The sequence below is a fragment of the Podarcis muralis genome, chromosome 6, assembly GCF_964188315.1.
Source record: "Podarcis muralis chromosome 6, rPodMur119.hap1.1, whole genome shotgun sequence".
NCBI classification, from domain to species: domain Eukaryota; kingdom Metazoa; phylum Chordata; class Lepidosauria; order Squamata; family Lacertidae; genus Podarcis; species Podarcis muralis.
In genome coordinates this window covers 37536803-37588392 of record NC_135660.1, presented here as the reverse complement: position 1 = coordinate 37588392, position 51590 = coordinate 37536803, and the positions used below count along the sequence as shown (strand labels likewise).

At 42.3% G+C, this 51590-nt stretch overlaps 1 protein-coding gene across 4 annotated transcripts; it reads right to left on the bottom strand.

The window, feature by feature from the left end:
- Window positions 1-4780: 4780 nt before the first annotated feature.
- On the bottom strand, window positions 4781-34940 carry LOC114596736 (uncharacterized). 4 transcript variants are annotated; one of them, XM_077930001.1, is made up of 12 exons: window positions 34759-34940; window positions 25458-25504; window positions 21547-21711; window positions 20835-20952; window positions 19858-19908; window positions 18239-18316; window positions 17072-17128; window positions 15405-15464; window positions 14489-14553; window positions 10794-10872; window positions 9708-9763; window positions 4781-5083 (listed from the first exon to the last, which is right to left on the bottom strand). In XM_077930001.1, the coding sequence occupies exons 1-12, from the start codon at window positions 34924-34926 to the stop codon at window positions 4867-4869; spliced, it is 1161 nt and encodes a 386-aa protein (XP_077786127.1). In that variant the 5' UTR covers window positions 34927-34940; the 3' UTR covers window positions 4781-4866. The 4 variants fall into 4 exon arrangements, with proteins under 4 accessions (XP_077786127.1, XP_077786128.1, XP_077786129.1 ...); XM_077930002.1 differs by lacking the exon at window positions 34759-34940 and adding an exon at window positions 25796-25922; XM_077930003.1 differs by lacking the exon at window positions 34759-34940 and adding an exon at window positions 25624-25787.
- Between the last annotated feature and the right edge of the window lie 16650 nt (window positions 34941-51590).

Below are 51590 nucleotides of genomic sequence, written 5' to 3'. Positions count from 1 at the left end.
TTAACTACAGACCTTGTAGTGCTTAACACCCCTTTGTGGTAGGCATATTTCACGTCTTTGATTATACTGTCTTTTTATGCAACATCAATGTATTACACTAAAGCTGCAATCTGATGCACACTTTCTCATTGGGAGTGAGTCTCAATGAACTCAGTGGGACTTCTCTGTAAGCATAAATAGGATGTTGCTATTTATATATTTGTTTATTCCTACAAGTATTATTTCAGAAAATAAAAGGGTTCCTTCCTTCCATTCTCTGTTGAAAGAGATCAAAACATTTCTGCTTTTGTCACAGCATGCTCAGACCTTTATGCACCCTCTTGAAATGGCCACATTCATTGTCAGAGAATAATGCACTTGCCCTGAGACTCAAGCCACTCAACAGAAAGACCATATTTCTCTCTCTAAAAAATTAAAAAATATTATGTGATGGGTAATCAAAATCCATCTTTTTCCATATTAATAAATATAAACCAAAGTAATTAATTTCCCATCTATATTTCTCATTGTTCTTGTTGTTTAATTTTCGTATGATGCATTTCAAAATAAACGAGAACTTACCAGCAAAACATGGAAAAGCAGAAGATTCTTCAGCAAGCAATGGTTAGACTTGGGTGCACATATATGGTGAAGAAGTTGCAGGAGAACTTTTCATATCCAGGACATGCGCCACTGTTTCTGACTTCTAATGCAGCAACCCCAGAGGTGATATTTGCACATTACTTGCCCTGAGATAGGCAGAGGAAACAAATGCTTTTTTTAAAGAAGGAAAAAATCGTACAGGTAGGGAAGAAATAAAACTGCCAAGACATGTACAGTGTAGTAATAAGAGCTTGCCAGCAGAAAGCAGCAGACAAACACTTTGGAATGATAATAAGAACATAATAAAGTAGCAATGTACTGGGAATAGCATAAAGGCTCAGGTGGAACAACACAATCTGCAAGATTAACATATAAAAGATAGCTCATTTTCTTCAGTGTTCTGGAGTGGGTGCTTAGATACAGTAGGTTGAATCCAGACCAAGCAGGTGGTGTTTTGTTACCACTAAAATCAATGGGACTTAAGTTATTCATGAATAACTCTTTATATTGATTTCAATAGGACTTGTGCACGTTACAGTGCAATCTAACAATATTTGCTCAGGTCCTATTGAATCCAATGGGTCTAATTTCCAGGTAAGTGGGGTTAGGATTGCAGCCTTAGTGTGGATCCAACCCAGTATACACATGTTATCTACTCATCACCAATCCTCTGCTGAACGCATTGTGAAGGAGAGATTCTTTAATGTAACTCCTTTCTCAGCCTCCTTGGAGGGTGATGCTGTGGTGCTCAGAAAAGGATATATTATATACAGTGATACATCGGGTTACATACGCTTCAGGTTACATCCGCTTCAGGTTACAGACTCCGCTAACCCACAAATATTACCTCGGGTTAAGAACTTTGCTTCAGGATGAGAACAGAAATTGTGCAGCGGTGGGGCCCGGCAGCAGGAGGCCCCATTAGCTAAAGTGGTGCTTCAGGTTAAGAATAGTTTCAGGTTAAGAACAGACCTCCGGAATGAATTAAATTCTTAACCCGAGGTACCACTGTACTGAACTCGCCATTTCTTTCACTGGATGCTGTCAATGGGGGCGGGGACGAGAGGAAAATATTTCAATGGGAGGGGGGAGGACATAACCCAACTGCACTAGAAACAATAGGTATCTGTGGCATGTCTCTTGGAATTATTCCACCAGGTGCCTCCATGTCAAGAGATCTCACAATGATATATGCAGCTTTCTTATAGACCATCTTTTGAACCAAGGTTAAACTGCTGGATAGTTGCTGGTCACAGGGAGGATCTACTAGCAAGATTCATGGATTGGACGACCCATTCTTCTGAAACATATTCACTGTGGACGTCTATGTGCAACACACATGGCCACTGGGGGCATAACTTATGAAGGGGGCTAGAGTGTATCAATGATCTTGTGGGTTTCCCTAGTTAGATTGCTGGAATGAGAGGCCTAGTTTCAAATCCCTCATCAGGCATGAACTCCTTGGGTGATATTGGGCAAGTCACTGCCTTAATTGCTTTGATAATTTTCAAAAGCAATTTCTTTCCTCATTAATTGTCGGAGAACACTTTACCAAAAGGTGGGAGGATTTTTAATTTTTTTGACACAGAACTAATTATATCAAATAATGGCAAGCTTGTTGTGGTGTCAAGCAAGCCAAATGCAGCATAATACAACCCTCATCTTCCTGTGTGTAAGAGAGGCTCAGATACCAATTTACGTGGCCTGTTGAGACATCATTACCAGCCCACAAGCTTGCCATGTGATAAGATTTCTTCCATTCACAGGTAATCCATTCATATTGCAACAAAGCTCTTTCCATTAAATCTTATCTTTGCTGTGATAACCAATTAAATAACCAAGCATGTGCACTTAATGGTTATGTTATTTACAAGCATTAGATGGCAAACATAACAGTAAGAAATGGTGCCTAGCCTTCTAAGAAGTGAGACCCGTAACCCAATTTTGCCTTACAGACTCTGCATGTTCAGGAGCCAGGCAACTCCCACTTCTCCCTTCATCCTCATTTTCTCTCTGTCCTCTCTGGGTTGTTTTGGCTCCCCCGAGCTTTCTGATACCTCTGTCTTGTGCACAGATGGTGCCATTTTGGCTACATAAGATTTGGCACTTGGAGAATGAGTTATTTGTACATAGTGGTAGTTATTGCTCTTTAGGACTCACAGGGCAGAAGGCAGGTAGACCAATAGTAGGTGAAGCCAGAGCCAACGAGAGCCAGAGCCAACTCACTCTAGTTTTGTCTCCATCTTACTTGTTCCTCTTCTTCTGCAAGAGCAAAACTGAGGCTGAAGAGGAGGAAGGTGACCTGCAGTGCTATTCCCTGAACTGGTGGTAAGAAGGAAAGGAGGTACGAGGCAACCCTGTGCTAGAATAGGTAGTGGTGGTTTTCTAGGAGTGAGCAGGCTCTCACATCCTGATAATTCAGCCTGTATATCCCACATTCTTCCACCCTGATACCTACAAAGCTCTATTTCAAAGCATATTTTGGTCAAAATTTCACAGTAGTGAGAAGGTTCCAGTGGCATGTGGTCAGTGGCCTAGGGGGACTAGGCTAGTTCCCAAAATGTTCCTGGTAAATTAGAGTATTAAAGTATGGAGGCACCTCCTTCCCAAAGCCAAGGAAGCTTCTGTCCAGCTTAGGGAGGGAGGTGCAATGCTCACACATGCAACGTCAACAGACTGCCCCGATTGCCTTGGTGCCCCTGGCCCTAACTGTTCCTCTATTTAAAAATATTACGGCACACCACTGAGGAGCAGAGTCATTTTAGGAGCAGAGCCAAGATGAATGGGGTGGATCGGGGCTAGAGCCAGAGCAAATCTTGGTGACATGACTTATGGGTGAAATCTGATAGAAGTTGCTGGATCATGTGTGCTGCCTGTCAGAATCTGAAGTTTACTGGCTTCTCAGAACCCAGTGCTGTCTATCTGACAGAACAGTTTACTGGCCAGACTAGTAAAGTTGGCAACCTTGCACTATCCAGGATGCTGCAGTATTGGGACCTGACTGAAGCTAAATAAATCTGCTTTTATTCAGATGTTGGCCACTGTATAGGTAGGTAGTGGGTGTTTTCTGGAAGAGAGCTGGCTGAAACATCATGTGTTGTAGAATATTTCCATGTTTGCTTTCAACATGAGACAGATCCTGTTGCAAAAAAACACCTAAAGGATGTAGGACTTCTTAACGCAGCCAAGCATAACAGGGCAAACATATACTATGATATGATATCTAGAAGTTTTACGCCTAATGGATAAATAATAATGGCACAGGGATTATGCAACAACAGTTCAGTTAATATTATATGTTACAAATATTGTATTAAGAGGTGTGGCATAGATCGGGCATCATTATTCCCCATAACATGTTTGTAATGTGAACCTCTCTACATAATCAAGAAAAGAGGCAGATTGATTCTTCCCAACTCTGGCTAAGAAAAAGACAGAAGAATAAATTGACACCAAGCACATTATTGTCCTATAGGTAAAGGTAAAGGTACCCCTGCCCGTACGGGCCAGTCTTGACAGACTCTAGGGTTGTGCGCCCATCTCACTTAAGAGGCCGGGGGCCAGCGCTGTCCGCAGACACTTCCGGGTCACGTGGCCAGCCTGACAAGCTGCATCTGGCGAGCCAGCGCAGCACACGGAAATGCCGTTTACCTTCCCGCCAGTAAGCGGTCCCTATTTATCTACTTGCACCCAGGGGTGCTTTCAAACTGCTAGGTTGGCAGGCGCTGGGACCGAGCAACGGGAGCGCACCCCGCCGCGGGGATTCGAACCGCCGACCTTTCGATCGGCAAGCCCTAGGCGCTGAGGCTTTTACCCACAGCGCCACCCGCGTCCCCATTTTTATTGTCCTATACACAGAGATAAATAGAAGGGCAGGAGGAAACATGGGACATCATATTGGTACAATGCATGCTAAGATCTCCAGTGAAGATCGTATGTAGTTCGTTAATGCATACCTATACAATTTATAACATTGCATGTGCTGTGCTTAATCTGCCTCTGTTTTTACACTCCAGACAGGAAGCAAAACCAGGATGTTTATAGCGCCCAGGACAGCCTGCCCATACATGGGTATTGTGCTGTATTTGGCTTGGCATATCACAAACTGAGCAGGCCTCCAGTGATGGGTAAGGTACAGTGTGTGTGTGTGTGTGTGTGTGGAAAATTACACTCCCAAATCATTACACACCAGAAGACCTTGATAGGTTATGAGCTTTATCCACACTCTGAGATACATTATAATGACAGGCTCTCTCTAGTCGGCAGCTTCTTCCAATCCTGAGATCACTTTGGTAAGATGCCGGTGCTGTAGAGTTGCATATATGGTTGGATGTAATAGTCCAGGAACTGCCACACAGGCCGCTGATATGCCTCTGTCACTGTGTGATTGGAAAGGCAGGCGGTGAGGATGAAGACAGTGACTAGCAGGACGGTCAAGACAATCACCAGCAGGACACCAGCAAAGTGCCACAAGCCTATCAAGACCCAGGTGATCTTTGTCCTGTGAAATAAGAAAAGAGAGGCCTGCAGTTTATAAAGACAAGGCAGGGTGACATTGTCCTCCCTTGGTCCCAAGTGACAATCTGTTGATGGGGCAAAATGAGCACATAAGCAGCTTCCGAAAGGTTGTCACTCAGACCAGAGAGAACTTTGGGCTTTTAATGAAGGAGAATTGACTCCAAGGGTTTTTAGGAAGTGACACTAAAAGCACCCTTGTGGGGCCCTTTCGTATTATCTGAGCACATTATGATTGCTGGTTTTGTAATGCGTTTAACTGGAAGAAATCCATTTTGGCTGAAAATGAAGATACATTCAAGCCAATCAAGGTTGACATTGCATTCCAATTACAGATGAGGAAAATGCAACACAAACACCATTATTTAAACAGCTAATACCACAATAGCCTAAGAGGCAATGGACCATTCAATTCCTTCCTATCTGTATGGTTCCATGGCTAGTATGTTTGACTTGAATGTGACAGAATCCTGTTCAAATCCCTACAACAATAAAGCTCTTTGAAATGGTTTAGACCAAGTCAGTATTCTGTACCCAAGCCTTCTTCACTGGAAGCTGGAAATGATAATTGTTAAGTACTTCAGAACACGCTTCAGAGATTATGAACAATATGCTTTGCTGCTTCACCCATCCCTGTACCTTCCATGCCCAGTTACATGCCTGCTTGTACACATCTCCTTTTAGTTTGACAGTGTCTCCCTTTTTACCTTGAATGGGCCTGATTTGTAGAAGATGCTAAATAGCATGCCTAGGAAAACCAGGTGGACAGGGCTGGTCACACCTAATAATACCTTCCATGTACCTTGCTCATTTGTTGTACCTATTAATTGTCAGGAGCTCATCCTACACTTGAGTAGGACCCTGGTAGAGACACATGCCTGACTGGCATGTTCTCTCCCTCCACACATGCCTGACTGGCATGTTCTCTCCCTCCTGGTCTTTCTTTCTTTCTTTCTTTTTTAAATGATATTTAAACACTACAGACAAAAAAAAGAAAAAGAAAAGGAAAAGAACAATACAAATACAGTACAAAAACACTACATAACACCAACATATTAAACTTAACAAAACAAAAACAAACAAAAACAGTTTAAAAACACCTCAAACATTTTCAATATCTTATCTTTCATTCGCTTATTTCCAACAACCTCCTCACACCTCCCTTTTTGTATTCCACTTCTATTAATTGTTTCAGCAATTCCTTTCCATCTTCCTCTATTTTCTATCCTATAATTATCTTAACACATTCTTGCCTTATTTTTTTCTTTATAACATTTCTACTAAAGCCATATAACTTCATTCCAACATTTTTCTAACATTCATTAATTTTACAATATTTCTATAAATAGTCTTTAAACTTTTTCCAGTCTTCTTCCACCGACTCTTCTCCCTGGTCTCGGATCTTGCCAGTCATTTCTGCCAATTCCATATACAGTGGTGCCCCACAAGACAAATGCCTCGCAGGATGAAAAACCCACTAGACGAAAGGGTTTTCCGTTTTTGAGTTGCTTCGCAAGACGATTTTCCCTATGGGCTTGCTTCGCAAGACGGAAACGTCTTGCGAGTCTTGCGATTTTTTTCGCTCCCCCCTTTTTCTAAGCCACTAAGCCGCTAATAGCCTTTTAACCGCTAAGCCGCTAAGCCTTTAATAGCCGCTAAGCCGCTAAACCGCTAATAGTGCTAATCCGCTAAGCCGCTAATAGTGTTGCTTCGCAAGACGAAAAAACCGCTAGACAAAGAGACTCGCGGAATGGATTATTTTCGTCTTGCGAAGCACCACTGTAGTCCATCAACTTCATCTGCCATCATCCAATACTTCAGTGCTTTCAAGAAGCAGCCATTCTCTCAGCCAGCAAAAAGCAGATGGTTCAGAACAAAGTTTAAGGGTCTGGCAGGGCAAGTCCACCTCCTTCTTTGGCATCCGTCAATATCTTAAATTTTACTTGAGGCTTCCTGCCCTGCCAAACAAATCTAGAGACATCCCTCTGCCACCTCCTGAAACAATCCATCCCATCCAAAGCTTGCAATGTTTGAAACAAAAGCAACATCCCCGGCAACACAGCAACCCTCATCCCCACCACAGCAACTCAGCCCAACAATAACAACTTCAGATTTGTCCATATTTCCCAATACCCCTTCTCTTCAATCCAACGTCCTTCACAGTTATCCTTATATAGATTCACATTTTTGGCGGTCATATTAACCCCCAAATACCTCTCTTTCTCAACCAATGTTAGTTCTGTCTCCTCCTGAGACTCTGTCAAGCTTTCCTTTTCCAATTCAGGTAGGGCTCTGGTCCTCAAATTTGTCTGTTTTTCTTTAGGTTCAATCATAACAAATGTCAGCTTATGTTCATCAAGTTGTCTTTGAATGGATGGGACTCTCTCTCTCTCCAGTTGTATTGCTTTACATTCAGCAGCAAGGGTTTTCTCCCTGACTTCATCCGCAGTTTGCCGTATCAAAGTAGATTCCTGTATCAATTTCTGGATGGTTTCTGTATTGGTGTTCACCTTTTGTCCCAGATTATTTAAACTTTCTACAATTAAGTCGATTTTAATATTTGCAGCATCCACTTTCACATTTATCACGTCTGTTTTCTTGTGAAGCTGTTCCAGCGAATCATTTATTTTCACTAATGCGACCGCTAAGGCCTCTTCTGTCGACAATCCGTCTGTTTTTTCCTTTCCATTTGCCATAACACTTAAGAGATTCAAGGTCAATCCCAGAGTCTCACAATTTTTTATCTTGCAGCTGGAAATTCCCCTAGCCCAGCTCCTGTAAGGCAACCAATTTCAAAAGCTTCCACTAGGGGAAACAGTTTCTATTTGTATTAGTCAGTAAAGTCCTCTTTTAAACACAGTTCCAATAATCCAAAGTTAGTTTCAGTTTTCAGTTACTTTTACTCCTTTTTTTAAAAAAAACAACAGCCGGAGACAGTAGAAACAATGTATTCTCTTGTTTAGCTACCTGTCAATGAACGTTCTAAACGCTGTCAATGAACATTCCAAAAGACATCAATCCTGCTAGCAGCCCGTTTCCAGGGTCAGAGCGGCAGTATTTTAACTCTCTTGACTCTCTCCTACAGGCATATTCAGTCCACCACTTCCCCCCCTCTTCTCCTGTCTCCGGGGGGGGGGGGTTGTTTAATGTTCTTTGCCGATGGAGATTTAGTCTTTTACAAAAGGCTTTCCAAGACTTCAGCTTGCAGCCTCATTGCTTCAGTTTATTTACAAAAGGGGGAGGTGGACTTCCTGTATTGAACCTCCCCGTTTCGATACCAAATTAAACGTTTAAAAATCCAATTCTCCCACTTCAGCTCTACTCACGGGTAATTACTTTGGAGTCAAATTGTCCACAGGAAAAAGTCAGTGCTCTCCGGCAACAGCTATGCGGCTTCACTCCGTGGAAGAAGCAGACGATTCGAAGCACCGCGCCGCTCACCCCACGTCGCTCCGGATCCCCGAAACTGGGTTTCCCCGCGAGTAGGGGAGGCGCAAAAGGTGCCCGCCGAATCCCACGTTCACAGGCTTCTCCCACCTGTGATTTTTATGGGTCTCCGCCTTCGCCGTGGCGGTACACACCCAAATTCCCACGGGGCGAATTCCTCCCGATCAGAGGAATTCCGCCATTCCGGAGGCACCAACCCGGAAGTCCCCTCCTGGTCTTTCATTCAGGAGCTTCAAAAGCTTTCTTCAGCCCGAACATCACAGCGACCGATGCCAACAAACACCAGCACACTTAGGGATCTGCAGAGTCTTTGCAGCTTGCGTAACAGACCTCAGCAACTCAGCATTTTGGCTAATCTACTTTATTTACATATAAACACACACAGAGCACTGCAACATGGCTCCCTCTCTCTCTAGCATCAGACAACAAAGAGAAAAAGCACAAAGGACAATAGTCCCGCTTCACAGAACACAGTAACACAAACATCCTGTCTCCGTCACTTCCCACTCTGTGGAGTCAAAACATACACCATCATGTGATAGACAACAATCCCATGACTGCAATCATGGAGCAGGAATTCTAACATTAATTACTCCACATCAGAAAAGGGACAGTTTCAATATTAGACAACCATTGGGAAAAACACACATCAGTACTTCTTCCACATATCTTGATGGGTGGAAGGAAGTCATTGTTATTTATTTGCATTGTCTGCATTCATATGTACTTTTCAATGCCCTCTGTTTAGCATCTGGAGTTTCTTCTCTTATTCCTTTTTGCCAGTGGTATTTTCACAGTTTTGTGGTTAATGAAGGTTTCTAAACCTGTATCAGAATCTTGCTGGGTTTGTTAAGTCCTAGCATTGTTTGGAACAGGCAATACTTCCATGGATCAAAGGTAAAACCCACCTCTGGATTCTGGTTATTTTATGGAATTTGATACCATAACCAGTTAATCATAGAGTTATGAAAATCCAAGCAGAAGTCTCACACAGTCTCACCATAAATAATGGGGACCAACTCCCACTTCCCAAAGTAATATGACTATATGAAATATAAGCCAAAGGTTATTGCTGCAAATGTCTGCATTGTTATACATTTATGGGTGCGTGTTTTTAAAAAGTGAGAAGGCGGTGACAAATAGTAAACATTTTCTTCACTAACCTACCACCACAAAGCTGTTTCTTCACAAATTTCTCTTCTCTTCGCATTTTTTCTTCCTGTAGTTAAAAAGAAAGTTGGAAAAAGTTACCCCTCCAACACATATACACTTGTACAGGTAGTAGTAAATGAACAAGGAACTCAAAGCAGTTCATTACTGGGAGTTTTCAAGTTCTAAATTGTGTGACTCTCCAAAGTGAAGTGAGGAAAATGGAACTGGCTAGCCGTGCAATTTCTCTGTTGCTAGAATACCCATGCTGCCAAATTAAAACCACAAACTTCTCCCACCATGCCAGCTGTTGTGAGGCAAGCCCAAGTTTGCACTACAGCAGTTAGAACAGCACCTATGGCTATTTTAACAGCTTGTGATGAGCAATATATAATAAGAACCGCCCTTTCTGAATCAACCCAAAGGCCTATTTAGTCCAGCACTGTGTTTCCTAAAGTGGCCAGTGAGATTCCTTACCACTGTTATTTCTCAGCCACTGGCATTCAGAGACATGCTGCCTCAAATGCTGCAGATAGCATATAACCAGTATGCTAGTAAAACAGCAAAAGTGCCACACCTATGCTTGGGAGGGAGGCATTATTGAAACACAGCACAGAGGCTGAAATTGTGTCACAAACCAACAGCACAATGACAAAACATTCCCTTGGAGTAGTGCTAAGTACCAGATTCAGCGCTTTGCTGCCACTGCAGAGGAGATCGTAAGATCAAGCTGATAAGCCAGAACTTGTAGGACAGTGCATTCCTCTTGGCTTTCTAAGAAGAGAACTACTACAAACCATCAGTGATGTAGAATGTGAGCTTATGATGCATTCATTGGCCACATAGCAGGCAACACACGTCTCCTCCCTTTCAGAAGCTGTTAAATAGCATTCCCTCTACCTTCACATCCAAACACCAGGGGCAACCAAGCCGCCAATGCTGCTGGCCTGACCCTGCGGGGTTCAGCTGCAATAACTGTGTCAACTTTATGTATAGCATAAAATCAAAACCTTCCTGTTTATTGACCGATGAACTAAAATTCATGCTCACAAGACTGACCAGATAGCTTTCTCTTTATTGGGTAAATCAAGATTACTGACCAGTTCAGCCCTGGCCAATTCATACATCAAGCTCTTTGGGTGAAGGTTCAAAAACTTGCCTGGCAACTTGCTCTGATGTCTGAAATAATTGAAAAAAGGTTGGATCATTAGCAGATTTTGTAGCAGCTATTCTGTCTCTCTGAATTACAGGAATGTCCTCTTTGCAGCCCCAAACAGGGCAATGCACAAATTCCTCTGGTTCCTTGAAGAAGAAAATGTTGTAAGGCACGTGGATAAGCCAGATTCTGGCTCTCCCCGAGGGAGCTGGCAGCCTTCTAACCAACATTTCATGATAGAACCATGTAATATATGACATATGGATGTAGGAGATTTTCAATTCATCCACAATTTTAAGTGAAGTGACCTCCTTTGCCCCTCAGGGACTAATGCAGAGATCAGAACATAATTATATTTCAGATTTCACCAAATTTTACTATACAGTTATTCACTCCAATAATGTACCAATATGTATATTTTAGGATAAAATAGGTTTGGAAATAAATATTTTACACTGAAATAAAATACTGTATGTGCTTGAATATTGTTTTGTGATAAAATATGAATTTATGCACACTTCTGTATTTGCCTTCAGTATGGCTTTTATTTTGAAAGGAATTAGGCGATTAATGTGGAAACATTGATGGAATGGGTTTATGAATAAACATGTGTGAAACTGACTAGAAATGGATTGATCCTGAAGTTATTTTGACATAGCATACTACACATGATACATGCAGAGCCAGGATGTACCAAAATCCAAGAATGACTGAAGATCACATTGTAAGCATAACACATCCACATTAAGAGGGTGGTTTGGTTATAATGGTTAAAATGTGGCAAAGGATAGATTGGCCCACCTTTTTTTACATATGTACATTATGATAAAACTCCCTTTAATGACTATGAATTAGAACTAAAAGATCGTTCCCCTCCTCCCAATTATTTAACAAGGCAGACAAATATATGGTGTTTGTGGTATTGGAGTTCAAGCTCAATATCTGGCCCAACATCAAATCACTGAAGGAAAAAGAAGATTAAAAAGGTTTCTCTTGCAATGCTGGTGGCTAAGTGCATGCATAATAGTTTGGGATGCAAAGTAAAACACTTTCAATTTAATTCCTAATAAGTTAATGTTCTTTCAGATACAATGTAGATTCTCTGTGGGTTCTTTATGAAACAGTTCTTTTTGACTATGAGGACCAATGTGGAAGTGCATAATAAATGCTTCTGAAAATGAGGAATCCCTTTAATTTATGAATTTATTTCCCAGATCATGGTTGACAGTGAATCAAACTTTTAAGCAGCCATTTCATCATACATAAAATCAATTACTGACTGCTCTGAACTGAACTGAACTCTGAAAAGCCAGCTGGCTAAAAGGTAGCCAGGATGTCTGGAGAATAAAAAAGAGGAAATTGGGAATAGCTTTGAGAGCACTTGTATTACCACAAAGATGTGGGAGACAAACTGAAATTGCAGAGTTATGAAAAACTAAAAAACAAAGTGCGAGATTGGCTTCATTATTATCAAATAATGGAGGCATACAATATGGACAAAAAAATTGGATTCCAGGTGGAAAATCAAAATTGGAAACGGAATTGTTAGATTCCAAAACTAAGACTTTGTCAAGGATGTATAACTTGCTGTTGAAATGGAATACTCAGGATGAAACAGTGAAATCTGCTATGATTAAATGGGCACAGGATGTTGGACATAACATTATGATGGCTGACTGGGAACAGTTATGGACCACAGGTATGAAGTTTACGGCATGTAATGCCTTGAGAGAGAATATTATGAAAATGATATACAGGTGGTACATGACACCAGTCAAGCTTGCAAAAATCTATCATTTGCCCGATAATAAATGTTGGAAATGTAAAGAAACTGAAGGTATATTCTTTCACCTTTGGTGGACGTGCCCAAGGATTAAGGCTTTCTGGGAGATGATATATAATGAAATGAAAAAGGTATTTAAATATACCTTCCCGAAGAAACCAGAGGCCTTTCTCCTGGGCATGGTCGGCCAATTGGTGTTAAAGAAGGATAGAACTTTCTTTATGTATGCCATGTCAGCAGCAAGAATACTTATCGCAAAGTATTGGAAGACACAAGATCTACCCACCCTGGAAGAATGGCAGATGAAGGTGATGGACTATATGGAACTGGCGGAAATGACTGGCAGAATCCGAGACCAGGGAGAAGAGTCGGTGGAAGAAGATTGGAAAAAGTTTAAAGTCTACCTACAGAAATACTGTAAAATTAATGAATGTTAGAATGATGTTGGATAAGAAGTTAAGTGGTTTTTAGCTATAATGCTATAAGGAATATGAAAAAATGGATTATTAATAGGTTAAAATTTAAGGTTAAAATATTTTAAGATTAAAGATTAGGATAAACAAAGAGGGAAAGGATTTGCTGAATTAACAAATTGAATTGGAATACAAAAAAGGTAGGTGTGAGGAGGTCCGGGAAAGAAGCAAATGAAAAATAAGTAATGGAAAGATGGAATTGTTTTTAACTATTTTTATTTTTATTTTGTATTTTTCTTTTTTCTTTTTTCATTTTGTAATACTTTAAAAATCTTAATAAATATCTTTTTTAAAAAAACAACAACCATAAGCAGTCTGTCTGTGGAGCCGTATAGTTTCCTTTTACAAAAGGAGGAGCTTTCTCTTCTAGTTAGTTCTATGATGTCATTCTGTTTCATCAGTACAAAGCAAACTGCTGGCATTTCCCTGAGACGTATAGTGGTACCTCGAGTTACAAACGCCTCAGGTTACAAACGCTTCAGGTTACAAACTCCGCTAACCTGGAAGAGTTACCTCGAGTTGAGAACTTTGCCCCAGGATGAGAATGGAAATCGTGTGCCAGCAGTGCAGCGGCAGCAAGAGGCCCCATTAGCGAAAGCATGCCTCTAGTTAAGAACAGTTTCAGGTTAAGAACAGACCTCTGGAACGAATTAAGTTCATAACTAGAGGTACCACTGTACACCATTGCATGTGGAAAAAGTAGTGTGATAGAGGGACAGTCTTGAGGAGCACTTGTGGTAATTCTGCTGTCTTTTGTTGGACATCAGAGATACATAAAATAAAGAGTCCATGGCCAGGGAAAAGCAGGGTTACAGCATAACAGAGTACCTGGCCAGAGATAATTACATTGAGGTCATGGCCTAGCCCAATGCAGTTTAAGTCCAGACCGTGTGATGTGTATGTGTGAAATTACATAGGTGAGATAAGCAATTCATGAATGAGCGCGCCAACCAGAGTGATTAAAACTTGAAAGGTTGGGTTTGAAACATATTTGGTGAAGAATGAACTATGGATCCAGATAAAAACAGAGTGATGAGTTTACTGGCCTTTGGTCCAATAAATTGGTTTTGCATTTTGCAAAGGTTCACTTCCATCAGTATCTATACCTTGGATAGTAGACTGCACCTTCTGGGTCAACCCCTGGCACAGCCTCATCAAATATAGCTCAGGAAAATGATATGAATCTGCTGTTTACTTGACCGCTTGCAGTCATAAAATAACCTCAGCTATTCCTTGCTGTCTCTCTGGCTCAGTAGTATTACATATGTTACAGCTGAAAGCTGTGCTCTTCACTAGAAGAATTACCATGACTTTGATTCATCTGACATGCTTCAAGGACTGACACTGGTTGCAGAAAGGATTGGACTCATAGAGGAGTCTTACCGAACCTTGTCTTTCGCAACAGCTGACAGCTCATCCTGCAGGCTTTTCTCTCTGTCCTGAAGAACCTGAAAACAAAATAATCAGCAAGTCCCCTTCAAGTTTCTGTTTCTTCTTCCTCCCCCCAGAGATCTCTGATAATCCCCACAGATCAAGACCTAGAGCAATTTTGTATACATTCCATGGGTAGCTGGTGTGCTGCCCTCCAGATGTTATGCATCTGCTTTGTTATGCACTCCTTGCGTTGACATTTTATGGCCTCTCCTCCCCAACAACCAATGGGGAAATATCAAATCCAAATATTCAGAATTACCAAACAAAGCAGTACTTTCCGATGCATGTTTACTCATAAGTAGGGGTGAATGTGTCCATTTCAGTTCTCTCAGTTGCTCATTTTTCAACTATAAAATTCAGTTCTACACAATTTACAGTAATTGTAATTTTTTAAGAAAAGAAAATTCTCATGAAAAATGATCAGCATTTTAGTGTGAATTTCTCCTAACAAACATATTGTTGCATGTAGCTTTCACTAGTGTACACATTATTGCAAGCAATATTCCTGAATATGATGCATTTTTGTATGCTATTTTCAGTAATATATTTTATTCACACGTCCCCTAAATATATGCATTTTTGTAAACATTTGCTGGAGAATTGTATTGCAAAATTTGAATAAGTGTGAATTTCAAAAGATAATTGTATTTTGGTTTGCGTGCTGTTTTGGAAAGTGTGAGTGAGATAGATTCAGCTTTATATACACACTAAATCAATTTTTTCCTGCACTCCTACTCAAAAGTAAGTTCCACCATGCTCAGTTGTGGTTACTCCCTGCTAAGTATGTTTAGTGCTGCAACCTAAATTAGGCAGCTGGTGCTTTCCTTATTCAGTTCATCAATGGTTAAGCATTTCACACAGATACCTGTATTTTCACTTTGTATTCTTGTATATACTCTTCCAGTTCCCAGATTTGGTGTTTCATCTGGAAAAGAAGAACATGCCTTTTTTCTTTTGCCCCATCCTTGTAATCCTTCTTGCCTTGGGTTTTTAGTCAGCACACTTACAATTTTTGCCTAGTATGATCATACCAATTCCAGGTGTTTCATCAATATTCAAGGGATAGATCAGACACCACTAGGCACGGCTAAGCAGCCTGATGCTCACCTCGAAAATCAATCTGGCCGTCTTATCTTTTAGTTTGAAAGCCTTGGGATTTGGGATTGAGCATTGAACAAGAAAGAGGGCCTGATTAATGTCAACCTTCCATTGCCTACTACCCATCCACCCCCGCCCCAGGAAGCTCCCAACAGAAAATTGAAAGCAAAATAAAACATCAGACATTGAAAACTTCCCTAAGCAGGGCTGCCTTCAGATGTCTTCTAAAAGTCAAATAGTTTTTTATCAGCTGAAGATAGGAGAAGGGAGTGATGGGTATTTCTTCTTTGGGATGATGTGGCTTCAGCCAGTTTAGTGCAGTGGTTAGAGAGTGCTGGACTAGGACCTGAGAGATGAGGGGTCAAATCCCAATCCAGCCATCAAGCTTACTGGGTGTAATTGGGACACTCGCCGTCTCTCAACCTAACCTACACCACAGGATTGTTATCGCTAAAGATAAGTTTAATTTGCATAAAAAGTAATGTTGGTATGCACTGAAGTTTGAAAAACTAATTTAAAATTTGCATTTGCAAAGTAGAGAAGTCTGCATTAGGGAGAAGGTTTCACTCTGGCAAATGTGCCAGAAAAGGTTGGATGTTTTCCGTTCAGCCTTTATGCTAACTGATGACTCATCACTGGAAAGCCAAGCAGAGAGCTCTCACAGCAGGAAGATGAAACATGAAAACTCAGTGTCTTGGTCCATTGATGGAGATAGCAGCCACAGCAGTGGCTAAGCTCTGCAATGATGAAGAAGCAAGTTGCTTTCGATCTCGCTCTGGGACCAGATAGAGGAAAGCATATCAAACAGTATTAAGGACTAAAAAGAAGACGGGTTGCATTGCTCGCTGTTAAACAGCAACGTTTTACTTATTTTATTATTTTATTATTTACTTATTTAATTTGTTTACCGCCCCTCATCCAAAGATCTCAGGGTGGCTCACAACATAAAAATACAAAATGAGAGCACAAAATACATAAGAAAAACAAAAACACACACCAAATAACTCCCCTCCCATAAACACATTTAAAAGGACATAGAATGTTAATCAGATGATAATCACAGGGTTCAGGTCAGTTCATATGGGGAAAAGCGGTCCTTGAGGTATTATTTTGTATCTTATATTGTTTATCTGTAACCATTTTAAAACTGTTTCCAGTGAAGCTTTGAAACATTTTTCTACTTTGCACATGGGTTCAGATCAGGGCTTCCATTTGTAGCAACTGTAACAGTTATGCAGATATTATGGGGAGGGGAAAACCCACCTTGGAGGAGAGGTGGAATGTAGGAAAATAAATAATAAATAAACCCACGGGCAAAATTGTGTATGTTACAGCCTAATTGATTTCAACGGGAGGGTTAGCCCAAAGCAACGGAACCCAGAACTGTTTAACTTTGGCTCAGCTGTCTCCTATGTATATGATAATGAAGTTTACCTTTGTAAAAACTTCATCCTCCTCACCGCAGGTCAGTTTGCATTCCTGGAGCTCTCTCTAATTAAAAATAAATATATAAATTTTCAGTTGGCAACATCTCTGAAGCAAACACATGGAAGACTTTTATTTTCCACTCTGGTCAAGAGATTCAATCCTCAGTGAAAGGAAATGGTCGCTTTCCAAGAGAACACGTCAACGCCGCTTGTACTGGAGACCTTCTCAACAGATTGTGCCTCTCATCGGAAATCCATGTGAGTGCCAATATATAGCAAAGTATACACATTTATATATCATTACTTTAGATGAAGTCATTTTAAAGTATTCACGTTGAACTAAAAAGCTGATGGACACTAACAGAGCAATCCAAACCCTCTTTATGTCCTACTGAGATTGGGTAGGGTAGAGGTGTCTCTGTGCCCAGCTCTGCAGGCTAAGCTGGACTTCCACCAGCCGATGATGACGGAGTGACCCAAGAGTCACTCCACTGGTGCAGCACTTCCACCTGCTAGATAGCAGTGAAGTCAATGGAATTCTCATTAGTAGTAACCAGAAAAAGCCCCAAAGTGGGGTGGAGAGGGGCTGTTCAGGTATGGGATCTTTTGGATTCGATGCCAGTCTCGCTACCACCACACAATGGCATTGGACCCAATCTGGGTTTCATCTTTGTGACAGCTCTAGGCTGGCTAGACATACACACCACCTTCCAACTTGGTGACCATGAACCTCAGAGGTGCATATGTGGCTGTGGTCGTACAGCCCTGTGGTCGAGGGGAAAGGTTTGGATTGCATCCTAAAAATCTTCCAAATCCCCAATGGCACAAAGTGAAAATGACCTGATGATATTTTGGACTGCCATCTTTTTCAACTGTATCTGTCATACCCAGGTGCTAGCGTGCAGAGCCAGAAGACTTTAGCATAGTGCAGCAAAAGAACTTCATCCATTTGGCGTTCCACATAAACAGGAAATGCAGAGGTGACCAAAACAGGGATGTGTGAAATCTTCTCGTTTCCCCCGTATATATGCCACCTTCATAAATATTGCTATCTCCTTTTCACAGTTGCCCATGTATTGTCCCCCACGTATTTTGTATTAATTCCAATGGACACTTCTTTTAACCTTCCTCCTCCAACCTTACTTTATTATTGTGGTTCTATAATTTTACTCACTTTTAGCTTGTTGACATGGCAGCAGAGCTGCAGGTAACTCTGCTGGTTGATCTTCATCGATGCAGTCAATGCTGAGCTCTGGTTTGGGGCACAAAACACACAAATATTCAGATTCAGTCTCACCAATATGCGCTGGCCAGCCTGAACCTTCTTTGCTATTCTGTTACAACCTCATTGTTTAGAGGGCAAATCAGAGATGACCCTGGTGATCCTAATAAAGGACCTCCCTCCCTCCCTGCCTTTCATGAATTAGTGGTATTTTCTCTCAGTTGAGTTAATAGGAGCTTCAAGGTGGGGAGGAAGGAGTTTCAATGGGGCAATGTCATGGGAGGAACAGGTAAAACCCCCTCACATTCATCAACTTCCAGGAAGTCAGGTAAGGGCAGTTGCTCAATGGAGGAGTCTGGTTTGCATGCGGAATGGCCCATGTTCAATCCTTGGCATCACCAGGTAAGGCTGGGAGACGCCTCTGCCTGGAACCCTGGAGAGCTGTGGACATCAGTGAAGGAAATACTAAGTTAGGTTGGCCAAAGATCTGATTTGTTGCAAGGGAGTGTCCTGTGTCCCTAAGTCCCAGTGGGGGGGGGGGGGCTTGTAAGCAAAACAAAAGCAATGGGAAATCACCATCATGGATCTGCTTTGTCATTTTTGGCTTTGCTTTAGACATTCATTTCAGAACAACTGAGTGGAACAATGTCTATCAAATAACACTAATATTTATTCCAGTAGAAATTAAAGAGTAACTGCAAAGCTATGCAGTGAAAAGGACTGCGGTCTGTCAAAGGCTAGAGCTTCAAGCATAACATTGACTTCTACAACAAGTGAGCATACAGTGGAGATATTCAGATATGCATGCTGTTTCATGCCTACTTTAAAAAGGCTTTGGTGCTGCCAACACAGGCATACGACAAAGAAAGATGAGCACCAGGGAGATAATAGATGTATTACATTATTTTTTTTAAAAAGCGATTCTTTTGACATGACTGAACGAACACTAATGCAACAGTGTCAATTTCCATTTCCATTTCATTTCAGAGTGGAAATCTGAGGCAGTTATTCAGGACCAGCACAACATGAAGACTGGTTCATGCACCCAAACTGGCATGTTGAGAATGTGGGTTGGGTAGGCCCATGCAGAGCTGACAATAGCAATTGTGCAAATCAGTAGTGGTCAGTGGGGAGAAGCAGCATCATTTAGCTGACCTCCTGTCACCAATTTCACTGTGCTTACTGGGCTGGTGTGGGGCAGAAAGGCAGTATGGTGTAAACACACCAGCATGACACAAACACATCCAGTGTTCCTTCTGGTGCATTTGCACCATGCCAGCCTCTGCACTGTCTTGCCCATCTCCCTCCCAGGAAGCTCAGCAATGCTAGTGAGAGATCAGGTGAGCATCACTGCCCCCACCCAACCACTACAGGTGAGAATACTTCATCAGAAATCCAGCCCACTACTCAACCTGCGTTTATTTTTTCCATCTCTCGACTTACTTTCAGTGGCTTGACATTGATGAGGTGATTGTGAATTATACACTTGCAGCACATTCACAAACATGGGGAAAGATAGGACATGGTGCACATATGGAATTCAGAGGAAACCTATCTGATTATTGGTGTACCTTCTCAGAAAGCATGAAGATCCTCAAGTGTAAATTTTCATTATCCTTCTCCTGTGAGGGTAAGAAATTGCCACAGTTAGTTGCAAAGATTGATATATACCCGACTCTTTGGGCTGCAGCTGAAGGGATGCAACAATTCATTACAAATTAAAGAAAATACTCAGGAAAGTGTCACACGCAACTCAAGGTCCTAACTCTCCAATTCTAAGTTCTAGGACTGCTGAATTTGATTGGGCTGATGCAAAATGAGTTTCCTGTGCTGTGCTAGCCCAGGCAGATGCCATAACAACAGCAAGTGTCGTCTGCTGCAGTCCTCCCTCTTTCCTGTTTTGTAGTGGTGTGGGGAAACACCAGAGGATCCACATGATAAATAGCTGTTCACAGATGGCAATATGGAAAGCCTCCAGGTGATTGCTTTTGCAGTCTCCTTATTTGTAGGGAATGAGCCTTCCATTCACAAGGCTCTCCCTCAGATTTGTGTAAGTTATTCTTTGCACAGCAGATGAAACATGATGAATACAAATAGGTCTATACCTGGTGAGGCCTATAGAATGGAATCTATATTAAGTGAAGTATTCATGCTATAGAAATACACAAGCTTTTGGTTTGCCACCTACATGGTAGGACAGCCTTGACCAAGTTGGTGCCTTACAGATGTTTTGGACTACAACACCCCGAAGCCACACAGAAGTATGAGTTGTAGTCTATAACATCTGATGAAAGTCATCAGCTTGGTGAAGGCTGTTGATGGAGGCTATTGACTCCACGGAAAATACCATACTAGTAAATGTCCAAAACTAATACAGTTTTTCTTTTAAAAAATGATTATGGAATAATATCACCAGACAGTGTTCACCTAGCCAACAAATCTTTGGGTTTTGTTGTTTTAATGATGACATGCAGTGTGTGTGTGTGTGTGTGTGTGCGCGCGCGCGCACGCTCTTTAAACTCTGATCAGGAAGATTTCTTTTGCCTACCAGCTTTTTAAGATACTGCTCCTCTAAAGATGCTGTTACAGTCTCTTCTTCCTGATTTTTCTTTGTGGCTTCAATCTCAGTTTCCAAATAGGTTATTTTCTCTTCAGCTTGCTTTATCCTGTATATGGTTGAGGTAATGATGATGATAGTGTTGATGATAATAATAATAATAATAATAATAATAATAATAATAATAATAATAATTCAAAGACTTGTATGCCCATTCTGCCCCAAACAAGACCATCAAGGCAGCTAACTATCACAGTAAACCACTGATGAATAAAGAAGTATACAAATTACTTAAATAAGAATAACATTTAAAATAGCAACAATGTTACACCATCCAAAAAAATTTAAGTACAGGGGAAACTAAGAGTTAAGCTTATTCTAGAGAGTGCTTTAATCAATTGCTCATCTGAGCAACGGCAGCAGTTTTGCTTCTCCATGAAAGGCAGAAATGGGGAGGGACATCATTCAACTCTCCCAGGTCAGGGGGCTTTTCCAGAGGAGCGTCCACCACCTGGGTAACCAGGAGAAAACACCACCAACCATCAGAATTGCCCTCATCACATCACTGTAGTTTTATAGCATGCAACTGATCTTTGTGAAGTTTCCAGGGAAAACTTGGTAAGGTTCAAACCTTCTGAAAAATAATTGTTCCCAAGCTGGAATCAGACATTCACTCAACACCCCATTGATTATTGATACATGCCTTTTGAGCTCAGCTTTCATGTTCTTCATAGCTCCTTGTAAATCCAAAATATTTGCCTTGATGTTGTTCCCTTCCGTAATGAGGCAGTTAATTTGTTCTCTCAACCATATATTTGTATGCCTGGACTGGAAGATGGAGGCTCCTTTTGCTGCTATCCAACTGTCCCTAGTTGGGAGATTAAAAAATAATATACAGTACCTTACTTATTGCAAACCTGGGATGTAAGAAGAAAATGTGTTCAAGTTAAAGCAGAAGACCTGCAGAAGGATTTCCATTTGTGCAACAGGGCTTCTCTCTCACCTTGCACACCCTTGAAATTGGCTCAGCATGGGTCAGTGTGTCTGGAGAATCTCCAGATGTTGAATTCTGACCATTAACTTAACACATGCAGATGTATCCCCTTCATGGATCACTGCCTTGCTGTGGCGAAGGGGCTTGAATAACTCAGAGAAGCTATGAGCTATGCCGTGCAGGGCCACCCAAGATGGACAGGTCATAGTGGAGAGGTTTGACCAAATGTGATCCACCTGGAGCAGGAACCGGCAAGCCACTCCAGTATCCCTGCCAAGAAAACTCCATGGACAAAGGCAACAGGCATATAAAAGTTATGACACTGGAAGATGAGCCCCTCAGATCGGAAGGCGTCCAACATGCTACTGAGGAAGAGCGGAGGACAAGTGCAAGTAGATTCAGAGCTGATGAAGCGGCTGGGCCAAAGCCGAAAGGACGCTCAGTTGCGGATATGCCTGGAAGCGAAAGGAAAGTCCAATGCTGTAAAGAAAAATGTTGCATAGGAACCTGGAATGTAAGAACCATGAACCTTGGCAAGTTGGATGTGGTCAAAAATGAGATGGCAAGAATAAATATTGACATCCTGGGCATCAGTGAACTAAAATGGACGGGAATGGGCGAATTCAGTTCGGATGACCATCATATCTACTACTGTGGGCAAGAATCCTGTAAAAGAAATGGAGTGGCCCTCATAGACAACAAAAGAGTGGTGAAAGCTGTACTGGGATGCAATCTCAAAAATGATAGAATGATCTCGATACGAATCCAAGGCAGACCTTTTAACATCACAGTAATCCAAGTTTATGCACCAACCACTGGTGCTGAAGAAACTGGAATTGACCAATTCTATGAAGACTTACAACATCTTATAGAAATGACACCAAAGAAGGATGTTCTTCTCATTATAGGGGATTGGAATGCTAAAGTAGGGAGTCAAGAGATTAAAGGAACAACTGGCAAGTTTGGCCTTGGAGTTCAAAACGAAGCAGGGCAAAGGCTAATAGAGTTCTGCCAAGAGAACAAGTTGGTCATCACAAACACGCTTTTCCAACAACACAAGAGACGACTCTACACATGGACATCACCAGATGGGCAGCATCAAAATCAGATTGACAGTGGCGTAGCGTGGGGGGTACAGGGGGGCCGGCCGCACCGGGCGCAACATCTGGGGTTAGGGCAAATCCACAGGTTAGGGGGCGCAAATCCATGGGTTAGGGGGCGCAAATCCACGGGTTAGGGGGCGCAAATTCCTTGCCTTGCCCCGGGTGCTGACAACCCACGCTACGCCACTGCAGATTGATTATATTCTCTGCAGCCAAAGATGGAGAAGCTCAATACAGTCAGCAAAAACAAGACCTGGAGCTGACTGTGGCTCAGATCATCAGCTTCTTATAGCAAAATTCAAGCTTAAACTGAAGAAAGTAGGAAAAACTGCTGGGCCGGGTAAGATACAATCTAAGTCAAATCCCTTCTGAATACACAGTGGAAGTGAGGAACAGGTTTAAGGATTTAGATTTGGTGGACAGAGTGCCTGAAGAACTATGGATGGAGGCTCGTAACATTATACAAGAGGCAGCAACTAAAACCATCCCACTGAAAAGGAAATGCAAGAAAGCAAAGTGGCTGTCCAACGAGGCCTTACAAATAACGGGGGAGAGAAGGCAAGCAAAATGCGAGGGAGATAGTGAAAGATACAGGAAATTGAATGCAGATTTCCAAAAAATAGCAAGGAGAGAAAAGAAGGCCTTCTTAAACGAGCAATGCAAAGAAATAGAGGAAAACAATAGAATGGGAAAAACCAGAGATCTGTTCAAGAAAATTGGAGATATGAAAGGAACATTTCGTACAAAGATTACCATAATAAAAGACAAAAGTGGAAAGGACCTAACAGAAGCAGAAGACATCAAGAAGAGGTGGCAAGAATACACAGAGGAATTATACCAGAAAGATATGGATGTCTCGTACACCCCAGGTAGTGTGGTTGCTGACCTTGAGCCAGACATCCTGGAGAGTGAAGTCAAATGGCCCTTAGAAAGCACTGCTAATAACAAGGCCAGTGGAAGTGATGATATTCCAGCTGAACTATTTAAAATTTTAAATGATGATGCTGTTAAGGTGCTACACTCAATATGCCAGCAAATTTGGAAAACTCAGCAGTGGCCAGAGGATTGGAGAAGATCAGCCTACATCCCAATCCCAAAGAAGGGCAGTGCCAAAGAATGCTCCAGCTACCGCACAATTGCACTCATTTCACACGCTAGCAAGGTTATGCTTAAAATTCGATATGGCAGGCTTAAGCAGTATGTGGACCAAGAACTCCCAGAAGTGCAAGCTGGAGTTCGAAGGGGCAGAGGAACCAGAGACCAAATTGCAAACATGCGCTGGATTATGGAGAAAGCTAGAGAGTTCCAGAAAGACATCTACTTCTGCTTCATTGACTATGCAAAAGCCTTTGTGTCGACCACAGCAAACTATGGCAAGTTCTTAAAGAAATGGGAGTGCCTAATCACCTCATCTGTCTCCTGAGAAATCTCTATGTGGGACAATAAGCTACAGTTAGAACTGGATATGGAACAACTGATTGGTTCAAAATTGGGAAAGGAGTATGGCAAGGCTGTATATTGTCTCCCTGCTTATTTAACTTATATGCAGAATTCATCATGCGAAAGGCTGGGCTGGATGAATCCCAAGCTGGAATTAAGATTGACGGAAGAAATATCAACAACCTCAGATATGCAGATGACACAACCTTGATGGCAGAAAGTGAGGAGGAATTAAAGAACCTTTTAATGAGGGTGAAAGAGGAGAGTGCAAAATATGGTCTGAAGCTCAACATCAAAAAAATGAAGATCATGGCCACTGGGCCCATCACCTCCTGGCAAATAGAAGGGGAAGAAATGGAGGCAGTGAGAGATTTTACTTTCTTGGGCTCCATGATCACTGCAGATGGTGACAGCAGTCACGAAATTAAAAGATGCCTACTCCTTGGGAGAAAGGCGATGGCAAACCTAGACAGCATCTTAAAAAGCAGAGACATCACCTTGCCAACAAGGGTCCGTATAGTTAAAGCCATGGTTTTCCCAGTAGTGATGTATGGAAGTGAGAGCTGGACCATAAAGAAGGCTGATTGCCGAAGAATTGATGCTTTTGAATTATGGTGCTGGAGGAGACTCTTGAGAGTCCCATGGACTGCAAGAAGATCAAACGCATCCATTCTGAAGGAAATCAGCCCTGAGTGCTCACTGGAAGGACAGATCGTGAAGCTGAGGCTCCAGTACTTTGGCCACCTCATGAGAAGAGAAGACTCCCTGGAGAAGACACTGATGCTGGGAAAGATGGAGGGCACAAGGAGAAGGGGGCGACAGAGGACGAGATGGTTGGACAGTGTTCTCGAAGCTACGAACATGAGTCTGACCAAACTGCAGGAGGCAGTGGAAGACAGAAGTGCCTGGCGTGCTCTGGTCCATGGGGTCACGAAGAGTCGGACACGACTAAACGAATAAACAACAACAAAATGCAGATGTATACAAATACTCTTTTTTGGGTAATGTGTAAGTTGCCACCCTGTTTCATGGTCCCCTCCCCGTTGACCCCTCTTCCCTTAATTTAAGAACACTTACCTGGCATTTTTTGTTCCTATGTTGACAGCTGTAAAGGCTTCAGAAATCTGCTGGCAGAAATGACATTCTTTTAGAATTTTTGTTTAACTTCCAGAAGCAAAATAATTGCACATAATGCCTAGTGCAGACAGTTTGTCTTGTAGTATTGTTGTCCAGAGTTCACTACCTCAGTAGTTGAGCCCCCAAAAGAGCCACAATATGCCTTCCACATTATTTTTGTCATTAACAGAATGATAATGTCAGTTCTAGAGTCTTGTTTTTCTCGTTTCCTTTACAGTGGTACCTCGTGTTACATACTGTCCCCCTTACGAATGCTGCTGGTTACGTGCTCTGCTAACCTGGAGGTAGATGCCCCTTGCTGCGACCTTTGCCTCAGGATGCGAACCGAAATCACTCTCCGGCAGCACGACAGCAGTGGAAGGCACCATTAGAGAAAGCACGCCTCATGTTACAAGCGGTTTCCTGTTACAAACTGACCTCTGGAACGGATTAAGTACGTAACACAAGGTACCACTGTATTTTGTAACCAGTTATGTAAATCTGAAATTCAGTTGTTTTCATTTAGATGCTCCTTTTAATCCGAGGCCCTAAATGGTAGCTTACTTAGCTGAGAGGTCTACATACAGGGACTGCTATCATAGCTTCAATGTAAGCTATAAGGAGGACACATGTCTCATTTCTCAGCCAGGTGAGTTTTCCTGTTACTTTACACAAAAGTGGCACACAGCAGCAGTTGAAGAAGCAGAAACTTCCCTGATCACAACAACTATCACCACCACCCAGTTCTTGGAGGGGTCCTGCTTAGCCTACTTTGAGAAAGGAAAGCAGAATCTCACAATCCACCAACATGGAACCTTCTGCATGCAAATCAGATGTCCACCACTGAGCTGTGACGCTTCCCCAAAGGGCTCACTTGCAACAATGCCTGTGAGTTACACACAATGCCATGCTCCATCACAACGACAGTTATTTTGGAGCTTCAGAACTATAAGCAGCCATGCAGAGACCCACCCTTGCTCATTAGCATCAACATTACCTTTGCTTCACTCATGTCATTCTCTGCCAAGAAATATATTCAGATATGTCTAATTTGATTTGCCCTGTAGCCTAGCCGAGTCCATGCATAGCCTATCTGTGTTGTGTGCTCTGTGTGTCTGTGTGACTCTCTCTGGGTAGTGTCCCTGCAGCCTCTGATGTCACAAAGGGCTTAGCAGTCTCCTAAGAGAAAGCACTCTGTGTTGGATGCAGACTTACATGCAAGGAATTGTTTGATGAATTAAAATCTATGTTCACATCCTAGCTATGTTGCAGTCTCATTGGACAAATGACTTTTTCTTAGCTCCAGGGTCAATCGATATGCAATGGATTATTTCATAGGATTGCTCTGAGAAGTAACTGATAATATGGATTCACATATTGAATAGTTTCAAAACCATATAAAAGGGGAAACTGTCCAAATACAGCTTCTCCCCCCCCTTTTTTTGCCGTGCTTTGATGGTCAAAATTGCACAAGGTTAAATGCCGCAGTGTTTACAATTTTGGAAAGTACAGGAGCTCTCTGAGGTCCTGGGCCCAGCTAATTCACAAGGTGAAAATACATTTCATAGGGTCCCATTGTGACTTTTTAAACCACTAGATGGCAACACAGTTCCACTTCAGTTTGTATAAATACATTCTTAATTTTGCATAAAAGAGCTTCATTTTTTCTCTTTGCGGAATTTCCAGAAAATTATTTTTTCCCCTCGGGTTCATTGTTGCATTGGAAACATTCTGGATGTCTGGCCTCTAGAATTTCTGGAGAAACTGAGGTGGGGTAGAGAGGGAAATCGGCAATAGCTAAGAAAGTGAATGAGAAAATCTGCAGTGTATTTTAGGAATAAATAATGTAACAGTTATTTTGAACACAGTATAGCCCAGTTCAGATGAGGCTTGTACCACTTCAGCTTGAAGATGGGGGCTCATTTAATTGAACTGAGGCTGTGCTGATTGTCTGACCAAGATGAACTTTAGAGTTTGGAGAGCGAAGGTGACTATTAAAGTGGTGTGGTGGAACATTTGAGTAAGGGTATTGCCTAATATTTGTAGCAGGTGTGGGAAACAGTGTGTCCTACATACTTATAGCTCTTGGCCTAATTTCTTGTGGATGGGAAGGATGGGGAAAATGGGAATAGGAGAGAGAGAGAGAGAGAGAGAGAGAGAGAGAGAGAGAGAGATGCACTGCTCACTTTTGACTGTGGTCCCAGTGCATCATTCATATGGAGCCTCTGAGAAATTAGCCTGAGGGAATATGGACCTCACCAGAAAAAGGGCTGCTTACCTCTGACTTCACAGTTTACAACATATCCAAGGGTTGGGTTTTTCTTCTCCCCTTTTCTTAAAAAACCCCATTGTGTGTGCTGTCTCAAGTAATGATAAAGTGCACCTGGTAGCCTCACTACCACTGAGACATGCTTTGGAAATTTGGCCCAGAAATGTCCCTGGGAAAGATGCTACCAAGACATTTTCAGTTCCCATTTTCAAATAATGCGTCTGCAGTAGGGGGACTGCTAAGAGGATTGGGGGGGGGGGAATCAATCCTCAGCCAGCTTGTAAACTATAGCTATTAGTTACCACCCCATCCGACAGTCTCCAGGATTCTCCTCCCATCCTTCTTAGTGGTGGTTGGAGAGGTCTGGCAAAGGTGGAGGTGGACTTTGGCCCAGCCCTACACTGAATGCTCCTTAATACAAAATAGTCCCTCTGCATTGGGAAGCAAATATCAGGGAGAAAGGACAGGGAGATCAGGTCACATGGAGTTTCTGATCACAGAGTCTTGTCAACCTGTCAAAGTGAACCTGCTTGCATGCCCCTTTCAGACCCTGCTGGTCAATGTGGCACGGTCTGTCGCTAATTCTTCGTGGTGCTTTAGCAGAAATGCTCAGAGTTCCAGGTTCTTCAGTGCAGTATATTTATTGTGAGCTATATATACAAATATCTGCAGGCTATAATACACGAGCAGTTCATACAGTCAAACAGAGTACCTGGCTGCACCTTAAGGCAAATAGGAAGACCTCTAACTCTCTCTCTCTGCCCACACTCCTCTACACCACCATCCTTACTGCTGGAGAGGTTTCCCTTTTAAACCGATGACAGCCAATCAACTGACAGCACACTACTGCTGAGTCATTCTGACCCAGCACTTCCAGAGAAAGTATTGCAGGCTGATTGCACCAGCCAGTTGCATCAGCTAGCAAACTCAAGCCTGCAGACTTACTATCTCTCACAGCATTCTGTGAATCCCAACACAGTCATGGATAGAGGAGTTTGCAGTGGTACACATGACCCTGCACCTTCCAACATGGTTATGCTTCCATGATGGCTAGAGATGGTTTGTAGCTTCAGGGTTATGATGGCAACAAATTATGATGGGGTGATGGATGTGCACCCTGGTCTGAGCTCCTTTTATGTTTTGAAAGATTCTTTGTTCTAAAGGCACTTGATGCAGCAATATTGCTGAAGTCAAGCAGATCTAGGTCTGGTCATGGATGGATAGCAGAACTCCCCAGAGAAAAGCTAAATGTAATAAATAAATAAATTCCAAACTAAGCTGACATTAATTGCATGAGTGCACTTAACTTGCATGGTTGAGTTATTTAAATAATAGCCATGTGGGAATCTGTATAGCCTGAAGATTGTGAAAAGGGTGGGTGAGGAGAGGGAGTTCAACCCTTTCTCTCCATGCCAATAAAGCACCTCTCCAAAGCTACTGTTTGCACTTCAAGGGACATGGGAGCTTTCACTGAAGTACAAATGGCAGCTTCAGAGAGGCAGTTTTTGTCAGGACTGTTGCAGGGAGAGAAAGGGTTAAACTTCCTGACCAACCCACACACAGACCTGAAGCTGCTCAGATTGCTCAGACCTGAGGCTGCTATTTACAGATCAAAAAGCAGGCATGTAAATTGTATGAATGCCACTAAAACTATGTCTAGCTTAGCCTTCACACTACAGTATTCTAGAGCACCTGCCTGATTCTGGTATTTTGCACGAGACACCCAAAGGGAGCCCTTTCCACTTGCCTTTCCTTCTTCAGATCTCCAAATGTTTGATTCCTCATGCAGATAGCACATTGTATCATGGCAATAGCAAGGGGCAGTCCTCAGTGCAGAAGTACTGGAAGCTGTTGTAGCACACAAGGGGTGGTACTTAGGTTGGACCCTAGCACAGAAGAGCCCAAAATACTAAAAACTAAGAGCTGTTCTCCTGCATCAACAGTACCAACCTGAAGCAGGTTGAAGCATTTGGCTATGATGCCCAGTCCTTGCTGCAGGAAGGGCAGGCATTGTTAATTCACACTGCGTTCTTTAGCTGACAGCATGTGAAGCTTCATTCCAGGTGTATAACATACAGAGGAAAGCACACTTTATTAACTCCTCCTTGCTGGCTTATTAAACCTGGCTAATGGTTGTTTCATACCAAAGGAGCAGTACAAAATTGCTGGAGCACGCCTATGAATTATGGGCCGTGTCTGCAGAGAGAAAGTACTAAGTCCAACTAGTTTGGGCAGGAGTTTAACCGATGCTTTCAAATCGAGAGCACTGTAGATTATCAACAGAAGGTGTTTCTCTGCCAGTGGCAGTCGAGTTGGGAGGCGCATTTACTCTTGGCTCAGATAAATGCATGCACAGGCTGCTACTGAGATACAGCTGTACAGCTGAGGACGTGCAGGATAGGTGCACAGCATTGCAGCCTTGTCACGAACACAGAGCACCACACCTTCTCCCCCTCCTATGGAGATAACCAATTTTCTTGAGTTGTCTGACTGTTTTATTTCATATCGGAAATAATCACAGATGCAGCAGGAGGAAGGCTAATTTGTAAAATGGGAGGAATCATTGGATTATAATTTGATATCTGTAGCTAATGTTGGTAGGGAGGCTGGACATGATGTCAATTATTCATCGAGTGAAGAAGGGCTTGCTTTTGTCTGTCCTGAACATACCGCCAATCAATCAACAGATTACTAGGCAAAATCTGGCTTAGGTCCATGTTTGCAAATGATCGCTACATCATCGCTTAAACATACTGTCCAGCTAATAATTAAAAGAGGCCGAAGACCCAAAGGTTCCTAGTATTCCAGGAATGAGATTTGGGTTACGTAATTAAATCAGCATTTGAAAGAGGGTTAAAAGACTGGAGATGGCTTTAGGGAAGTCAGAGGTGACATTAGTAGGAAGTGGAGAGGCTGGTTTTTCTGAGATCCAACGCATATTCATCATTGGAACAGTTTCTGAGTGTCTTTTGATCCAGACACTATAGGACAGGGATGTCCAACAGGTCGATCACGATCTACTGGTCGATCCCCAGGAGGTTTTGATAGATTGCAGTCGATCGCTGGCTTCTCCATCTGGCCCTGCCCCCTCGCCCCACTCTCTAGATGGGTAGAACAAAAGACGGAGCTCTCGTGTGAGGCTGACTGTTTCAGAAAAATGGGGTAGATCACTGCCAGTTTTTAATTGTGTGAGTAGATCTAAGTCTCTTGGAAGTTGGCCGTCCCTGCTATAGGGGATTGCTACAGTGGCCAAAAGTACTTTCTGCTCCATTTGTTGCACAAGCTCCACCCCTTCTTGGACGGAGGATCTTGCAACACTAATCTGTGCTTTCAAAGCCCTTCGGCTATCTCCTGTTTGTATGTACAGAGCCTAGGCGTGCACAAGTTGTGGTATGCACACAGGCTCTGATCTCAGGTTCAGGTGAAAGCATTAACTAGAGTGGAGGTGCAATCCTATTTCTCCCACCCAAACATTCACATCCCATTATATGCTGTATAAATAGGGCTAATGAGTGTAAGCTGTTTTTCAGCTATAAGGGGTGGGAAAGAATCTCCAAAGTTAATCAAGGGTCAGTTGAAGCTGGCCCTTAGCATATGTCTCAACTGTCCCAATTTAAGCAGGGCATCCGATTTTGGGGGACCCTGCTGTTGTGCGAGTCACATGACTTTGTGGGGCAGTGCAGCCCAGAAAGACGCATGTCCCAGTTTTCTCCTGTGCCATGTTGGAGGGTATGCCTTAGTAGAGCTGAAGCCACTCTTGGATCATAAAGGTGATGCCTCTGACCCTTCTGTGCCAGCCAGAATTTCCAGGTGAGAATTAATTCAAAAGCCTGGCCCAAGACTAGCCAGCCCAGTGCCATCCAAATGTTGTTGGATCGCAACTGACACAACCTCTGACCAGCTGGCCAGACTAGCTGGTGCTGATGGGAGTTGGAGTCCAACCAGAGGACCCTGCATTGGCTCCTCCTGACCTAGGCTGCTTCCCTGCAATGGGAACAAGAATGCCAATGGCTCCCTTCATTGTCTTTGATTTCTACTTCCCACTCTCTTAATGCTTAGCACATTCCTTTGCTGGGATTCTATCTTGAGGGCTTCTTGTGGATTTTGTAGTACAGCACTTTGCTGTCATGAGAGTGAAACGCCGACCATCCTTCTCTGCAAAGTCCTCCTTTTGAAGCGAAAAGAGGAGGGGGGGCCGCACGCGAATGTGCTTTGCTTCTCTCAATCAATATTATCCATTAAGATCCGTGTCTAACAGTACTGAGTCCAAATGAATAACTGAATGAGCTGCCTCTTGCTCTCTTAAAGACTTTGAAACCGTAAATGCACTCCTAAAAGGAGCCATTTGATATCTCCGCTCTATCTGGTTGTACAAAGGGTGGCTTGTTCAGATGAAATATGGGAACAAAATTGCATGCTATTTTGATAGGGGCAGAAAGCAAAGAGAAACACATCTTCATTTTTCAGTTGGATTAATGATACAAGGCCTCACGCTCATGGGTGTCAAATGCAATAGATCGGATTAAATCTGTAGAGCTGTGTCAAACAGATGAATCCAAGCTAATCTTCACATAAAGAGAGCTGCAGCCGAGAGCACAATCCAGTTAAATCTTGGTAGTTGGATTTGAGCCACTTTAGGGCTATAAGCCACCCAGTCAGTGAGTGGTTCACTGAACACTCTGCGCTGGACCAAAGGTCCATTTAGTTCAGCAGTTTGCCTCTGAGTGGAAGATGCTGGTGAAATTCAATGGGTTGAAGAGTACTTACAAATTAAACACAGAAATAGGGATGCAGTCGGGAGAAGACTTTGGAGCAGAAGTCTAGCATCCAACTTAGCACAATGAGCAAGAGAGCCCCCAAGTGCAGCAGAGTTGGCTTACCAGCTTTTGAAGTAAGTGGAACAATACACAAGGGTAGTCAATGTTTTGCTCCCCTAGAGATGTTTCTGGACTACAGCTGCCAGCCCTCCCAGTAACCGTCATTGATGTTGCTGCCAGGAAGTTAGCACTGTGGGCTGGGCCCGGGGGTAACCTGTGAAACGTGGTCCAGGACTGGTCCAGAATCCGAAGGTTCCACTAGGAGTCAGTCTGACAGGGCTGGGGCAGGAAACTAGGCAAGGACAGGTGCAAGATCTGACATACAGCAATGTCACTCCTACAACCTGGGGTGGGGTCCGACAGCCTTTTATCTTTGTCGGGTTAACAGCCCGGCGACTCACCTCCCTGTTTCACCTGAAGGCGAGCACTCCTCGTGCAAGTACTCAGGTCTCTCCTTCTCTCAGACCTTAGTTTCTGCAGCTCGGGAGACGTTGGTGGGTTACTAGACCCAGAGGCCGCCTCAGCCACCCCTGACCCAAGTGGAGCAGCTGTAAGTGATGCCCCAGCTGAAGGCAACGAGGTAATCCCCGCATCTGGAGCCAGGGCAGGCTCAGGCCCCTGACTCGGCCCAGCTGGTGTTTGTTGCAGGAGAACCTGTGCAGCCTGGAACTCTTCAGGGTCAGGCCCCAAACTTGGTTCAGATGATGCCTGAGGCAAAGGATCCTGCAGACTGAGACTCCTCTGGTTCTGAGTCCCAGCCCAAGTCCCAGGCCATCACACACTGCAGCTCTGCCTCACCAGGCAAGTCTTCTCTGAAGCCCAGAGTATAACATGATCTAAACTGCATTGCTGCATAATGGTACACGTATAACATGGGTCAGCATGGTGGGAAAAGGCAGTTTCACAATTCTCGGCCACATTCTCCTTTAAGGAATAACTGCACCATCATCACAATGAAAGGGCCGTCTTATCAACAATGCAGCCAGAGAGAAAGCATTCCTCCTGTTTTGCCGCAACAAAGATACCTCTCCACCTCCCTTCAGTGTGTGCTGCTTCCAAAGGTGCCTGAGGTAAACATAGTCACTCGGTCGATCACAGCCCAAGATGATGTTTTATATAACAATGAATGGAGTTTCAATTTCTCTAACCGGGAGAATTACTTTACTGCCTGGAAGGGCATTCTGGCATATTTGCATGCATTTGAGCTTCTGCAGAGTCCGAAACTTCTTTGTTTAGGCTAGCTCGTAAGTGTGCACCGCAGGAGTCTGCACAGCGCACAGCAATCTGAAGTGCCTTTGCTTTTCTCTTTTGCCAACCCGAGAGTTTGCATCGGCTTTTAACAGCAATTGAATGTTCTCCCTGATTGTGATTTGTGTTCTGTATCAGCAGCACCGTTTGGCATTTGCTTGGTCAATACTGTATTTTTCTAACAATCAATTCCTTTTTTTTTTGTCTGTGAAAGTTACCCACGTTTTTCACATTGATCGTTTTAACTGAGTTTCTAGAAGTTAAAAGGGTACATGAGAAGAGCCTGTTCAATCAGGCAAATGGGCCATCTGGTCCAGCATCCTATTCTCACAGTGGTCTGTGGAAAACCCAGAAGTAGGGCTTGAGCACAAGAGGCCTCTCCCAGAACCTCCAAGTGTCTCTATTTTCCAGGGATGTCCATGATTTAGAGAAGCCGTCCTGGTTTCTTATTTGATCCCAGAATATCCCACTTTTCCTTAGGATGTCCCTATTTTCATTCGGCAGCACATATACTCCTATTTTCATTTGTGAAATGTTGAAGGGTATGGAGTTATCCAACCCCCGAGCCTTCTGAAGGCAATCCTGTATAGGGAAGGTTTTTTAAAAAAATGTTTAATGTTTTATTATATGTTGGAAGCTGTCCAGAGCAGTTGGGGCAACCCAGTAAGATGTGTGGGGTATAAATAGTAAAATTACCATTATGGAATGGGATGTCCCTATTTTCATCAGACAAATGTTGGAGGGTATGCTCTCCCCTCCTGCAGTTCCCAGCAATGGCTATTCAGAAGCATTACCACATCTGATTACAGAGCAGTGTGCAATTTCAAAACACAAAAAGACACAACAAACAGGGCATTCTTCAGGCGGAACTCACAGGAACCAAGTTCTGGCACCCCTCAAGTGGGCGCCATTACCATTACAGTCATACCTTGGTAGTTGAACGCCTTGGTACTCGTCCCTTTTGGCTCCCAAATGCCATAAACCCAGAAGTGAGTGTTCCAATTTGTGAACTTTCTTTGGAAGCCGAACGTCCAACGGGGCTTCTGCGGCTTCCAAACATTTTGGAAGTTGAATGGACTTCTGGAATGGATTCCATTCGACTTCCAAGGTACCACTGTATAAGGGAACAAGGGAGGCGTTCATTGTGAATTCTGGCACCTCTGTTTCTAGAAAAATAGCACTGGTAACAAACAATAGTAATAAACGTCTCCCTCCGCTGCCCAGTATAAAAGGCCATAGATTAATTAGCCAAAGGCCTGGGAAACGAGGAATGTTTTTGCCTGGTGGCTAAAGATACACAACAGACCCAGGTGAGCCTCCCTATATACTTCTTTAGCATTGCTGTTCTCACCCCACAGATCACAGCTTAATCCCTCCTCCCCATTAGACAGCTGAAGGCTCTCCTCCACCTGATATATGTTGTATTCACTTGCAATGACATAGCCTGTCCTGCACTGAATTTTGAAGCAGGGTGTCTTGGCAAACCGGTGATAACACTTTTACCTTTTTAAAAAAGAAAAGAAAACTTTAATAGAATTTTAATCTCGCAGTGATCTTCTTGTAGTTATTACAGAATAGCTGCAGCCAAGACCCGTTCAGCAGCATTTATTCTCTGCATAGGCAGGGATGGAAGGGAAGCGATGTGCCAGAATTGTATGTCAGTGTGCTTTGATATGCAGCAAAAGCAGAGTCACTACGGACCTGCTTCTCACTCAGAGATTTAACTTCTAGAAACCCTGAGAGGGCTAGCATGGGGGGGGGGGGGAGAGGAGAGACAGAAAGCCAGGGGGAGTGAGAACGGTTGAGTGCCCTAGAAAAGGCCCCTCTTTTCTTCCTAACATAATATTGCATGCAACACTAATGTCTCACAACAAATGAAACTGATCTGTAGAAAACACAACTTCAATAGTGTGTGTGTGTGTGTGTGTGTGTGTGTGTGTGTGACATAGCTAGCTAGTTGGGATACTGAAGAAGAGAACTCCATGCTGCAACATTTTGTTGCCTGTCCCAGTTGTAAGGTATATTTCTTAAAACTTTACAACATGATATGTTAAGTAACAAACAGCATAGTATTCCCCCTCCCCGATATTTAGGGGAAATGTTTTCAGTGCTCATTATGGGAGACTCCAATATGTAAAGCATCTATTATGGGAGCCTCAGTTTCTGTCTGTCTGTCTATCTATCTATCTATCTATCTATCTATCTATCTATCTATCTATCATCTATCTATCTATCTATCTATCATCTATCTATCATCTATCTATCTATCATCTATCTTTATTTCTATCGAGAGAGAGAGAGAGAGAGAGAGAGAGAGAGAGAGAGAGAGAGAGAGCACTCTCCAAATAGGGAGAAGTTTCAGGAGTCCTAGCACATGCCTTGGGTTTAATTTCCCTGGAATGAAGGTTACTGGAGACTTACTGTGCTTGCATAATATAAGGTTTGTTTATGCACACACATACACACAAGGTGAGCATAAGATGGAAGGCTCAAAGTATCAGCACTCCAACAGATCCTCCCCCTTATGTTTCTACTTCTTGGAGGTGGGCATAGCTTTGAATTCAGCATAGAGAGCAAGTCAGGCCTCAGTGTCTCTTTTCCAACTCCATTCCCAAAGCTGCCTGGCTGTTCTTCTTTCTCTCATACGCACTTATTAAACTTGCACTTCATACTAAAAAGTCCCAAAGTGATTTACAACAGAAATAACATGTCATCTCCAGGCAGGAGTGGGCGGGGGAAGGCATGCCCCCTTCAGCTCACCTTCCATAAGTGTTTCCTTCTCTTTAGTTTCTATGGCAACACTTTGGCCCAAGCTCACCTAGCAAAGCAGAAACTTAAGAGATCCTGGCAAGGTTACTGACTTAACAAAGAAACTGGTTTGGCCATTTTGTTTTGGTCTGGCCGTTTCTTACAGCTACACAATCACAGAGCTGGAAGGTAACGTGAGAAGGCATTCATCTTTATCCCAATCCTGTACAGTGGTACCTTGGGTTAATAACTTAATTCATTCTGGAGGTCCGTTCTTTTTTTGTTTTGTTTTTTTTAAAAATAATTTTTATTAATTTTCCAATCATGTAATAAAAACAAACAATAAAACAAAACAAAACATACAAACAAATAAACATGTATAATTTCATAAACTCATTTTCCTTCACCTTATTTCCCGGACTTCCCCATACCTCCCTTTTTCTGCATCCTTATTTTTCCCTTTTGACAGCAACCCTCCATTTAATTAATTAACTCATCTTCATTATAATTCCCTTAAATTCATGATTTTCAGCTGCAATTCTCTGTTTCTTAACACCATAGCATCTCAGCACTCCTCAATGTTACAACAATTTTTAAGGTATATTTTAAATTTCTTCCAATCTTCTTCCACTGTCTCACTCCCCTGGTCACGGATTCTGCCGGTCATCTCTGCCATTCCCATGTAGTCGATCACCTTCGCTTGCCATTCTTCCAGAGTGGGTAGCTGCTGCGTCTTCCAATACTTTGCCAGAAGAATTCTTGCTGCTGTGGTAGCATACATGAAAAAAGTTCTGTCCTTCCTTGGCACCAATTGGCCCACCATGCCCAGGAGAAAAGCCTCTGGTTTTTTAGAAAATGTCCATTTAAGGACCTTTTTAATTTCATTATAGATCATTTCCCAGTAGGCTTTAATCTTCGGGCAGGTCCACCAAAGGTGATAGAAGGTACCTTCAGTCTCATTACATTTCCAACATTTATTATTGGGCAAATGGTAAATTTTTGCAAGTTTGACTGGGGTCATATACCACCTATAGATCATTTTCATTATGTTTTCTCTCAAAGCATTACAAGCCGTAAATCTAACACCAATATTCCATAACCTTTCCCAGTCATCAAACATAATGTCATGACCTATGTCTTGTGCCCATTTGATCATAGCTGATTTTACTGTTTCATCTTGTGTATTCCATTTCAGCAGCAAATTATACATTCTTGACAAGTTCTTAGTATTGGGTTCTAACAATTCTGTTTCTAATTTCGACCTCTCCATCTGAAAACCTATTTTCCTGTCCTGTTTGAATACCTCGTTTATCTGAAGGTAGGGTTTAGACTTTAATTTGAAGGTAGGGTTTAGACTTTAGACTTTAATTTGTCATAACTCTGTAGTTTAACCCTTTCACCATCTTGCTCTAAAATTTCACAATATTTTGGCCATTTGGACTCCATATTAAGTTTTTTTGTCTCTTTAGCTTCCATTGGTGATAGCCACCTGGGAGTTTTACTTTCCAGTAGATCTTTATATCTTATCCAAACATTGTATAGTGCTTTCCTGACAATATGGTTTTTAAAACCTTTATGTATTTTTACCTTGTCATACCATATATATGCATGCCAACCAAATCTATTGTCATACCCTTCCAGATCCAAAATGTCTGTGTTCTCAAGAAGCAGCCATTGTTTCAGCCAGCAAAACGCTGCCGATTCATAATAAAGTCTCAGGTCCGGCAGGGCAACCCCCCCTCTATCTTTTGCATCAGTTAAGATCTTAAAGTTTATTCTGGGCTTTTTGCCCTGCCAGACAAATTTTGATATGTCTTTTTGCCACCTCTTGAAACAGTCCATTTTGTCCAGGATCTGGAGTGTCTGGAATAAAAACAACATTCTAGGCAATACATTCATCTTGATGACAGCAATTCGGCCTAACAAGGAAAGTCTCAACCTTGACCATATTTCTAGATCTTTCTTCACCTCTGTCCAACATTTGTCATAGTTGTCCTGGAGGTCCGTTCTTAACCTGAAATTGTTTTTAACCTGAGGTACCACTTTAGCTAATGGGGCCTCCCGCTGCCGCACAATTTCTGTTCTCATCATGAAGCAAAGTTCTTAACCGAGGTACTATTTCTGGGTTAGTGGAGTCTGTAACCTGAAGTGTCGTCTGTAACCTGAGGTACCACTGTACAAACATTTCAGAAAGGAATCCAGTTTTTACAGCTGATCAGCCACATTGCTACATGCAAGCGCTTTCATTCGATACATCTCTCTCTGCCCCAAAGTTGATGGTACTAAATCAGCTTAGGCCTAATGCCTTTTAGCTTGATTTGCCTGGGTTGTACTGCTTTCTTGTTCCTCAATGATATATATGTGTTGAAGAAGAACTGTAACTCAATGGGTAGAGCACATTTTGCTTTAAATGCAAAAGGTCTCTGGTTCAGTCCCTGGCATCTTCAGATAGGCTGGGAAATGTTATTGAACTACAGTACCCATCATCCCTTTCTACTGACCATGCTGGTGGTGACAGATAGAGCGGTAGTTCCACAACATCTGGAGGGCAACAGGCTAGCCACCTCTGTGTAGACAGTACTGAGCCAGTTGGGCAGTGTGAATCAATATCACATTAAAACTATTAGCCTGACATTTTGGAAGACAAAATAACTTTAGGGTGAACCACTATACCCAAGTCATATGAAAGATCTCCAGAAATGAATTCAGCCTTGAGCATCCTTCCTATAGTTCTTTCCCCCCCATTCTTTGGGTATAATCTGTCCATTTTCCTATTTGTGCCATTACGGAGCAGAGGAGCGAAAATGTGTTTTTCTTCTTTGAATTAAAGGGTGTTTCCTTTATCCTGGAGAGATGGTAAAAGCATATCAAATTATGTTCTGAATCATCAGAGTACAGCAGATCAGTATCTTATCTCTGTATGAAATTGCATGTCTATGCAATAGTCTTACACCGGCTTTCAGTCAAGACATAAATTCATAGCATTGCTGGCTCTAAATAGAAAGCTTATTGGACCCTAAATTGCAAGTGAACTATGTATGAGACAATTTCAATACTAATGAGCTCTGTTTGCCATACGGCAGTAGAATGTTCATTATATACTGTGGGTTCCTATTGTTAGTCAGGACTCGGTCCTCAGCGCATTCTTTGAAATTTCATTAACCTTAAAAATGGGAAAGATGGAGATGAATACAATGTAGATCACACTGCCAACCTTTTGAGGAAAACACTGCAGCCAAACAGCTGCCATGATTCTCCTATCGGTGCTGTTAACATCACCCTGATTCAGAAGAAAGGACAGAAAGTGGTAAGTGTGCATGGATAGCCCTTCTCTAAACAATAAGGTGCTGGGGGAGGGAAGGACAGAACCCTATTTCTACCTGATGTGACACCAAATGGACAAAAACATGGGAATGGTAGCAAAATCACTTAAATAACACACGAGGGATCCAGAGAGAAAAATCCTGATAACACTGTCAGCTTATCCACAGCTACCTTTTGCCCTGCTCTTTCCAGGCACAGGTCAACACTTTAAAGCTCTGTGTCTGAGCGCCTCCCCCCCCCAAACTTTCCCTACAAAAGCCTGTTCTTTAAAGCTGAATTGGATCAAATGGCTATTCAGGTTTTCCTCAGACTGACGTTCAGTCTGATTCAGCTTTAAAGTGTGGACCATACCTGGAAAAGGCAGAAGAAATGTAAGTGTGGATAAGCCCTTTACTGAGCAAACGGAATGTAAACAGGATATAATTTGAGGAGAAATGAACATAAAGGTGGGTGGTTTTTTTTTGTTTTTTTTGGGTCTTTCTCAGTTCAGGCCTTGTACACAGCATGGAGACATGCAACCAAATGTAAGAGGAAAAACTCCCTCATAACTACACCGCCAGTCAGAGCATATGCTAGCTCATTGAAGACCATGCCACTCTGACTAGTTGCTAAGCAGCACTTCCACCCACCCCCTTCTTGGCTAGTTGAGCCCTGCTAGATCAGGGTAGAGGTCCATCATCCTGTTCTTACAGTGGCCAATCTGCTGCCTATGGGAAAGATGCAAGCAGGGCTTGAGTACAATGACTAATGTTGTCAGCTGCAGCCGCCTTATTGGAGGCAGAAGAAACTGAATCCCCATTAAATGTTTGCACTGTTCAGCTGGAGAGAATGGGCTGCCCTTGTTTGTTTAGCCTACAAATCTCTCATCTGCAAGAGGAATGGGTAGGATGAGTCTATGTCGACAGAGGGACTGCCACTCATGGTCTTCTCAACCATACTGGAGCAGGTTTTCTCTACTTAGGTCAGGCTGAACTGCCAGAATCAACTCAGAGCACTCATCCTGCATTGCAGGGAGTTGGACTAGATGACCCTTGGGTCCCTTCCAACTCTAGGATTCTATGATCATGGCACCATGAAATGCTATGTATTGAGCATGTATTAACAACTAGCTCTAGGAAGAGAAATGAAAGGTCAAGTGCCATGCCCTGTTCTGGTAAATAGAGTCATGCCAGATTTCTTTTCAACACTGCTGCTAATACAAACTGTTACCAAAACCAACCACAAAATGAGCCAATGGCTTTTCTCTGTGTGCTTGCAGCAAAAGAATATCCCCCATCCTCTTTTGCCCTAACTGTAAATAATGTGGACCAACCTTGACCCTTTTGGGCCAGAGGAAAAATGCCAGAATCGAAATAAATAACGTTCTAATTGGTGGTACTCTGTGTAATGAAAAACAAAGCAGCCCAGAGGTCACAAAAATAATGAATTATGGAGCAAATGCCTTTGACAAAGCCCCACACTAGAAGACCCCTGAGCAAATTTGGTAGTTGTGGGATGAGGAGAGGTCCTCTTGCAAAATGGTAACAGGAAGCAGAGAGAAGGAATGAATAGACAATGCTCACATTAGAGGGATGTAATGAGCAGGGTTTACAAAGGATCTGTACTGTCTTGGATCAATGCCTTGTAACTTGTTCATAAATGATCTGGAGTTCAGAGAGACCTGAGAGGTAGCCAAGTTTGCTGATGGCACCAAATTATTTAGGGTGGCAAAAACAGAAAAGGATTGTGTGGAGCTTCACAAAAGATCTCTTCAAACTGGTTGAAGGGGCAATAAAATAGCAAAGATCTGTCCTGAGAGGGGGAATGGACATTTAAATGGCCAATGCACTTCAATAAAATCAAGTGAAATATGGGGCATCAACTGCCAAATTTCACATATACATTGATGGGGTCTTAGCTGGTAGTGACTGATCAGGTAATGGATCTTGGGGTTGTGGTGCATAGGACTGATGAAAATGTAGATCCTGTGTGCAGGTAATATGAAAAAGACAGATTCCATCTTGGTGATCATCAGGAAAGAGATGTTTTAAAAAAGAAATTGCCACTAACACAATACCTTTATTTTAATAATCTGTGGTGCTGTTCCACTTGGAATAATGTATACAATTCTGTTTGTCACATCTTGGGGCTTTTAGGTTTGGGAAAAAAGGTGATTAAATGGGGATATCATAAGAGGCATGAAGAAAGCAGTTAGGGAAGGTTTTTCTCCCTCTGTCATAATACTAGAACCCAGAATCCTCCAAGCTGAAGGTGGATTCTGGACTGACAAAATGAACTAGTCCACAGTTCATCGATTCATGGAGGATAGGTCTAGCAATGGCTACTGGCCATGATGACTAATCACTCCCAGTACCAGAAACAGTATGTTCCAGAATAACCAGTTGCTTTTATGCTCATGGCCTGATTGTGTAGGCATCAGGTTGGGCATTATGTAAACAAAATGATGGACCAGATTGGCCAGTGAGCTGATCCCTTGGGCTTTTCTCATATTCTTAATGCCAGGCCAGTAAGTGGGAGGACCTTTGCAATCCAAGACTTGATCCTGGATAAATATGTCAACTTGGTTTGGCTGATTGATAACTAAGGGAGGAGGGCATTCAATTTAATCCAGTTTTGCCCACCAAGTTTCTGGGTGTAGCAAGAAGCAAGTGATCCGCTGGGCAAAACTGGTGGCAACTCCAAACCAAAAGCGTATATGTCAATGCCTTAAATGGATTATAAGCCACAATTTTCAGTTTTTCATCATAGTCTTATAATAAGCATGCTGAAAGTCATGCATCCCAACAGGCTAGACCATAGGACTGCAATAAAATAAACTTTCTTTTGTACAATTATTGATGTTTCATTATGCCGGTGTTGGGTTCTGTTATTAACTGGATGATATATATATATTTTCTTGCATAAATTGTTCTTGTGCTTAAGTGTGCTGTAAATTATACACAAATTCTCAAGATTACAAAACAGAACTATAAACCTGAGGCAACATCCCAGTTAATGACAAAACAACAAAAATAACAAAAACCTTCCCTTCATTATGAGACAAAATTAAAATATCAGATTATGTGTGGATCAGGAAAATCCAAATTTAGCAGAAGGAGGTGTGGGCTGCTACTAGAAGAGGGTGTTGTATGGATGCTGGGGAAAAGAGGGGGTGGGGAGAAAAGAAAACAGATTAGCCAGTAAGGGAACTGGTTCTCTAGCTTTGAGAGCACTGAGACTCTGTTTCTTTTCTTTTTATAGACCTGAATGTCAATGGCTGGGTGGCTGACCAGGCCAAGGTGCATGGTTGAAGGAGGAAAATTTATAAAAAGCTCTTAAAACAAATGTTTTCAGAATAAACAACCTTACAATGCCAATACTGAAACCAGAATTGCTGGATTCACAATTTATCCTTAATTTTGATACTTACATAATTTTGGATGTTTTTATATTGTGGATAATAATTGTTGTTGTAGCTTGAGAAGCACCTTGCTTCTCCAATTTTCCTAGTAAGTAAAGGATATAAAATGACTGATTTGTAGGACCACTCTGCATGCATATGAATGAACATATTTATCAGCTTCGAGTGTACATTGAATATGCGCATGCATGATTTTCATATTGCTTTGCAAACCACAAGGGCATTGCATTGTATGGGTACCTTATTAAATTGCTCTTGAAAGAATAACGGGTGGCAGGAGGCTTTAATTATAAACTCAATGTGAATCTGATGTGGTGCACATGCTCCTTCTAATCTCAATCCAGCAAAGCACTTTATATTTAATGTTAACCATGGGACTTGTTCAGTTTAAGTCAATGGGACTACTCTTACATTCCAGACAGTTGAGGGGCATTTCCTACAGTAAAATGTTCACTGGGAGAGGGCTCCCTTAAGTCGCCCGAGTGACAAAATTCATAACATCGGAAGGATTAATGCCTGCATCTACTTGAAAGTAAGATGTGGATTGGCTGAGGAATTCAACACTACCTTATAAGAAGACAAAAGGTACAAATCAGGGATTCAGAACTACAGTACTGTTGCTGGACTACAACTCCCATAATCCCTGACAATTGACTATGCTGGCTGGGGCTGATGGGAGTTGGAGTCCAACAACCTTTAGAGAACTACAGGTGTGTATAGCTGGCAGGGTATGGCAGGATGCTAGAGAGTGTGCATCGGGGGAAGAGGGGCTGGCGTCTGACTTGGGAGAGGGGGCAGTGATTTGTGGGGAACTGTTCCAGCCAGGAGGCAAGAGTTGGGGGCAGGGAAGCTTCGGAGCTGGAGGGTGGAGCACAGGGTGGGACAGACGAAGAGGAGGAAGAGGCAGGTCAGGCAAGAGAAGGGCCTGGTGCTTCTCCATTCTGTCCTGCCCCACTGTGTCCCAGAACAAGGAGGGGATTGAAATGGGATAAGCAGAGGAAGCTTTCAGCCAGGCTTAGTCTCCGGGTGCATGTGCACAGCCCATCACGGGAGGTACATTAACTGGTGGAGGGGAATGGCACCCTGTTGCTACAACTACTCCATAGAACGCAGACCTGAACATCATTGCCTAGATGCTAGATTGGTGTGTGCAGCTATCCAGAGCCGTAGAAGTGACTGTAAGTGTTACCTTTGACAATAAAGACTTAACTATCTGCCGACTTAACTATTCCTTTGGCTGGGAAGCAGCCTTGACATTAGCTTTCTCACTCCATGAGAAGAATCAGACTAGCATAGTGGTCAGACCGACTAGGACTGGGAAATCTGGAGTCAAATCTTCACTCAGTCATGGAGCTCCATTAATGATTTGTTATTAGAGTGCCTTTTGGAAGTCAATCATCATGGAAAGTGGCTCTAAGTTAGAGGAGAGCAGGCAAGTAGAGGGTCACAAAAGCTCAGAGAAGGGAGTTTCATTTCTGAAGCTAAGCAGAGCTGGATCTGCCCAGTAATAAGAATACAGGGAACCCCTTGTATACAGCATATGTGGTTCTTATTAAAACAATTGCACCCATTATGTGCTATGCCCTAATACAGTGGTACCTTGGGTTAAGAACTTAATTCATTCTGGAGGTCCGTTCTTAACCTGAAACTGTTCTTAACCTGAAGCACCACTTTAGCTAATGGGGCCTCCCGCTGCCACTGTGCCGCCGTCGCGCGATTTCTGTTCTCATCCTGAAGCGAAGTTCTTAACCCGAGGTACTATTTCTGGGTTAGCGGAGTCTGTAACCTGAAGTGTCTGTAACGTGAAGCGTCTGTAACCCGGGGTACCACTGTACAGAGAACTACATGAGGTTTATTCATGTTTTTCAGGCACTAACCCATTTCCACTTTCCTTATCTATGCTACTCTTTTAAGACTCCCCTCTAACCTCCTCCCTCTCTGCCTAGCCCAAGCCAATAGGAACAGAGGAGGCTGCATATACCGAGTCAGAGACCACTGCTCCATCTCACCCAGTATAATCTACACTGACTGGCTGTGAGTCTCCAGGATTACAGACAGGTTTTCAGACAGGATTTTACTTGGAGATGTCAGTGACTTTCTGCATGCAAACAGGTGCTCTGCTGCTGAGCTACTGCCCTTCCTAACAACTATCCTATCACATTCAGAGGTCATCTCTTCTCTCTACCTCTTGGTGCCCCTTTCTAAGGCTGTGACTCAAGGCTTCAGCAATCCCCTACATGCCAAGACAACTGCAAGGCCCTGGTGGATAAACTTTCTTGCTTAGCTGAATACTCTCTTCAATGTATATTTGAATGGCAGTAAATGAAATTATGGAAACACAAGGCACACACCACCTTGAAGAACAAATGGCAAGCTCACGGCTTACTTTAGGCATCCAATGGCAAGGCAACCAGGAAACTAGACACTCGTGCACACACACCCCTCAAGTAGGAAGCAATCTCTTGCCAGACACTCTGAGTGTGTTTTTTAATATAAAGCTAACAGCAAAAGAGCTGAGAGTAAATGGGGTCATGGAAATGGTTAAAGGCCGAGGAAAGGACAAGCTAGGCAGGCAAAAGGCATAGCTCCTGGCAGAAGGTTAATTATTACTATTAAACATTTCAAGTCAAATCATGCTTCTCTGTGGTGGGCTTCCTCTGGTATAAAGAGCAAGTATTCTTTACTGGGGTTCTGAGAAACTCTAGACGTATGTGGCTTCTTACAATCAGCATTTAAAAATCACTACAATTGTCGGCGTCATTTGTCTTTTTGTTTCTAAGTGTGCTCCCAACTTTGGAGAGAATAGCGCAGCCTGCATAAAAAGCAGCATGGTATTGCTTAGATGTTTAAGGTTAATAATTATCTTGCCTGTCACTTTGAATGATGGATATCGCGGCTGAATTTCTGCTCTGTCAATTTTTCAGCATGTTGGCCATCTGTCTATTGACCTTATGGGCTGTCAGTATCTCGAAGTCAAACATATGGACTCAACAGGGATCACACATGCAATTTTATATTTTCATGAATGACAGTGATGGAGAAATGAAGACTGAGCAATATTAATCTAGAGTGAGAGAGAAGGAAACACTGGTGCTGAATTGAGTCCTGCTGTGAATGAAGCTAGAAAACTGCACTTCATGCTATCCCCTTTACTTTCTTTTGAAGTATAATCAATGGAAATTATACTAATCCATGATGAAATATTACAATCATGTAGATATGGTGGCTGAGCCTATGAACACAGGCTGGGAAAATCTATACTTCATATTATGGGGGAAACCCCATAGAATAGTTTATATTCAATGTGTTCACATTTTACAGTTATTTTACTCTTTTAAAACCCCCTTTAAAATAATAATAATAATAATAATAATAATAATAATAATAATAATAATAGAATAAATCCAAGATGACCCACAAGTTTCAGATTAGCAAAAGGTTTCCAGGGGCATTCTGAAAGATTCATTGCTAAAAAGGGACAGTATTTCATAGAATCATAGAACTGTAGAGTTGGAAGGGAGCCAAAGGTTCATCTAGTCCAGGCACGTCCAACCTCAAGTTGGCTGCGATCTACCAACAAGTATCCAAAACTCGCAGTGATCTACCACCCTCCAAAGTCATTAAATAAACAAACAAATAAATAAAGGGATCTTTATTTAACAGATACAGTAGCTATGTTTGGATATCATCACGACAGACCCAAATAATTACTAGATGGACAAGTAACCAAACAAGTAAGAAAAGTCAAACTTTGTTGGGCTCCAGATCGCACACAGGGTCCTCCAAAGAAATGAACATTTATCGGGAACATTCCCCAATGTATCCCTCCAGACACATTAATCGACACGAAGGAACACCTAGCAAGAAGTTAAGTCCCACTGTGTTCCAGCCAGTGTATTCTGAACTGCAGTCTTAAGGGCCGTTTTCCAACACAACTTTAACTAATTGCACATTAACCAGCAGGCGAATAGGTGAGTGGCAATGTCTATTTAACAAACTGGGAAATTCCTGCCTTGTGCATGCAGCCATGTGTGGAACCAGGTTTCTGTAGGTTCTGCTGACAGAGAGAAACAAAGAGAGTGTAACCATGCCCCTTTCTCCTTGCAGTTCCAAACTGTGATGAAGACATGACAAAAGTCTCATCGACTCATCCCCACATGGAAAGATACTGCCAATGATCAACTCCTCTGTATACTTGCATGCATTATCACTTGGTAAGCAGCATTCTGTCATCATCATAAACTTTACTGCAATAGCCAAAGGCCATGACATCATTCACAAAGGAAACAAAAAGAAAAATAACGATAACCATAAAAACCATAAAAACATCAGACACTGCAAATACAATAAACCACAGTCACGTCTCCTAGAAATTATTTGTTGCATACGATAGAATAGCAGGGGGTTCTCAGATGGAATGTGCCAGCTTAAATGTCCGCATTACCTTTGCAATTGACCACTATTTTATCTAGTTCTTTTCTCCTGATCTTCTTAGCTGCCAACGCATATAGCGCTACTTTATAAGTTGTGAAGTCATGGTAAGCAGCATTATGAATTCACCCACTCTGACCTTTCAGTTAGCATACCATTCCGCTAGAAAAATAAAAGTCAGTGTGCTAGGACTTTGAAATGATCTTCAATTCTTTTGCAGAGAAGTATTTAACTTTTTTTAAAAAAACGAAAACAAGATCTGATCTTTTTTAAAAAAAAGCCTTGGCTCTGTACGTCAGGCACTAAAATACAACACTGCTGTCAATCTGAAGAGGTGCTGGAAGTGTACGCAGCACTGATCACAATTAGTGCAGAGCAATTTAAAATTATTTGAAGAGTCCTTACACCATGAAGTGTCCCAATAATTTGTAATTACTTAATGTTTCACCTGCTCCAAACCCCGTTTACTTCCCGAATCAGACTCTTTAAGGGATGTGAAGTGGCACATTGCAAAATGATCAGAGAGCAACCTGGAGTAGTTGCTAATTCTAGATGCACTTCTGGAGCTTCTGAATACCAAGTAGTTTCTATGGATGCACTTCTCCAAAAGGTCACTTGAGGATTACCTGCCAATGGGTGACAGGAAATGTAAAGGTGGTGCAGGGAGAGAATTAGAACATAATGAACATCAATAGCCCATTATCCAATCTCTATGGATTCAGTTGCAATTATAGCAAGTACAGTGCTGAGACCACAGGGGAGAGCCTTCGTTGTGATCAAAGCCAAGGAGGGGGATAAAAATTGAACGAGTAAAGCAAGTGCAAAGGGTTCTGTACAGAGAGAAGATGCATTCATACTTCCCAGAAAGATACTGTATGTGGAACTCTTGGGAACACACGTAAACACCTTCAAATTGTTCTTAGATGGTCAACCTGTCCTACCTGCCTGCTTCTCTGATGTATCTGGTCTCTGTGGACCAAGTTGTCAAGGATCAGCAGGTGACAAAAAATACAAAATTTATCTGTATTGTTCTAGCAAAGCATAGTCTCTGTTTGAAAGGGGCTACCTGTGCACAGTGATTCTATTTCTGTATTTTTATAAAACTAGAGGATAGGATCAGAGAAACTAGTGGAATTGAGTACTCATGGGTTGGATGAATCTGCCAGTTATGATTTTTCTCATTTTCACATTTTCCCAACCTTAAGTTCAGTTTACCACATTTCTGCAGCCATTTGCAATTTGTTGCTTTCTTTCTTTCTTTTTTTAAAAAGGCCATCACAAAAATGTCAGCATTTTAGTGTGCATTTCTTCTGATATTCACATTTTTTCAATCAATTTCCCCAATAGAGTTCCCACCCCCCATTTTATGCACTTTCCCCTAAATATACACATTATTTATACACAATTTTTCATTGGAGATCTGAATTCCAAAATTTGGAGAAATGTAAATTTCAAAGGGTAACTGCAGAGACATCACCTTGCCAACAAAGGTCCGTATAGTTAAAGCTATGGTTTTCCCGGTAGTGATGTATGGAAGAGAGAGCTGGACCATAAAGAAGGGTGATCACCAAAGAATTGATGCTTTTGAATTATGGTACTGGAGGAGACTCTTGAGAGTTCCATGGACTGCAAGAAGATCCAACCTATCCATTCTTAAGGAAATCAGCCCTGAGTGCTTACTGGAAGGACAGATCGTGAAGCTGAGGCTCCAATACTTTGACCACCTCATGAGAAGAGAAGACCACCTGGAAAAGACCCTGATGCTGGGAAAGATGGAGGGCACAAGGAGAAGGGGATGACAGAGGACGAGATGGTTGGGCAGTGTTCTTGAAGCCACCAGCATGAGTTTGACCATACTGCGGGAGGCAGTGGAAGACAGGAGTGCCTGTTGTGCTCTGGTCAATGGGGTCACGAAGAGTCAGACACGACTAAATGACTAAACAACAACAACAACAAACTGCATTTGGGCTTGCAAATCATTTCAGGAACTACAAATTAAGCACTAGGAATAGAGAGAACTGTCAATTTCATTTCTCCCAGTCTCTAATTTTCCATGCTCAGTTTCAGTTCACCACTTTTCTGCAGCAATTTGCATTAAAAAAACGCTCACGAGAATTCATCAACATGTGTGTATGCTTTTCTCCTTATAAACACATTTTTATATGCAGTTTTGACTAATTTGACTAGTTTTGCAAGCCATTTCCCCACATATAAGGCATACAAATATATTCATTTTTGTGCATAGGTAAAGGTAAAGGGACCCCTGACCATTAGGTCCAGTCGTGGTCGACTCTGAGGTTGTGGTGCTCATCTCGCTTTATTGGCCGAGGGAGCCGGTGTCAAGTGGCCAGCATGACTAAGCTGCTTCTGGTGAACCAAAGCAGCGCATGGAAACACTGTTTACCTTCCCGCCGGAGTGGTACCTATTTATCTACTTGCACATTGACGTGCTTTCATTTTTTTTTAATAAATTTTTTATTAAAGTTTCAGAAGTTTTTTTATAACAACAAAAAACAATACAATAGAACAGACAAACAGAAAATAAAAAACAAGTATAATTTCAACCCTTATTTTCTTATAACTTACTTCCCCGACTTCCTCATACCTCCCCTTTCTGTATTTCAGTTTCTAATTTATTATTCATCAAATCCTTCCCTTATTTTTCACTTAATTTTTGACCTTTCTTTTCTTTTTTTGACGTGCTTTCAAACTGCTAGGTTGGCAGGAGCAGGGACCGAGCAACGGGAGCTCACCCCGTCTCAAGATTCGAACCGCCGACCTTCTGATTGGCAAGTCCTAGGCTCTGTGGTTCAACCCACAGCACCACCCGCGTCCCTATTTTTGTGCATACTTTCCCCTAATATATACATTTTTGTAAACACTGGGTGGTTGGAGGGCTGGATCTCAAAATATGGACAAGTGTGAATTATGAAGGCTAGCTGTTTTTCAGTTCACATTTTATTTTTGGAAATTGTGAATTTGATAGATCCATCTTTAAATGTGAATGGAATAATCCCACCCCCCCCATTTACTATTAGGTACCAAACCTACTCACCCAGCCCCAATCCCTAACCACAATGACTAGAAACCTGCTGGAAGACAACAAGTTTTGTTCACATTAATTTTATATATTCCTAATCAGACCATGCTGTTCAAAAGAATCAGCCTCTCTCTTTCTGTCTCTCCCTCCTCTCCTTCGGAATACAGAGGACTTGGGGGAGGAAGAGGGCCTCTCTCATATCATGCTTTGAAAACACTCAAAATTTCAAGGGGGATTCTTGCTGCTTCCAAGTGTCCTCAAAACTTGACTTTGGAGTGAGAGAAGCTAACTTCTCAGTCCCTTGAGGAGTCTGCATCTGCAAGAGTGGCAGGATTTTGGCTGACTACAAATAATAACCAGCTCAAATGTGTGAACCTTTCAAACTAAGTAGTGAGAGTAAAACTGGAGCTGGCAAGAGGACTTAGGTGAATTGTAGTCTGAAAAAAATTGGTCAGCTGGCTGACACCTGGGCTGTTAAAGGTCCTTTAAAAAGTCAATGGCAGGATGTGTATCTCCAGGGGCAGCGCTCCACATATACGGAGCCACCAGTGAAAAGGCCTTGTCTCTAGGGCCAGCTAATCTAATTGATCTTGCTGACAGGCCCATCAGCAGGGCTTTGATGCTGATCATAAGGTCCAGGCAGATTTACAAAGTGCAAGTGGCCCTTTAAATGTCATCGCACAAAGAAAGCTAGTAAGACAAAAAGGGAAGCTTATTTCAAAGCAAGGTTGTTCTCAGGAAGGAATATACATGTGCAACTCTCAAAAACGGCTTAATATGAAAAGAACGAAGGGATAGTTGGGTAAGAGAATATATG

Bases quoted from the DNA above. Each gene is read 5' to 3' on its own strand.
- LOC114596736 (XM_077930001.1), bottom strand. From the start codon at position 34,926: ATGGAATCCATTCCAGAAGTCCATTCAACTTCCAAAATGTTTGGAAGC. The intron at 15,465-17,071 runs GTAAACTTCATT...CTTCTTTTCCAG, and splicing joins AGGATGAAGTTTTTACAAAG to ATGAAACACCAAATCTGGGA. The intron at 14,554-15,404 runs GTATCTGTGTGA...TTTTGTTTTCAG, and splicing joins AATACAAAGTGAAAATACAG to GTTCTTCAGGACAGAGAGAA.